The 72,089-nt window shown below is 38.2% G+C and overlaps 1 protein-coding gene and 1 non-coding gene across 4 annotated transcripts; one reads left to right on the top strand and one right to left on the bottom strand.

The window, feature by feature from the left end:
* Positions 1-1,924: 1,924 nt before the first annotated feature.
* Positions 1,925-2,031, bottom strand: LOC130458710 (U6 spliceosomal RNA). The gene has a single exon (XR_008918099.1). It is a non-coding gene; the product is annotated as a U6 spliceosomal RNA (small nuclear RNA).
* A 15,779-nt stretch (positions 2,032-17,810) lies between these two features.
* On the top strand, positions 17,811-39,093 carry LOC103103964 (gasdermin-D-like). 3 transcript variants are annotated; one of them, XM_056823096.1, is made up of 10 exons: positions 17,811-17,901; positions 20,938-21,094; positions 21,608-21,809; positions 25,138-25,336; positions 28,492-28,660; positions 29,352-29,457; positions 30,413-30,463; positions 32,009-32,086; positions 38,340-38,382; positions 38,471-39,093. In XM_056823096.1, exons 3-10 carry the CDS (start codon positions 21,611-21,613, stop codon positions 38,523-38,525), a joined length of 900 nt encoding a protein of 299 aa, XP_056679074.1. In that variant the 5' UTR covers positions 17,811-17,901; positions 20,938-21,094; positions 21,608-21,610; the 3' UTR covers positions 38,526-39,093. The 3 variants fall into 3 exon arrangements, with proteins under 3 accessions (XP_056679074.1, XP_056679075.1, XP_016288126.2); XM_056823097.1 differs by having other exon boundaries at positions 20,938-21,098; XM_016432640.2 differs by lacking the exon at positions 20,938-21,094 and having other exon boundaries at positions 38,471-39,092.
* Positions 39,094-72,089: the final 32,996 nt, after the last annotated feature.

The following is a 72,089-nucleotide window of genomic DNA, read 5'->3' as shown; positions in this document are numbered from 1 at the left end:
AATGTATTTTAAACTTATATTACTGCAAAATCAAAAAAGTTAAAGAAAATCTCAATGCTGGTGACATGTGCTTCAAATACAAAAAGGAGAGAAAAAAATTAAACTCTTTTTCCATTTGACCAATTCTACTCTTAAAAGAGTTCTCACCTTGGGATTTTTGTACCTTTTTTGCCAATTGGCCAATTCTGTTTTTTATGATATTCATTTCTTCAGTATTTTTGTGCCTCCTTTACCATGCTATTGATTCTTTTTAAAAGATTTTCCTGTATCACTCTCATTTCTTTTTCCAATCTTTCTTCTACCTCTCCCATTTGATTTTTAAAATTATTTTGAACTCCTTCATTAATTCTTTCTGAGATTGAGACCAATTCATATTTTTCTTGGAGGCTTTGGATACTGGAATGTTGACTTTGTTGTCTTCTATTGAGTTTGATTCTAAATAACTTCTTATATTGAGCTTCTTTTCTATTGTTTGCTCATTTTCCTGCTTTTTTTTTCTTTTAGTTTAAAAAACTGTTAAAACTGGGATCTATAACAGTGGTGAAGAGAGCACTGTTCCAAGCTTCAGGTTTTTTTGTGTACCTGCCTTTGGAGCTGGCACTGAGAATCTATTTGCTTTCAGTTCTTCCAAGGTGGTAAGATGTAAGGAGAGATGTGTTTAATAATCTCCCAGTCTGTGCTCTGGTCTGTAAGTAAACCCAAGCACTCTTTTACTCCTTGGAACTGTAAGCAGGGTCTCCTGTTCTCCTGTGGCTGCAAATGCTTGTGTGTGTAAGTGCTGTACCCCAGAACTGTGACAATATGACAAGAGTCTTGCACTCAGAGCTATCAAAGGGACTCCTGTATCTCTTTCTGAACCCTTTCTCCAATCCCTCATACCATCTGTGGCTAAGAGTTCCAGAATCCTTGGCTGCTTCTTCACTTGCATCTAAGGTCTTTTGCCTTTGTGGGCTTGCCCTGGTAAGCTGCAGCCTTCTAAGTTATTTTTCACTTAAAAATTACTCTACCTTGTCTTTTTGTGGGTTATGCTGCCTCAGGATTTGTTTTGAGGTATTATATCATTACTTTGGGGAGGGTAATTTAATAGAAATCAGAAGGTTCCTTGTACTTTCTCTGCCCTCTTGGCTCTACTTTGAGTTTCAATCTTTTTTTTTAAATACATACAAAGTTTATTAAAAATAGCTTTCAAGGGAAACAGTAGAAATAGTAAACTACAGCATTTTAATGCTTTTTCCATAATGATATGCAATTATGAAAAGCACTTTTACATATATATTCACATTTTATTTGAATGCTCAATGATGGTCAAATCCGCCTTTGGTTAAACCATTTACAGTTTCTAGATACATACATGTAATCATTATCATATGTATAGACATTTCTATAGTGGTTTTGTTGTGGTTTTTACTTATTGTTTTTTAGCTGTTGGGAGGGAAAATGTTAAATCATCCATAACATTTCATTTTTCCTTAAAGAAAAGTGATGAATTTTTAGTCACTGTTAGGCTGCTAGTGTTCTCAAGAATTTGGCAGGGGCTTGCTTTTCCTGATTTTTCGGACTGGATAAGCATGCAAATGCCTCATCAACACTGAAACGGTTTACCTTCTTACTTCATATTGAACAGTTGAAATGGCAAAAGCACACTTTCAAATAAGAAACTGAAAGATATAAAAAATACTTACACCTAAATTTTTCATTCATTTTCATTTATCATACATTAAAAGTGATTTATTTTATTATTAAAAGTGATTTATTTTCTAAGGCAGGGAAAATCTCTGCCCTTTAAATATGGAAGTGTGCATTTTCCCCTAATATATGTTTATAAGAGAACAATATGGTACAGAAAAATCATATAAAACCCACATCAGGGTTTTGTCATATAGAAAATTTGTTTGGAATCACCACAACATATATCATTTTAATAAAAAATATGGAACACTTCACAAATCTGCATGTCATCCTTGCACAGGGGCCATGCTAATCTTCTCTGTATCGTTCCAATTTTAGTATATGTGCTGCCAAAGCAAGCACTGAGTTTCAATCTTAATAGTGTAGTATCCACCCAGTTTTCTCAAGGTACTTCTTAACTGGAAATTCTGCTCCACCTTTAAGAGGGTTTATCTTGCTTGCAGAAGATACAGCTCTTTCGTTATCAAAAAGGAGAAATCTCTCTTTCTCTTGCTACTCCCCATAGTAGAGAAGATATCATTTGACAAAAAGATATGTGTATAGATATAAAACTAAGTCTTGTATATTTCTAGTTACTCAGTTCTTTCTCTGGATGTGGCATATTCTTGGTATGCTTCAAACAGTGTTTCTGTTCCATATATAATTTTTCTTGGTTCTGTTCATTTTATTGTTCAGAATTTTATTTAGATCTTTCCATGGTTTTTTTTTACCTCAGCAGGAGAAATGAGTGTTCTACTGCAAGAGACCCCATGGAAACAAGGTGAGGAAAAGCTTACAGATATTCTGAGGTTTTCCTAACACCCCAACCAAATTTAAAGACCCAGTGAAGGTTCATTGAGTTTGTTCACTAAGACAGATCTTGAAACCTTAGTGTCCAACAGTTATAGTAAATGCCTCCAATTTTAAGGGTTACATGGTGCTCCTTGCTAATGGGAGGGGAACAGACTGGAATAAGTGGAAGTAAAATATCAGGAGTTAGGGGGGAGTTATTACACTCAGACTCCAAATACCCTTCTCCTCCCTTGCATTATCATATATCATAATTCCTCTAGCATCCACTACAATGATTGCAGTTCCCATGCAAAGTAAGATGGTCTTTATTGGGAGAAGTACTAGCTCTTCTGGAGCCTCTAGTACCATGATAGCAAAGTTATGGCACATGTACCAAAGATGGCATGCTCAGGCCCCTGGCTTGGCTGGCCGGGAGTCTGGCTTCATCCCCAAATGTAGGGGGTAGGATATCCTAGCCTCTTTCCACTGTTGCAGAGGCTGAGGGAAACTATGGCCACTCCCCTCCACCCCCATTCCCACACCCTTCCCCAGACTCCTGGAAGCCTAGCAGCAGAGGCAACCACTCCCCTCAGATTGGTGATAGATTCTAGGTACCTATCACCCTACAAAAGGTACAAAGTTCTTTTAGTCTTTGTGGACCCTTATGGGGTGAATAGAATAGGTAACAATCCTGCTTTTGTTATCAAAAAATTGATTAGGTCCTGATATTCCTGATTATACTGATTCTAATTAAAATAATCCCCTGAGCAAACCTAGGACTGAGCCCCATTCACCAAGCCCTGAGGAACTGTGCTAATCAGATCCAACCTAACCCTTCAAAGGAGGATGGAGAACCACCTATCACCTGGCTGGGAGGGTCCCCATCAAGCCATCCTATCCACCCCCACCACTGTAAAACTGGACAGACAGAGTCCATGGAATTGTGTCTCTCACATTATGCCTTTTATCCTCCCCACAAATAGATGGTGGTCTTCTCCTGAGTTTTGAACCATGCACACCCAGCTACCTGGGCAGATAATCCCCTAATTCAATTAAAAATAGCTAAAGTTAGTCCCTCAAAGCAAAGAAATCCCCTGGTCCTAACCCAAGTTCTCCATGCCTCAATGGCCCACCAGATGCCTAAGAATCCTAGGAAATTTGAATCTACTCCAGTTCTAGAGGCAGCCTTTCACTTTGAATATCCCCAGAGCCATCATATAAGTGCTTTGCTAAGGGTTGAGTCACTGATCCTTTTCCTTTTAATATGACATGCACTGTGAAGAAATTACACTGAGAACCCAGTCACCTCCAGGAAGGGAATGAGGATATATTCCTCTAATTGAACATACTAGTATCCTAATGTAACATCGGTGGCCATGCCCCTCCACTGTCAGGGGGAAGGACATGCAGTTGGGGACCAAGCATGGCACATAATATGGGGAGGACACTGGCACACAGTCAGGAGGGTAAGGCACAGAGTCCCTAAAATGTTCCAAAGGCCCCATCACTGATCTAGTACTATTCCGGCTTCTATTTCTAAACTCACAATTCTTTATTTTATAATTTATTGCTATCTGATCTTGCTTTCTGCAGGAAAATAAAACAAATTAATCTACCCTCTAGTTTGGAGATGTTATCAATTGCCTGGGTCAGAGTCTTAGTGGTTTCTTGTAAGGGAGCTACAAGTTCCTGAACTACAGATTTCAAAACAGGAGACAGGAGAAATGCTGCCTTTTCCTTATGTGTTTAACTTTTCCAGTTTTTTCTTTTCAGTTTTCCTTTCTTTCACATCCTTCAAAAACCTATAAAGTTGTATGTTTCAACTCTTCTACTTCCAAAAGACACAAGTCTTGGCAATGCTCATAAAAATAGTCTCATATTTTCAGGGAGGAGATCCAAAATGTTTACTTCTGATATGAACATTAGTGGATGTGATGGAATCTAAACCTGCATGTTGCTTAGTTGCTCTGCATACATGATTATAGAACTAGTATAACATTCATTATTCTCTTGCCTAAAATATTCAAATTTATCCCCATTTTATGGGTGAGCAGAGCAATCCTCAATTCCTTTTAGAAAACTATCCCTAGGATTATATAATCACATATAATTGAGGATTAGTAGAGTCTCACTATGAGTCCTCTAGGGGACATTGTTTCCTGTTTTCATTCTAAGAAAATGAATTATTGGTGGCATCAATGACTTTAACTTTCTTCCTCAGAGACTAAGAAATATATCAGGTCAATTACAACACTCCAACTTGCATTAAAACTTCTAAAACTTGCTTCAAATTAAGCAACTACAGCTTCAGGGTTCTCATTGGGTGTCTCTCTTACTTATACCTATATTAGTGGGACTAAAAGGGATTTTTATCTTCGCATTACCATATTGTCTCTTCAGTTATGTATGGTCATTTCTCTCAGAGGAAACATACCCTTAGTTGATTCATATCCTCTACTGAATCCAAAGTCTGGGTGGAGACAGAAGAGCAGGGAGGAAGTAGGAGAGGACTAGCAAAGAGGGTGTGAAGGGTGAATAGGGGGACAGGTACAGGATCTGAGAGAGGACAATGGTAAAGAAGAACTGGGATGGGAGTTGGAGAAGGGGTAAGAGAGAAGGCAAGAGAGGGATAGCTGCAGGGGGAGGCTTTTGAAAGAGGTGAAAAGAAATGGAGATGAGAGGACTGATAAGGGGTTAGATGGCAGGGCCTGGGATAGAAGAGGCTGGATCAGAAAGGAGATAGAGGAGGACCATGGATATAAGGTAAAGAAATGGGAGAGAGAGGGGGAACAGAGAAAGTAGTGCAAGGGGCTGGAGGGAACAGGGGAAGCAGCAAGGAGATTGTGAAGGAAGAAGAGCATGTTGGAGGGGAAGGAAATAAAAAAGTAAGGAGAGTCTAGGGAGTGATTAGGTTAGTTGGTTGAATCTTTGTGGAGTTCAGTAATGATATCCACAAATATCAGTATTCCAGCTCCTTAAAATTTTTATCCTCTATAATTAATCTTGATCCTTTCAATGTTTTAAATTCAAAATAATAATATCAAAGCCAAAGGTTGTTCCCAGGTGGAATAGTTGTAGTTCTAAATGATTTTTTACAAAATTTAATTATTGCTTTTTCATTATGCATAACTCTACCAGGAGCTGCCCCTGATCTGAAGAGAAAAGCAGCTTTTGTACAGATGTTCCTTGGGAGACAGCATTCTTATTGCATGCTGGTTCCATATTAATTAAAAGTAGTGGTGGTTCAACAGAACACATTAGGTACAAAATATACAGTGGTAAATGGCCATAGAAATTTAGTTTGATAAACCCAAAGATATAAGTTTTTGGAACAAGAACTCACAATTTGACAAAAACTGTTGTGAAATGGAACAGCTATAGATGGCTCAGTAGATTGAGATCCAGGTATAGAGACAGGAGATCTTGGGTTCAAATTTCTCCTCAGACATATCTTATGTCTGATCTGGTCAGTGGATTTGAACTATCCCCAAAGGATCATAAAACTGTGCATACTCTTTGACCCAGACTCTGGGCAAGTCACTTAAAAGACCCCTTTGCCTAGCCCTTACTGCTCCTCTGCCTTGGAACTAATACACAATATTGATTCTAAGATGGAAGGTAAAGGTTGTTGTTTTTTTTTAATGTTGGGAAAATAGGAAGCAGTATGGCAGAAACTAGGTATAGAAGAGCATTTCATATTATATACCAAGATAAGGTCAAAATAGGTACATGATTTAGACACAAAGGGTAATAACATAAGCATATTTAGTGGAGCATGAAATAGTTTATCTGATGGATTTATGGATAGGGGAAGAATTTAGGACCAAACAAAAGAAAGAAATAATTATGAGATATAAAATGAATATTTTTCACTACCTTAAATTAAAAAGTTTGCACACAAACAAAACCAATGGAACAAAGATCAAAATGAAAACAGAAAATGATAGAAAAAAATTTAAAGGACAAAAGTCCCATTTCTCCAATATATAGATAAGTGAGTCAAATTTATAAGAATAGAAGTTATTCCCCAATTGATGGCCAAAGGGTATGAACATTTTTGAGATGGAGAACTCAAAGCTGTCTATAGTCATATTAAAAAATTCTCCAGATCATTATTTTATTTGCACTTACTACAAATTAAAACAACTCAGGAAACACTGCTCACCTCTCAGATTGCTAATATAACAGAAAGGGAACATCAAAATGTTGAAAGGGATGTGAAAAATTGGGACATCCACCACTTCTAGGAATCCAAATCAATTGGAACTATCCCCAAAGGATCATAAAACTGTGCATGTCCTTTGACCCAGCAAAATCACTCTTAAGCCTATATCCCATAGAGCCAAAAAATAATAATAATAAAGTAAAATGACATGTTTATGGCAGTTCTCTTTGTGATTAAAATGAATTGGAAACTGAGAGACTGTGCATCAGTTGGGGAATGACTAAACAATGTGTGAACAAGTATATGATTGTAAGAGAATACTATTGTGCTATAAGAAGTGATGAGCAAAATGATTTCTGAAAAACCTGGAAGGACCTACTTGAATTGATGCCAAGGGAAGTAAACAGAACCTGAAGGACATTATCATATCAACAACAAAAATGTACAATGAACCACTGTGAATGACAACTATATTTTGAGGAAAATTACCTCCATCCCATTTCACGATGTCCCCTGGATAGCAGTCTAAATGTCTGGCATCAGCCCTAGTGTCCCCAACATTCACTGATGTTAGCCTGAATGTCAATGTGCAACATTGCTACAGAGGGAGGAGCTAGTTGAACTTAAAAAGGAAAACCCTGGAAGGAAAGCCCTCTCCAGCTTAAAGATAGATCAGATGCGCTAAGTGATTACTATGATAAGAAAGTATAGGCCTTAGTCAGCTAAATGGACTCTCTATACTAAGCCTTTACTTTAGAGCAATCTACTTCCAGCCTCTGGCTCTCTCTCATCTCTCATATTGTACTTTCTGAATAATAAACATTAAAATCTATGGGTGGATTCCCTGTTTTTAATCATAACATTATGGCCCCAACTATTCTCAGTAATACAATGATATAAAGCAATCCCAAAGAGCCTATGATGAAAAATGGGAAGGGAAGGAGAGAAGAGAAAAAGGAAAAATGTAAGGAAGGAACCAAGGGAAGAGGTTTTTAAAAAAGGAAGTAAGGACAGAAGAGAGGAAGGAAGGAAGGAAGGAAGGAAGGAAGGAAGGAAGGAAGGAAGGAAGGAAGGAAGGAAGGAAGGAAGGAAGGAAGGAAGGAAGGAAGGAAGGAAGGAAGGAAGGAAGGAAGGAAGGAAGGAAGGTGGGAAGGAAGGAGGGAAGGAAGGAGGGAAGGAGGGAAGGAAGGAGGGAAGGAAGGAAGGAAGGAAGGAAGGAAGGAAGGAAGGAAGGAAGGAAGGAAGGAAGGAAGGAGGGAAGGAAGGAAGGAAGGAAGAAATTTTTAAAATCATGAGATTGGATAATCTTTAAGGTCTTGTTGGGCTCTAATATATTATCTTATGAATCCTAAGTGTCAAAGTATGAGATAATAAAAATAAGTCCTAAGAGAGGAGGTGTGGTAGTGGCAAAGGAGTGGAATTTACAATGAAATGACATAGATTTGAATCCTGATTTTACTATTTAACCTATGGGAACTAGATTAAATATTAAGTGTCTTTAAGTATTAGTTTCCTCTTTTGTAAGCATAGGAGACAGTGAATAGTCATGCTTGGTGATCTCTAAGATCTCCTCTAGTTCTACGATGATGATCTTTTCATAGTATCCTATTTCAAAAGCCTCACATACAGAAGTTATTGTCATTGTTTACTATTAACCAGAAGAGTCAAATGAAATGTGTGGAACTGGCAGATTTAACTGTCAATTTGGAGAGATTGCTGAAAGATAGATGGATAGTGTAAAGAAAAGATTACAGCACAAGATGGCTTTTGCAAGAAAAAGCAAGAGATGGAATGTTGAATGAACTGCCAATCAACCAGAGGAAGAGAAGATTCCAAAGAGAATCTGGCCAGGAGGCAGTTAAGAAGCCAGCAGCTGGAACGGAGACACTTCTTCCCTTGAGACTGTGGGGGAGAGGCTGGCAGACAGACTTGCTCTGGATTCTTGATTACCTATTTACAAAGTCCTAAAAAGATTGGGAGCTTAGCTCTGAAGAACTTTGTTGGTATGTTATCCATATCTCCCCATAGAAAATTAATCCTGTTTCCTGAACTTAACACCTTGGGAGAATCCTTCAATCGACAGGAAACCCTTAGAGATTAAGGAAACCTTATTCCTCTCTGACTTCCTCCATTTCCCTTATTTCATTTACTTTAAGAATAAAACCCTTTTTAGTAAAGATCTAGATTGTGAGAGCAGTTCTTGAAACCCTTTTAAATCTTACCATTCATAGGAAAGTCATTTGAAGTCAGCTGAGAGACAGGAAGTGGAAGGAGTGCAAAACTCGGTCTTTGCCCTAGTCAGTTTCCTGTGTCCTGGTCCTTATTACCATATATATTCTTGTAATAGCATCCATTACAATAGACAGAAGCTAAAGAAGTTATTTTCCTGTTTACCATTAGCAGAATGAAAATACCTTAGGATAATGATTATTTAATATTAGCTTTGTATTGCTGGGTTTTATACATTGCCTGATACCAAACAGGTGCTTAATTAATGCTTATTGACAGAGTGCATAGTAGTAAGACCTTCAAAAAAGGTTTTGAATTCAGTTGTACAGAGGAATGACTTGTGTGTCCAGACTCCTCAGGGAGTTTATCCATAGGTGTAAGGAGGTGGTGAAGGATGCCTCTAGAGTTCAGGGTCCAGTGTGCTTATCTCTCCTAAAGAATCTTTTAGTAGTTTACCATAGCCCATTTTACACACTTGTCCAAAAACTCATTACCTGGAACTGGGAAACTTAGCTCTGTGATATCCATGAGGAGGAAATATGTATCAATAAAAGCTGTCTCAAAGGAAGAGGACCTTTCTAATCCAGAGTCCTGATGTAGCAATTAATTAATGTTGGTGTTCTGTTGTATTCAGTTACGTCTGACTCTGTACCCCTATTTGGTATTTTCATGGTAAAGATACTAGAATGGTTTGTCATTTCCTTTTCCAGAGCTTTTTACAGATGTGAAAACTGAGGCAAACAGGCTTAAGTGATGTGCTATGGGTCACAGAGCTAGGACATGTCTGCGACAAGATTTGAACTCAGAAAGATAGTTCTTTCTGAATCCAGGAGAAGAACTCTATCCATCACCTAGCTGCCCTTTGTCTAAAGTAAATCTCTTCCTCTCCCCTGACATCATTTAGAGGGCAAATATCAACAAGTGAGTTGATATAAAACCAATGGAGACAGGAAACAATGCACAGGGATTGCACCCCTGGGCACTCCAGGCAAATTAAGAAACTATGGTTGGTTCCTGAGACATGATATGTGAGAGTTAGTGGATGGAGAAAAAGGTTTATAAGTGAAGGCTAGGAGGAAATGAGGGTCTTGGATGTTTGTGTGTAGGAGCAGACTGGGCACATGGCAGATTGTAGCTAGAAGCCCCATAATGGTAGCCACAGATTAAAAAAGCTAAGTACCTCTCTACTTCTCTCCTACTTTTCCTCTCCTCACTACTACAACTTTTTTTTAATTTAATACAGTTCTTAAGCTACAACCAGCCTCAATTCTTACATTCCCTAGGGGCTCAGATTTGTTCTATATCCATTAATTTGAATATAGAACTTTAAAAAATAATTGATTTGCTTTAAGAATAGTGGCAATATGATAGGATTCCTTTCTCTGTAAATATAAGAAGTTTATTTTAGATGAAAAGTTATGAGCTTAATTTGAATTGCTCCAAGCCCACAGTTGGAAAAGTTCCTAACATTTGAGCAACAATTGAGCTCTCTACCTAAATTTACATTTATATCAATCTGTTAATGGGATAAAGGGATCATTATATAAAAAGGTTTGGACGAGATTATATTTAAAAATGGGATCACCAAGAATTTATATTAATTCCAAAGATATTTATTTACAATTTATTTACAAAATATAGAAAGAGTGAAATAAAAAAATCAGAGAGAGGTTAGGGTAAGATATCTAGCTTTAGAACTAAGTAATTTACTCCCAGCCCCTGGCTCAGCCCGGGCAAGGAGAGTTAGTCCTTGGCCCTAAGCAAAGCCAAGGACCTGGGGAAGTCTCTCTCAAAGGTAAGTCTCACCTGAGGCTAGTTTTTTCAGAAAAATCCAGCAGTTAACAGTCAGCTTTTTACTCACCACATGTCAGTCCAAAGGAAGAGATTTTAGAATAGCCTCACCAGGAACAGGTTCTCAGGTCCAGTCAGCAGATTCTCCACCAGCCTCCACTCCAAAAAATGAAGAACTGTGTCTCACAGGAAGTTGTAATTCCTTTTAAAGACACTTTCTTTTGCATCACTTCCTGTGTCTTCCTCCACTTTTTACGTGGACTAATCATAGTCTAAACCCTTGCTTAGGACTACCCAGGAGGCAGTCAGTGGATTCAGATTTGTCACCCACTATTGCCCATGTGGGTCACACACCTCCCCCACTAAAGTGTGAATGGGGTATTTACACTTTTGGTGATTAAATCTAAAAATAGGCAAGGGTTACAATTTAATCTTCACAATCAGGGGAGAGTTAATTTCATATATCTATCTCTAACCTCTGAATTCTTAAGGTTGAGGCAAAATTTAGGTTAATGAAATGTTTAGGATATAAAAGAGCAGATTACATGGCATTTTCTGGGCATAGATAGGAACAGGAGACAAAGTTAAGCACAGAGCAGACTTTTTCTCTGTACTCCCTTAAGTTCTTGATATGTTGGAACATATTTATATATAAGGATCAACAAACCTTTATTTTACTAGCATATCATCACCACTAGAAATATCTCAGTTCACAGCTCACAAGAGATCATCATCCCACTGTGATCCTTCAGAGGAAACACATGAATTATGACATACCTAATTCCTTCGCTGGCTACTGGTTGTTACTTCAGGATCATCAATTTGTTCATTGCATCCAAGCTTCCATTAAATAAGGCATCACAATGTAATGATTACCAATCAGCCCATAACGGCATAACTGATTCTAACTGGTATGGGGGAGAAGGACACAGCACAGTCTGGGAGGTTGAGGCACAGCACATGGTCTCTAGAAGGTTCTAAAATATTTTCCATCACTGGGTTAGGGTAAGCACTGAGGACAAATTTTACTTAATTTTTCATTTGGGGAATTAGCTCAGATCCTATCCATGGCCTAGGACGCATGGTGACAGTTTAGAAAAAAAAAAAAAAACTCGTACAATGAAAAACAACCTGTCTAGATTTGGAAGACCAGATTCTAGTTCTTATCTACCACTTCATGACTATGTGACACTGTTCAAGACTAACTTTCTCTGAGCCTCAGTTTCCTCATCTGGCAAATGGAAATCACAATACTTACCCCACTGGTCACATGAGGTTGTTGAATGGAAAATGCCTTGAAAAGCTTTATTTCTTCTATAAGCAGAAATTATCCTGTGTGTGTGTGTGTGTGTGTGTGTGTGTGTGTGTGTGTGTGTGTGTGTGGCTGCCACTTTTAAAATAGGATCCAGCTTGAGTAAAGCTATGAATACCACAATAAGGAGTCTGTGCTTTTTATCTTTAAGGCAGTGTATAGTGTTAGAAGGGTCTTTTAAAAAACCATTTTTGTAAAGATTGAACTTTTAAAGTTTAGAAGATATAACAAAAATAGCCCACCTTTCTCTAGTGCTTTGGAGTTGTGTTTTCATCCCAACTCTATGAAATAACTAATAGAGATCTTGTTATCTCCAAGACTAATAGAGGTTAATTGCTTTGCCCATGGTCAAAAAACTAATGATAACAGACCACATTTTATTGTTGGATCATAGATTTATAGTTATAATTAAATAATGTTGGATCCAAGACTTGAATCTAGGTTTTCTAACTTCATGTTTTAAGTTCCCCTTCCCACTTGGGAAGAGCAACAGTGGCTGCTGGGTAGTTCATTCAGAGGGATAGCAACCCCTGCATTTTTACAGTTTTCTTCTTCTTGACTCTCTTTCTGAGTCAGAGTCAGAGCCTAAGCCCTTATTCTGGGAATGGAGATTAATAGGAGTCTGGTTAGCTATAATATAAAAAACTCACACATGGCTACCTTGTGAGTGTCTCCCCATATCCTAGAACTAATGACAAGTTCTCTGAGGTTAACCTCTACCCTTTCTATCTGTAGGGTCTCATGTATTCTTCCACATAGTTGTCCAGGTTTGGCAGTCTGCATCTCCAGGAAGGACTTACAGGATATTTTGGTCTCAACAGACACGTCCATCTTCAACCCTGCATCCAACATCTATATCTTCCTTCAACTTCCCATCCACTTTGTCAGAAAAGTGGAAGGGTCTTTCTGAAAAGAAAAAAAAAACACCAAGGTCTGAAATTATGCTAAAAGCAAATAAGTCTCCAAACAAGTGACAGAAAGGACATACCCAGCCTAGGGTCATCCCTTGACTAAATTGGAAAGTAAATGAAGTTTAGAACCATAGGTTTATGGAATCATATCTTTAGAGTTGAAAGGGAACTTAGACAACATCTTGTCCAACTACCTCACACTATAGATGAAGAGACTGACATGTCCAAGACCACCCAAGAAATGCAAATTTAATATTTAGTCATCATGTAAATTTTGGCAAACTATTTCATACACCATACCTGGAATGTATTCTGTTCCTCATCCCACAGGCATCTTTGGAAGTTTCTTCCTTCACAGAAGGAAGCCCAACTTGAGGCTCACATTCTCTTTGAAAACATTTCCATCTTCCTTCCATGCCACTACCCCTCCAAGCTAGAAATCATAGACTCCAAACTTCTGAGTTGGAAAGAATCCTGGAGACTGTCCCATCCAACCCATCTGTTGTCAATTACCTTCTCTACAACATTTCCAATTCATGCTCTAATTGACTTCCAGTTATGGACACCTCACTATCAATCGGGAAATCAATAAGCATTTAAGTGGCTGCCAGGTACTAGAGCAAGTGCTGGGGATACAAGTACCAAAAAGTGAAACCATCTCTCTCTCTCTCTCTCTCTCTCTCTCTCTCTCTCTCTCTCTCTCTCTCTCTCTCTCTCTCTCTCTCTCTCTCCCTCTCTCTCTCTCTCTCTCTCTCTCTTCTCTCTCCCTCTCTCTGTTTTACATTACATTTTATTACTTTGTAGCCTCACTGCCTAGGACAGGGGGAAAAATGTGAACAAAGGTGACCTAGCCATACCAGATCTCAAATTGTATTATAAAGAATAATCATCAAAACGATATGGTACTGGCTAAGCAATTGTGGTGGATCAGTGGAATAGATTAGGCACACAATATACAGTAGTCAATGACCATAGCAATTTAGAGTTTGGTAAACCCAAAGATCCAAACTTTTGAGACAAGAACTCACAATGACAAAAATTGCTGGGAAAACTAGAAAACAATATAGCAGAAACTAGATATAGATCAACATCTCACACTACATACCAAGATAAAATAAAATGCATACATAATTTAAACATAAAGGGTGATACCATAAGCAAATTTGGGAAGCATGAAAATTACCTGTCAGATATATGGATAAGGAAAGAATTTGTAACCAAACAAGATAAAACATTACAAGATATAAAATGTATCATTTTAATTATATTAAATTTAAAAGGTTTACACAAATAAAACCTGTATAATCAAAATTAGAAAGTAAGCAGAAAGCTGGAGAAAAAAATTATACAGCAAGAATCTCTGATAAAAGTCTGATTTTTCAAATCTATAGAAAATTGAGTCAAATTAATAATACAAGTCATTCCTTAAATGGCAAATTTGGTCAAAGGAATGAACAGGCACTTTTCAGATGAATAAATCAAAGATATACATAGTAATATCTAGCCATTTTTGGTTATATATAGTCATATATAAGGCAGTAGATATTCAGATGAAAAAAATGTTCTAAATTGCTATTAAGTAGAGAAATGCAAAAAGAGCACTGAGGTACCATCTTACTTATCAGGTTGGTGAATATGATGGAAAGGAAAATGATAAATGTTGGAAGGGATGTGGAAAAATTGGAATACCATTGCACTGTTGGTCGGATTGTGAATTGACACAACTATTATGGAAAACAATTTCAAACTAAGCCCAAAGGGCTGTGCATAACAAATGTTCGGTACATGTTTGTTGCATTAAATTGTGTATAATTTCCCCCTTTTTATTAATCTATAAATTCCTTTCAATCAGTGACTGTGTCCTATCTCTCTTTGTAACCTCAATAGCTAGTACAGGACTGTAATAATTAAAATTAATCTTGGAAAGTATATATTTAATTATAATTATTAGTAAAAGTGAGAGAAAGAAAGCAAGAGCCATCTAATTAAGTCTTCAAGCCACACAGGGCGTCTTTGACTCCAGGTTCCCAGTTGCTAAGTCTAAGGCCTGGGGGCCTACCATAGAGCTGCTTCCTAGAGATGGCTAGGCCAGATAGGCCAAAGGCCGAGCCCAACCGGGCTTCTTACATCATTAGGCCAAACAACTAACTTAAGGCCTGCAGAGCCTGCCAGGAGAGGAGCTCTGGTGCTGAAAGAAAAGCAAGACAGAGATCCTGAAAGGAAGAAATATCATCTGGTCAGTCTAATTACAAAAAGGCTCCAAACCGTGTGCCATTTCTCTGGTCCTAGTTTAAGGTGCAGCAAGGGCCCTGGAGCTGCCAACCATTGGTGGGAAAAGTCACAGGTGGCAGCCAGCCAGATAAAACCAGAGACTCCTGAGAAGAGCAAGTAAAAAAAAAGCCCCAGTTCCCTGCCTGGCCCCAATTAGGCAAATGACATCATTCCTATCAGAGCTCTCTGACTGGGCAGTCTGGGTCATGAGTCCTGACCTACAGGCATGTTACCTGCCAGCCCATTAAGGAAGTCAGGGCTTCAGGTAGCCATGTGGTCTTCCTATCATGTGACTTGGCATTCTGTTGTAATGTGCATTAATGTGTAGGTAAGGGGCTATCTTTTTATATTCATTTCACAAAATTAATCTACAATAAAACTATTTTAAAATAAATTGGATCTATTTCTCACTATCTCTTCTACAACCTCTCCAGGTTTATCCAGAACTCCATTCATCACTTATCAAGTGCTAGAAAGGACATGATAAAATGTAAATATAAAATTATAAATATAATGGATGATTATTTGTTTACCCAGCACAGAGAGATTAAAAAATAATTTGAGAGCACCATCCTGGATGTTGGGGAGAGACTCAAAAGTCTATTGCTCCATTTAGCAGTGCTTTAATTTCAGGAGATCAATTCAAGGAAATGGGGAAGTTTTAGATGTCAACTACAGGCTACACAGAGAAACACTTTTGAGAGAGCCTTTCAGCGTAGACCCTGATGTGAATACTAAGATTGCCTGTATTGAAGAGCCTGTCATGTGCACTGCCAGGTACACTTACTGTGTATCCTTTATAACTTGCCTCCTCACCCTTTGTGTCATGCCTCAAACAAACCATAATTGTGCCTGGCAAGGTTGGCCCTAGAATACGCATAAGTAAGAAATCAGCTCTTTTTATTAGAGACAAAAATCATTATTTCCTCTGATGTTTACTGTACTGGCTTTTTAATGTAATTAATTATATGCTACATTGATTTTTCAGAATCTTCCACATCTGCCTGAACTTACCTAGCTAAAAATGAGGTCTTGTCTAGTCTGAAGTCTGGCCTTAAGTTATGGTGGAAAGAGAGTGGCGCTATGTGCCCTGCAACTAGCCCCTGGACATTTACTAGCCTGAAAGTTTTACCTGGGAAACCGATTTTGATTACTTAGAAATAAAATCTGATTTAAGCTGAACCCTTCAAAAAGGAGATAACCAGATCCTGATTGGGGTGGTTCTGATTTTCCTACTCAAGGTTATGGGAAGCAATTGAGATTCATAAAGAAATTAACATTCTGCATTTATCTGACAAGGACATGATCAGCCACACCTAAAGGTCAACCAACTTTCCCAGGTACAGCCTATCCTAAGGCTTCCCAACCACTCAGAGCCACTTTGTTTTTTGCTTCTTAATAAAAATGGTTTTTTCCCTTCCATTATGGTTGCTGATCTGACTAAGAAGGCCAGTTTGAAGCACTTTATTAACAATTATATGCATCATTGTTTTTAAAAAATGGCTATCTTTCTTGGTGAAAACTTGCTTCAGTTGGCCTGTGTTGCATCTTACTGGCCCCCTTTTTCAAAAAGCAAAAGGGGCAGAATTAGGTGGAACTGTGCAAGCTGGTGACATGTCTCAGATTAATCTGTCCCAGCTCTTTGACTGTGTTCTTGGCCTCTTGCTCAAACACAGAGGGCAGGTTCCTTGGGGAACATGGAAGAAAAAGAGCAAGAAAAAAAAAGATCAGTTTCTTCCTCTCTCTCAGCCTTAAAGCTCACCAGACACCTCTCCCCGATAAGAATTCAGGATCCACATTGACAACCTTGTCTTCTGTAAACCCCCAGACAGACCCTTATACCAGATCAAACACTGAATCCTCAAGTATCTATCACTAACTAAAGGCAAAAGTCAGCTAAAGACTATCAAAACCTCAAGCACATCTTAATCATCCAAGTTCCAGTAAATTTACTTAACCAGATTGATGCCTTCCCCTTCTATACAACCTACCTACTTTGTGTAGTTCATTGGAATTCCCAGGACTGTGTGGCTTCCCAGTTTTTAATCTGTCCTGATTATAGATCCTTGTTATAACTACTTTAATAGCCCTAATTTATTTATAGGTTGACAAAATTAAGCATCTCTGAGCATAGTCAGAAGTCAGCTGTCATAAATGATGTTCTATTTTACAGAATCAGAGAATTTCAGATCCAGGGTGTTTGAGGCTAAAACTTATTCAATACATGAAAAGGCTAGGACCTGGAAAAGGAAAAAGACTTAATTGACCAAAGAGCTAGTGGAAGATTCTGGATTTCAACCAAGTCTTCTGAGCTCAATCTCTGAGCTATTTTTTGTATCATATGCACAATGCTTCTTCTTATATTACTGTATGCTTTCTGGTAGAGGGTAAGGGAATATATTGGAAAATTAAAGTCATGAAAAGCAAAATATACCAATCACTATTCTAATAAAAATCATTTTTTAAAAACCAAGTAATAATATAGAGCACATGGAGGGGAGGGGGAAGATGCTACAAACTGGGAGTTCATGGTTACCAAATGCAGCTCCACTATAACTGGAAATTCTTGCAATAAAACTTGATGAACTGGTTGTATTTGCATTTAGAAGAAATTGATAAAAAGGTGCTCCTATTTACTCTACTTCACATTTCTTTTTCAGAGATATCTGAGGTGACAACTGGCCACTTTTCTTTCATGAAGGAGACTGGATCACTGAGACCTTCACATAAGACCTGAACCCAGCTGTAGACCAGATTTCCAGGTAAAGAAAGTGGCAACAGCTAGACTGTGGGGCTTGGTGTACAGTGAAAGAAGCAGGGAAGATTTAAGCACTGGACTCCAGGACAGTCCATAACATCATTTTCTAATATGAGATCTAGAACAAGTGAAGGACCCATTTTCTATTGCCTGTACTTTGATACTGTGCAAAACAAAGGTCCCTAAAATCTGGTAAATTGCATCTAGATCTCAACTTTTGTTACCCTTGTTTTAGAATCCATCCTAGACATGGAGGAGGAAATGTTTTGCCCAAAGTATCAAAGAATATTTATTTCTTAGATGACCTTAGAAAAGTCACTTTGCATCTTGGGCTTCAATTAGATAGTGTGTTCTAATTGCCTTATGGCTCATAAAGAAACAAGACAAAATTTTCTTAAAAGTTAATACAGCCTCAGGTTGCATTGAGAAGAGCCTAGTGACCAGAACAATGGAAGTCAAAGTCTCAAAGACTACCTTGTTCAGAACACAGCTAGTTTCCTAGTTGAACTAGGTTAGAGCAAACAAAGCATGCTGAAACTATAAAGACATTTTATCAGCCTCCTATATTTCTCCACCTCAGTTCTCTGGCACAGTTTCTAACCAGGACTTAAAGGATTCCTCATTGGCCAAGCAGTGATCTTCTGTGATTCTTCTCCTTCATCCAACCTTGAGAAAAACACAGGAATTGCACTATGTCAATTTTCTGCACTAATAATGTATTCCAGCAGCCCAAAATGGATAACCATTTGAGAGACCAAATGGCAAATAAATGTTAAATCCTTTATTGTAGTCCATGAGATAGTAGAACACACTTGGTGATAAGAAAAGGGTAAAATTAAAACAATTTAAGAGGTCTACTGATGGAAGCAGTAGTATCTGCAGAAACTCATTATTTGGAAGAAATTTTATTTCAATAATAACTTCAGCTTTAGCACCTTCTGATAAAAGAGAGTAATGTCTTTTATGTCCAAGCCAATCAAGATAATTTAGTGAGGGCCCGGGGGGGGGGGGGGGGGAGGGCAGGGGGAGGGGGGGGAGAGTTGGAGTTGGGTAATTGCTCAGTGGATTAAGAGCCAGGCCTACAGACAGGAGGTCCTAGGTTCAAATCTGGCCTCAGACACTTCCCAGCTGTGTGACCCTGGGCAAGTCACTTAACTCCCATTGCCTAGCTCTTACCACTCTTCTGCCTTATAATCAATACACAGTATTGACTCCAAGACTCTCTGTGAGAGTAAGAAAGAATATATTTGAAGCAGGTACAGAACCTAGTAATAGTACAAGAAAACAACATTTCTTTTTTTAATATTTATTAGCTAGAAAAAAAAACAAATTTTAATTTTAAAAAAGAAATGATGTTTTCTTGTACTATTACTGGGTGTGTACCTGCTCCAAATATATTCTTCCTTACTCTCAAAGAATGAAAAAATGGGAAGGGGACAGGAAATATTCCTGTACCTCTGTGCCTTAGAACTATAATGTATTCAATAAATAGATGACAGATAGCCCTTGTAGGAGGGGGAGAAATTATTGCAAAACCAATGTTAGTGAAGGAGAGATACCATTTCCTAGAGATTAAGGATGTAAAGCTAAAGAGTAACAAGTATTCTTGGAAAAAACAGTTGACAGCTAGTAGGTGGACCATAGGAATCACATAAGTTTTGTAGAAATATCAGAAGAAAATACCAGTACTAACTATTCTGCTACAGTTCTTCCAGTAAATCAAAGCTGTGGAGATAGAATATATTAAACCCTTCCATAAGACCTCAGTCCAGCTATAGGTCTGATCTCAAGGTTGCAAAAAGGGAGTTCCACTAGTATATATTTTCCTACAATTGAGCTGAAAATTTAGTCAAGAATCCACTGTATGAATGTTTGGTGAGAGGTGGAAAAGAACAGAGTAGAACACTTTCATATTTGTCTGGACTCCAGAGAAGTCACATCTTTTCATCAAGAATCTAAGGCAGAAAAAGATTCTCATTGCTTATAGGCATAATTCTGGATGTTCTGCAGGACAAAGATCCCCCTGGGACTAGTAAGTTGTTGTTGGGGTAAAATGTAAATGGAGACTTGTGGGAAAGCCTATGATCATGGATGGAGAGACTCAGGGAAAAGCTTGACCCAAAGAAGAAAATAGAAGTTCTCTCTTCATTCTTGTGAATTACCTAAAGGACTGACTCCTATAAAATTCCCTATGCCTAATGCAGTTCTCCCATCTCAAAGTATAATCTCCTTAGAGCAGGGTTCTTTACCTAGGGTACATGGAATATTTTAGGGGTAAGTTCATGAACTTGAATGAGAAAAGAAAATCTTTATTTTCATTATTCTTGTGACTGAAATATATTATTTCCTTTAATTAGGGATTTGGTCACAAACATCATTTTGAGAAGGGATCTATAGGTTCTACTAGACTGCCAAAGTGATCCAGGACACAAAAAAGGTTATAGGGAGAAAATAATAGCTTCCATATTCAAAAACTTTTTCTAAAAACAACTCTATGAGACAGGTGGTATTGTCACTATTTTACATATGAGTAAACTGAGGGTTTGGGAGCTTAAGCTATTATCAAGCACCTAATAAGTGTCTGAGACAGATTCACACCCAGGTATTGTGACAAAAATCCCAGCACTCTAACTACTACTCTATACCATGTCAGACAAAACATCCAAGTTTCTTCTGATCTTTTTTCTCTGGCCCCCATATCCCAGGATTCTGGCCCTCTATTGTGGACCTCACTTATCCCCATTACTAGTCTTGATCATTTCTTTTACATTTTCTTCTTTATGGCTAATCTCAATCTCCTTGTGTTATTTTCTTGTTCTGCTCACATAGGGTATCACTTATATTGTACCAAGATTTGGGCAGCATACAAGAATTCAATCATTCATTACCTTTGCTTTTGTAGAAGACATAAACAACAACAGCAATAATAAAAGCTAGCATTTATATAATGCTTTAAGATTTACAAACAATTTTATAAATGTTATCACTTGATCCTCATAGTAAATTTTTTAAAAATTGCTATTATTATCCCATTTTACAGATGAGGAAACTGAAATTGAGAAAGGTTAAGTGATTTACCCAGGATCACACAGTTAATATCTTCAAGAGTCAAACCATGTCTTCCTGAGTCCAAGATCACCATTCTATGTGCTGTGGCACCTAGCTGCTATTTTAGGGCTACAACAGCTGTGAAGACCGTGGGTACCTTGCCTTACTCATTATTTTTTGGGAAATATTCTAGTGTATCCCCATTGTGTATATAATCCTTGCTTTGGGTTTTAAATACCCTCTATATCAGCTAGTTAATTCATGGTTCAGAACCATGTCATACAGAGATTAGTTAAAGGAATTGGGGCAGGAGTAGCCAAAAGAAAAGAATTCTGTAGAGGTCATGAGAGGTATTTTTAAGCACTTGAAGGGGAGCCATATGGGGAAAGTTCTAGAGGAAAGGATCCAAACTGGTAATTGGATGCTGCAGGTGGGGCTTCCTTCTTCCTTCCTTGTTCCAGCAACTGAAACACTGAAATATTCTCAGAGATTCTAAAGATCTGCTTCTGGGTTAAGTCTTGAGCTAGGCTTCCTTGAAGTCAATCATTCTGTTGTAAAACTGTTGGGTTCTTCCTGAAGAGGAGAGACTTCAAAAGAATGGGAAGAGGAAAAGATGGGGATGAGAAAAGACTGATCCTTTTCTTTTCTTTTCTCCTCTAAAGAACATGCCCTCCATGTTTAAGAAAATGGCCACCTCCCTTGTCAATGAGGTGGGCAAGAAGAATTTGAAACCTGTCAGCAACCTGAGCTGTTCCCACAGATTCCGACCTTTCTGCCTACTGAGAAAGAAATATAAAAAGAACAAGTTCACTTGCACTGAATTCTCCCTCATGGACATTCTGGAACCACACTTCCCAGTCCCAGGTATGGTCTCCCTAGAGCATGGAGCCAATTAAACAAAGATGGTTGTCAGAGAACGATGCAGATATGCCTGGTGATGCATAGATAGGGCTCAGTGCCAACATTTATAGAGAGTTTGCACCATTAGTTACCTAATAAAGTGCCTTATGAATAATTACACCCATATCTTGGCTGAGCAAAGGGACAAATTGATTGTTAAGGGAATTAGGGAGATTAGAGGCCTCTTAAAGACCAGACATGTTGGTGCTAGGAGCTATCTCTCAGTTTCTTAAAAGAAGCTATTAGAAAGGTGAAAACTCAGGATAAAGACTAGGAGAAATCCTGGTTGTTACTGATGATCCTTCCAAGCCTGGAGCTTTCCCTTAACCTGTCAGGTTAAGTATGTCTTCCCACTTATACCTATGTCATATTATAATTAAAATTATCTCAAGAGGCATATTTTTAATATGAATATTAGTTTATTGGTTATATCAGGTTTATTGGTTTAATGGCAGCATCATAAGCAATAAAGTGATATAGTTCTCCATAGTTGTCTCTCACAACTAGGGACTAACACCAACAGGGCTAAACAGTCTCATTATTCAGTCCCTCCCTTAACTAGCTTGAGATGTCTTTAACTGATAACAGCTAATTAAGAGGTGGTCCATCAATCTGTTCACCTCTCCCCATACCTACTTTATGTAAGACACATTCAGTAAAAGGACCCTTGTCCCCTTCAATCATTAAATAAATTCTGTTAAAAACAAAGATGTTCCTTTGGATTCCCAAGAGCAAAGAAAAAACAAAGTAGCAGACTAGATGGTATCTTTGACTCAGATCCCAGACAGAAGAATATACAATAACCACTCCCCCCAACATATCAGAATTTATACAGGATATGAAAAAAAAGTCTCACACTCATCTCCAATCTTTCAATGTTCCATGACTTTACATTTTCTTTTTTTTTTTCAATCTTTTCATTTTGTTTTTTTATATGTTTGTTGATTTATAGAGTCATTTCTTTTTTTTTTTTTTTTGGTTTGTTCTAATTTTCAGAGTTTAATTTTAGGGTAAGGTTTACAACTATTCTCTGCTCTGACATTAATTCTGCTCCTCATCATGCCTGGAATTCTCTTCTCGTCTCTGCCTCCAAGCTTCCCTAGCTCCCTACAAGTCTCTGCTAAAATCTCACTCTGCACGAAACCTTTCATAATCTCCTGTTAATGCTAAGTGCCTTCCCTCTTTTTATAACCCCATTTTTCTAGTATGTATCCTGTTTATAAATAATTATTTCTGTGTTTTCTCTTCCATTAAGTCTATAAGTCCCTTGAGAACAAGGGCCATCTTTTGACTTTCTTTGCATCCCCAGCACTTCACATAGTGTCTAGAATAGTGATGGCAAACCTTTTAGAGACCAAGTACTCAATCTGCAACTCTCACGCTACATTTGAGCCCTCACTTTACCCCACTCAGGGGAGGGGGAGAAGCACTCCCATTGGGCTGCTGGGCAGATGGGTGGATGAAGTAAGAAAATTCCTCAGGTTTACATGGAGAGGGGAAGGGAAGCAGCCCCCTCCAGTACATATGCCATAAGTTCACCAAATGGACCTAGAATATTGTCAGCATTTGTAGCTTTGGTGACTAATTAACTGAACCTTGAAAGAAACTAGATTTTCTAAGAGGAGTAGAATAAGAGTATAGGGGGAAAACTATGCAAAGGTACAAGGAAACAAGCTAAAGGCAAAGCTTGGATAATAAGTAGACTCCTTTGACCAGGTTAAAAAGTATACAAGAAGGAATACCATGGAATAATCCTGGGAAGATAGAATGCAGCCAGATCATACAATTTTAAATGCCAACCTAAGAATTTTATTTATCCTAAAGATAATAGAGGACAGCTAAGTGGCACAATGGATAGCACTGGGCTTGAAATCAGAAAGATTCATCTTTCTAGTTAAAATCCAGCTTCAGATACTTTCTAGCTATATGACTCTGGAATAGTTACTTAACCCAGTTTGTCTCAGTCTTCTCATCTGTAAAATGAGCTGGAGAAAGAAATGTCAAACAACTCTAGGATCTTTGCCAAGAATATTCCAAGTGGGATGACAAAGTCAGATACAACCAAAAAGAGTAAAGAATAACAAGAAGTAAAAGGGAACTAGGTATAAGATGGATTCCAAAGGAGAATTGCAGTAAGGTCATGGGGTCTTGTTCATGTGAGTGGTGAAAAGATATGTTTTAGAGGTAGAATTGATTTGGCAACTGATCAAGTGGCATGGAAGGGAGGAGATATTAAGAGAGATGAAAGAGGGAAAAATTACTCCAAGGTAATTTTGAATTACCAAGGTAATTCTGAATAACTGGTAGGATGATAGGACCCCCAACAGGAAAAGGGAAGTTTGGAGGAGAAGTTGATTTAGGAGGGAAAATAATGAATTATTTTTGAGATGTGGATCTCAACAGATACTATTCTCTCTCTGTCTCTGTCTCTCTCCTCCCTCTCTCTCTCTCTGCCTCTCTGCCTTTCTCTCTTGGATTTTTGCATGTTTTATTTCTTCTCCACATGCTCGAGTAGAATATCAGTACCACAAAGACAAAAACAGTTTTGTTTTTGTCTTTCTATCCTCAGTGCTTAAAATTTTATTTCTTATACATAACAAGTAGTAAATAAATGTTAATTTGGGCAGAATTGAATTGAACTGAAAGAGTATTGTGCTGTACAGTCACCTCTAATTCTACTTGACCCTCTTTGCAATTTTCCTGGCAAAGATACAAGAGTGGTTTGCCATTTCCTTCTCCAATTCATTGGATAGATGAGGAAACCAAAGAAAACAGGGTTAAGTGATTTGCCCAGGATCACACCCCTAGTAAATGCCAGAGGCCATATTTCAATTCAGGTCCTCCTGGTTCTGGGGCTGGCAATCCATCCACTGTGCCACCTAGCTGCCTTGAAAGGATATTAGAAACCATCCATTATAGAACTCTAATTATATAAATGAGAAAATGGGTTCTAAGAGATAATATGACTTATCCAAGACTATAAAGAATGCAAATAGCAAAAGTAAATTTCATCTAACTTTCCAATTTATCCAGCAGCTCACTCTAGCCTCACTCAGTCTGGGTATTCATACATGTCTCTCACAGTGACAGCCACACATATCTCATTGACACCTCCCTGCCAAGACCATTTATACTTTGAAATGAAATCTGGGAAAGAAACAGTGTACAAGAAGGACTGGAGACTTGTAGAGGAAATTGGTGGGTGGGGAATCATTTTTTGTCATTCCAATAGTCTCATATATTCTTGCTTTTGATATATTCTTAAAATGTCCTTTTTTCAATATTTCCTCAGAAGTGAATCAGGAAAATCATTTCGAGTTCTGGAAGAAAGTATATGGGAGGTTGGGGGGTGCTGTGCTTCTGGATATGAAAAAGAAAATAAATATGAAAATGGGTGTGTCTGCTGGGGCTGAGAAGTCAGATGGCTCTTTTCTGGAATTGCAGATACTTACTGTCTCCTATCAAACATGGAGAACTCTACAGATGGAAAGGTGAGCCCTAGGGAACAAGAGAAGAGGCTGAATCCCAAAGAACTTCATATTTTTCATGGGTGATGGGGAAATGGCATTACTACATGGGGATCAAGAGGTTTTCCTGTAGGACTAATCCACCTCTTATTGGGTCACTTAGAACTCTTAAATTCAGGAAAGGTAAGGGGGCTGTGGAGATCGGTAATGAAAGATGAGAAGATACTATTCAGAAAGCTTCCCAGAGTCCACATATCTCCTTAGTTTGGAGGAGTTAGTATCAATGGCATAACCTGGGACTTGTGTACCTGGAGCAAGCACTACAGAGGGCTCCTAGAAAAATGGACATAGAAGGCATCCATTGGGTTGGGGATGGAAACTACCTGTGTGGGGTGGGGATAGAGGGGAAGAACCTCAGAACACCAGCTTCTGCAGACAAAGAACCTAGAACACTCTGAGGCTGCTACGGTAGGGGTCCCCTTGACATCCTACAAGAAGTTGATCCTCTGGTAGCTCCCTTTTTAAACTAATTTTCTGTTCTTTCTTTAAACTTGGGATCTATGAAATATGATTACTAGAATCTAAGAACTGGAGGCTAGGGATGCCATGGCAGTTAACATTTAAAGAAAACAAATAGATATCCTGAGGGAAGGGCTTAAAAGCAGCCTTGAAAATAATTCTCTCCACCACCACCAAAAAAATATCCTGAAAACTATATGTTAAAGTTGAAAAAGCCTTTAGGAATCCTCTATTTCAACTCCTTTCTCTGTAGGAAAAATCTGAGACCTTGAGAAGGGAAGTAACTTGCCCAATGTAATAGAGGAAGAACTCTTACTGAAATTAAGGCTCAATGAAGGTGGAATCAATTTGAGTCCAAATTGTCACCAACTCTGAGACTATTGGGGCTGAAAAGAACATTTAAAACTACCTGGTTCAACCTCATTATTTTTTAAAATTAATCAACAAACCTTCAATGTACACATAGTATGATTCTTTTTTAATTTAAATTAAATTTTTTTCAATTAACAAAAATCTACTTTCTCCGTCCCCTTACCATCTTTTGTAAAAAAGCATCTTTTGAAAAAAACAAAGTGTGTTGCAAATATGAATAGCTAAGCAAAACACTGGCCATATTAAAAAAAATATGTACGTTTCTACACCCTAAGGCCATCACTTTTCACTCATGTTTCATGATGAGTCCTCCAAAATTTTATAGAGGAGAAAATGGAGGCCCAGAATTAGTGTTAGAGAAGGGAGAGGAAGCCAGGTCTCCTGACTCCAAGGCTAATGTTCTTTAAGTGAGGATATTTCAACAGCTTGGTACTGCAGTGCATTCAATATTGAACTTAAATTCAGAAGGACCCGAGTTTGACTCTGGTCTGAAATTGGGTGTGTGATCCTGGTCAAGTCACTTTACTTCTCTCAGCCTCAGTTTCCCCATGTGTAACTGATAATAATCATGACCCTGATTTCCCAGGATTTTGAGGATTAAATGACTTGATATATGTAAGGCTGTATGCAGACTTTAAAATGCTATAGAAATATCCATTTGATATTTGATAGACACACATACACACTGGCCCTTATACAGGAGCAGTTCCTGTTCTCTAACTCAGACTTTTCAGGATTTCCCTGGCCTCAGAACTCACTCTGTTGGCAATCTTTTGTTCTCCTTGCTGAACATCCCCAAACTCACCATCAGTCACATAGTATGAACTTGAGGAGCTTCAATAACCTCACTATCCATGTTCTGGACACTATGTTGATAAGCTTTATCAATATCCTTCCTAAAAATGTGATGCCCAGAGCTGAACATAACACCCCAGATAGGTCTGATCAGGGCAGAGTACAGAAGATGAATGTCTTCCTTCTTCATAGAAACTCCTCCACTTATGGATTTTTGTACCTATATATGAGACTTAATATTCATTTCTAGCATTGGCTCAGGTTCTACTGTCAAGACCTTTTGGTACCCTGGCATTTACTGTGTTAGCTATCCCTCCCAGCTTAGCAACAGCTGAAGAGATGATGTCTCTATTTCATCATTGAAAATGATTCTATGAGGAATTCTGTGCATCTTTATTTAAAGTTAACAATAAGACATCGATAACCACTCTTTGGGTCTAGTCATTCAACTAATTGCTAATCTGTCTAATTTTACTGTAATCAAGTCCATATATCTCCCCCCTATTTCCATGAGAATCTTTGTATTGGGATAATTAAGGAAATATCATATTTTCAATGTCCCCCATTCACACCTACACACATGATACCTCGACTGTCATCTGTTTCTTCCTTGCCTAAGATGCCAGTCCCCCTTGCTGGAACACACTGCCTGAACTACCCTTGATAGATGCCTTTCTCCAGCCAACCATGTGCTCATAAAAAGCCTTTAAGGAAAAAAAATGTACACAAGACAGAGTTTTAAGTTCAATTTTCATTTACCATTTTCCCCATCACTTTTCAAGTCTTAACAATCAACAAAACAATAAATCTAATCCTGAATTATAGCATTTGCCCATCTCTAAGCTATAGATGTTTACACTGGCATGTAATATTTGACTCTTGCTAATGAGTTCTAGTGGCTGCAGCATAACCCTTACTTTCTCCTGTCCTTCCTTCATCAAAATTGACCTGCCCTATGCCTCTTCCATTTAGGAGTTAAATCTGATCACTAAATTGTGGTGTGCATTAATAGGTGACTTCTGTAGGGTCACATTTGTATCAGAGGCCTTTTGGGGTATACAATGCTTTAATTCAAGTACATTCTTGAGTAGAAAATTCTGTGGATGATGGGAAAATATTTTGGGGAAGGTTTTTATTTTTTAATTTCCTTCAAACTACAACATTTAAGACACTACCTATGCTACGTAAATATAGAATATCAGTGGTTTCAGTCTTGACTGGAGAGCGATAAGATGGAAAGCTTTAATTTCATATTCTAGAGATTGGGGTTATACCATTTTCCTTAATCACTTCCCTAAAAATTCCTGTTATTCTCAGCCCCACTCACCATAAGTTCTATCCCTAACCCACACCCTGGAATCTAAATGGTACTGAAATTCAAATTCACTGTATTGAGTTTGCAATTGCATATTTCCAAGGATAATATGGTCAAGAAAAAGAAACAGAACCTCTTCCCCAGTTCTGCTCTACCCTTTCTCAATTATATTCCTCAGGAAAATGGTGACACCAGAACCCTCTTTCATTGGGGAACTACGGAGCCAAGGAGAAGACCTATATGTTGTGATAGAGGCCATAGAACTCCTGAATAATCCTGTGCTGGGAAGGAACATCTCTTTGGAGGGTGCTGGAACTATTTCCATCCCTGATATAGTGAATGTCAAGGTATAAAACATGTGCTAGGGTGTGAGGAGAGGAACTTGGAAACAAACTAACCTACCCTAACTAGCCTTACACTCATGCCCACAAAGATCCCTATTTTGGATGACTGTCTCTATGTCAATCTACCAGCAATCATTTACTTCTTTTTGTTCAGTTGTGTCTGACTCTTCATGATCCCATTTGGGTTTTTCTTGACAAAGATACTGGTATGGTTTATCATTTCCTTCTCCAGCTCATTTTACAAATAAAGAAACTGAGGATTGTCCAGGATTACACTCCTAGTAAGTGTCTGAGGCCAAATGTGTAGTCAGGAAGATGTCTTCCTAACTCTTGTCTCAACATTCTATCTGCTGTATCACTTAGTTGCCAAAATCATTTATTAAGCACCTACTATGTGTCAAGTGCTTTTCTAAGAGCTAGGAATACAAGTATAAACAATGAAACCATGCCTGCTCACAAGGAAATTATATTCTAGTAAGAGAAATAAGAAGTACATTAAAAAATAACAGAAATCAAAATGTGCACAGAAATTCCCTTGAATTAGTTAGACACTGTGCTTTCTCCTGCCATTGTTCAATAGATGTCCAAAGCCCTAAAACCACCATGATCTCATTCCTTTTGCCCTTAGAATGAACAGCATGAAGTCTCTCAAACTGGTCTCAGCTGCCATTGAAATCCTATTTTCTATCCACAGGGTCAGAGTCATGGGTCCAGAGGAAAACAAAAGTTAATGACTATCCCTCCACACAGTATCCTGGCTTACAGAGCTGCAAAGCTGAGTATCTCAGAGAACAGTTGGGGTAAGTAGGTTCCAAGAAGAGTGAAGAGTGTCATTATGAGGCTGTCTGCTTGGGAGGAGGTGGGCTGGACAACTGCCTAAGGATGGTCCCTGCCTTTACACACCTTTCCTCATCAGAGTCAAAATGAGTCCAGAAATGTTTGATAATCATCATCTTCCAGGGAAACCTGGGCTGGAAATCCCATTTGGGGGATTCTCCAGAACTCAGTAAAATCATGAAACAATTCATGTTGGTCTTTAAAACCTCATACCAGGGTAGAAAGGAGAAGTGTTTCCCCAAAGGAATAGAACACTAGGGCTATAACTTTTTCCAGAACCTAATTAATATACTCCAGCTAAATCTGCCCTTGTTTGCCATTACTAGACTGAGGCTCTGAAATCATCACCCTTTCCTGCCTTCATCTCAGCTGGCTCTTTTGGAATAAAGTAATCTAATAATCTACTTCACACTAATGCTTAATATTTTATATCTCCTAAAAAGTTTTAAAAGATTTTTTAATTTAAAAAAATTTTAAAGATCTGAGTCAGCAGGGCTCTAATCAAGGGAATGAATATAGAATGATAGAGTCTCAGGCATCATCAGTGTCCTTGGTGGAGAATAGGCCTTTTTTTGTTAGGGGAAGGTTTGAGTTTTTGATACCCTTGAAGTCTCACCACCTAGAGCATCACAGAATCTAGCTGATCTGTGCCTAAAACCTGGAGAGGGACTGGTCTGGCCAAACAAAGAAATTTGTTATTGAACCTAGAGGGAAGAAATAGATGAATAAGTGTCTTCCCTAATGAGAGGGAGAGCATACCCTCTGTTTAACCATATTTCCTAGATCACTGGGAATTTGAAGAAAGGATATAGCAATTGGAAAATGATTTCTATTAGTTAGCAAGGATTAGAAAGCAAGAAGAGTTCTAAGGACATGATGAATAACCATTGCTCTTCTGTAATTCCTGCCCTAATCCAGAAATTCTCTACTTCCTTGATGAGAAGCAAAAAACTTTCCAAAACAGGAGAGGTAAGTAGCATATTTGGGGTTTTCCTCCACTGATCTCTAAGACCTTCCTGAGCCCCTGAGAGCCTAAATTAAAACAGGATAATGAAACTAAGCTATGCCATGAATAAACAAAGTATATAAATATAAGCATAAATTTTAGTGCCATGGAAAGAATACTGGATTTAGAGTAAAAGGACCTCGGTTCAAATCTTGCATTTTCTACTTGTGACCTATTTGATAATGGGAAAATCACAATCTCTGTTTCCTCTGTAAAATGAAAGGAAAGGATGTTGAAGGTTAGCTTAAATGGCATATAAAGCACTTCCACACTAAATCTATGATCCTATGATTATGAACCTGATATTCATTCACATAAAGGATTTTCTCCTGCCCTTTCTAACCCATTGAGTATTCTATCCCCAATATATTGACTGTAGTAACTGATAATACTATTTTACAGAGCCTGGGGAATTACAGAAAACTTTTTCCCTAAGTTATAATGTGGGAAAGCTATAGAGAAATGAGATGAGGGAGACCTTAAGGGACAAGCAAAATAGATAAAGGACAAGAGAGGCTTGATCTTCCCCATAGGAGTTCAGTGTTTTTCCCTGTCAACAAGTGTACAAATAGGAAAAAATAGGAAGAGCTGCACCAGGTGCGAGGCCCTTGTCATCTTTAGGTCCTAATACCAAATAGCCCTTACCTCTCCTCTCTCTCTCTCTCTCTCTCTCTCTCTCTCTCTCTCTCTCTCTCTCTCTCTCTCTCTCTCTCTCTCTCTCTCTCTCTCTTAACTCTCTCTCAATCTCTCTCTCTTTCTCTCTCTCTCTCTCTCTCTCTTTCTCTCTCTCTCTTCTCTCTCTCTCTCTCTCTCTCTCTCTCTCTCTCTCTCTCTCTCTCTCTCTCTGTCTATGACTTTCTCTTTCTCTCTTTGTTTCTGCCTCTGCTGTCTCCACACCCCATTCTTTTATCCCTTACCTTCTCTAAGACTCTAAAACAGAAGAGCAGCAAGGACTAGGCAATTGGGATTAAGTGATTTACCCAGGGTCACAGACCTAGGAAGTGTCTGAGGCTAGTTTTGAGCCCAGGTTCTTGGCCTGGTGCTCTGTCTACTCTGCTACCTAGCCTACCCCTTCCCATCTTCTCTTTAGAAGATACTGCATGTAAAAGAATCTGGAGTTCCAAAATACTAAGTCACACTGTTATTGGTCTGGGGGCTTTGTTGTGCTGAGAACAAGAAATGAGGAAGTGGCTATGGGGCTTTACCAATGACATGCAAAGCATTTGTGTGAGAGATATTTAACTTTGGTGAAAATTTTCTCCCCTCTTTCTCGACTCAGTGAATGCATCCATGTTAGGTAAGTATTTTTGTTTGTTTTCTGAATGTCTTTAGCAAGGTGGTGGATAAGAGGATCATGTCCCAGAGTCTATAAGAGAGTTCACTATTCTCCTGGTGTTTTCTTTGAGCACACTAGAATTTGATGCATCTTCTTGGACCACAGAAAAGAAGAATGGCTGATAGGTTGTCTTAAAATAAATTTTCAAAAGAATTTTAATATTCATTTATAGGTATGAGGCAGGAATTGCATGTTCAGCCTGGCCAATGTGTGGAGAACCAAGAGGAATCTGGAATTGCTATGTCATGTGGTAAGCTCTCATACTCTCTTTGGGTCTCTAAATGCAAATACCAATACCTTCTCTTTTAGCAGACTGGGATTTGAGGCATTTCAATCAATCAGTCAACATTTATTAAGCACTTACTGTGTGCCAGGCATATTTCTGGGGACTATGGAAAACAAAGGTATTTACTACTTATTTCAAATGCATTTGTAATCTTCTCCTTTTACTTCCCCCTCCCCAAAAAAGCCTCATCATAAATGTGCATAGTATAGCCAAAAAAATTCTCATATTTTATGTCTGAGAATGTATATCTCATTTTGCATTCTAAGTTCATTGTCTCTCCTCCTACTCGTCTGACCTCTCTCAGTTTGTTCTGTTGCATGCATGCAGGATTGCTCAGGTTGTACCTGCTAACCATAAATGACCTCTGAGGCCCTGTCTTGGGCCCTCTTCTCTTCTCTGTCTATAATGTTTTGCCTTGTGATCTCATCAGCTCCCATGGATTCTGTTATCATCTCTATAAATAATCAGATCTATTTGTCTCCCCCTACTATCTCTCCTGAACCCTAATCTCCAACTGCCTCTCCATCCATATGTCCAGAATGGAACTCATTATCTTTTCCCCAAAGCTCTCTCTGCTTCCTTGTTTCCTTATTATTGCCAAATAAGGATTTCCAGCTGCCCAGGATATTATTCTCAACTCTTTACTCTCCCCCTGAATATTGCCAGTCAATTACCACATCCTTTCATTCTAACTTTATAATTTCTCTAGTATATGCTCCCATCTCCCATCTGGCACTGGCATGGCCCAGGTGCAAGCCCTCATCACCTTATGCCTGGACTGTTCCAATAGTCATCTGGTTGGTCTTTTTACCTTGTTTCTCCTTCCCCTAGTCTCTCTACCACTCAGCTGTCAAATTCATCTTTCTAAAGCATAGGTCTCGTCATGTTATCCCTATCCATAATTCATGGCCCTCTATTCCATCCAGCATCAAATATAAAATCTTCTATTTGTTTTTTAAAGACTTTTTATAGCCAGAGCCCTTTCTACCTTTCCAATATTCTTAAACCAAACTCTACTCCACATATTCTGTGACCCAGGGACACTGATATGATTCCTCCTACATGATATCTCTTCTTCTGACTCTGAGCATTTTCTTTGGCTTTCTCTTCTGTAAAGATTAAAATTTCGGGGAGATGGGGAGACTGAGGCAGGTAGAAATTAGTTTATCTCTGCAAGGAGTATTATATTTTTTAGAGGTTTATTAAAAGGTTAAAGATTAAAGAATATACAAGTAAGAAACATGTGCCTAGGCCAGAGGCCTAGACAAAATAACCTCACATCACGCAAGAGACCGCCTGCTCCAAAACAGAAGTCCAAAAAGAGCCAAGAAAGAGACCCCTCAAAAGCCTTTGAATCAGCTTAAATACCTTCTCGATCTCGGCCCAGGTGAGATTACAAGGCATTCTGGGGAAGTGGAGCAAAGGCTCATGGGGATTGTAGTCCTGTATTCGAGACTATTTTTCACATTCCCCCATTTGATCATTTGCAAAAAAATTAATTTTTTTCCAAAGGATCATGAAAACATAATCAATTTAAAGATTACAATAATTTGAGGATAAGAGAAAGAAAAGAATAAAACCAATAATTACTGGACGCATTGACAGAAAGCCAATTAGGGGGCAGTCCCCTTTGGCATAAAAGTATACATACAAATAAATGTTCAATCAACCACACCCAAAGTTCAATTTTGTGCAACTTGTGGTCTGGAGGCTTCTTCATGGTGGCTTCTCCAACAGTTCAGTTCTGGATTCAGAGAAGTAGCATCTTCTTTACCTAAAATTCTTCTCAAAAGGAATTTAAACTTTGCAATTTAAATAATGATATTTTTACATTCCCCCGTGTTGTGGGTGATTGAAAGATTCAGAATCAGTTAGGGATGCATGGCTGAGGTATGAGGTATATGAATCAATTGGCAAGAGATATTAAAAAGACATCAGAAAATCCAAAAGAAAAATTTCTGGATGAAAATATAGACTATCAAAGTCTTATGTGTAAAAATTCCAAGTAGAAGAAAAATAAATCTATAACAGGTCCTTCAATCAGGGCCCAATCAAAATGATCTAAGTAATGATGCATTTACCCAGTCAGTGCCAGGACTACAGAAAGGTACCACACTATGAGAGGCAGAAAAGGGGACCAGATTATAGGATCCAAGGTTTCAGGGATACTCGTCTGTGAGTATCTTCAGGGTGAGTGTGGATACAAGGAAAACCTATGTCTTAACACATGTTAAACATAGTAACCTCGAGTCTTCACACTAGGTTCAAGACCTTTGTATTGACCTAGAAGTGCATCAATCCATCCTAGATTGGCCTTTCTTTGGCCCTATGAAATGGCTCTTGTGTGTAGCTCTTGTCCTGGAATCAGACAGAATCATTAAGCAAAGTCCCATAATTTATTTAAATAATTAGTGGCATCATTTTTATAGTCACAAGCCTTTTAGAGCATGTATTAGCAAATGTATCTTAAACTTAAAAATCAAAAGGTTAAAGAAAGTCTTAATACTGGTGGCATGTGCTTCAAATATAAAAAGGAGAGAAAAAATAATTTTAAAAAACTGAAAAAGTATATTGCACATGCAAGAAAAATAATAATAAAAGAGCTTTAAAAATTCAAAAATATAGCTTATAACCATTGACACTCTGTGTCAGTTAAGAAAATATAAAATACAAGGCTTTCTCACCAAAAATGAGATGCATTTCCACTTAATATCTGGCCATGATCACTGTGAGTAGAATGCAAATGAATTGAACAAGGTTAACAATTTTTTCATCTTTAAAAATACAGTAGTACAAATATGTAGATATCAAAATCCCCAAAATTCTCAATAGCCCAATTAATTACAATAGCAAACAAACACACTTTCATATTTCACATAAGTTGCTGTATGACATTTTAAAAACCTATGACTTGATGGACATTTGTCACAATTTTTACAAACATAGCAATCCTTCAACCTTGGTATTTAAACATATTTTTTAAAACAAAACTCATCTTGGGTTTAGAACATAATCAAGAAATCTATATATCATTCTGGTAGAAGTAAAGTAGTGAGCTGAAGAGCATAAATAAAGGGGTGCTCCTTTTTCGGAGGCTTATAGGGATACAAATGCCCTGAGATTAACTGCCCAACTTTCCATTCACATGTGGGAAGGTTGGGGGTTTATAAAATGTATTTCACTTCAGCTAATGGGCCTTACCTCGTGGTAGGGGCAGGCAAATTGTTAAAAAAAAAATACCAGATTGTTAAAAAAAATTCCAAAAATCATATTTAAAAAACCCTTAAAATCAAATCATTTGAGGTATTTAGCACATTAAAATTCCAAAGGTTGTTAATACAATTATAACCAGTTCTGAAGTCCATCTATCCTCAGCAAAATAGAAAAAAAGCTGTTTTTTTCATATATGGGCAACACAGTTATAGGGGAAAAACAACAGAATTTTAAAACTCGGTACATTCAAAATAAATTCAATCAACCTTCTATTCACAGAATAATATTGAATCCATTAATATATGAACTTAAAATCACAAAGTTATATCTTAAACAAAACAATGCAATAGAATACAGAGATTTTTTTATAAACCACTGGAGTCTGAAATGCCTTAGAATATAGCCTTTAGTCTCTTCAAAGTTCCTTGGGTTTTGTTTGTTTGTTTGTTTTTAATTATCCATTTAAATGTCTATTGTCCGAAGGTAGAGTAGTAAAGGCTAGGCTATGGGGTTCAAGGGATCCGTCCAGGGCCCCATAGCTGGGAAGCATTGGAGGCCAGATTTTAGCTAGAGACCTCCCATCTCTGGGCCTGGCTTCCAGTTCTCTGGGCCACCCATTTTCCTCCCCAAAGTTAAAGTTGAATCTTTGGGCTGAGTCTGCTCCCAGACAGGCAGGTAAAATCAATGAAATTGCCAGAAGAGTCAAAAATCCTTTTAAACCCATTGCTTTTTAGGTTTCTGTTTGAAAAGATCTGTTTCTTCTCTCTAGTCTCTCTTATCTCTCAATCCTGCTCTGATATCCCTGTGGCCAATACCCCCATCCACGTGGAGGCTTAACCTAAGGGAAAATTACCCGGTCTCCTTTCCCTCTCATCTCTTCCCTCCTCCCACGTGGCCAATACTGTTACCAGCTGGTCGCAATGAGTCCTGAGCAATCCGCTCCAAGGATCTGGGTGATGAGCCAACTGGGGTTGTGCTCGAGGGTCTGGGGCACAGAAATAGGCAGGCAGCGGGCAGGTGAGAGGCCAGGAGCAGGAGCCGCTGCGGGGGTGGGCAAGGCCGGGACCAGGTACCAGGTGAGGACAATCAGGGCTGCAGGCTGCAGGCAGGAAGTGCGGGGCCAAGCCAGGTGGGGTGGGCAGCATGTCCGGAGCCTGTAGCAGCTTTGCGAGGGTAGAAAACCTTGGCCAGAGAGATATGGCTCAAAAAAAATTTTTTTCTAGGTACTAGCTATTAAAAGTTGAACTAAAGATCAGAAAAAATTCAGAAGATTGAGGTTTTTTTCCCTTCGTGGTCGCCATCTGTAAAGATTAAAATTTCGGGGAGATGGGGAGACTGAGGCAGGTAGAAATTAGTTTATCTCTGCAAGGAGTATTATATTTTTAGAGGTTTATTAAAGGTTAAAGATTAAAGAATATACAAGTAAGAAACACGTGCCTAGGCCAGAGGCCTAGACAAAATAACCTCACATCACGCAAGAGACCGCCTGCTCCAAAACAGAAGTCCAAAAAGAGCCAAAAGACCCCTCAAAAGCCTTTGAATCAGCTTAAATACCTTCTCGATCTTGGCCCAGGTGAGATTACAAGGCATTCTGGGGAAGTGGAGCAAAAGCTCATGGGGATTGTAGTCCTGTATTCGAGTCTATTTTTCACACTTCTCTGGAATGCTCTCCCTCCTCAGCTCTACTTCCTAGCTTCCGTGGCTTCCTTCAAACCCTATCTTCTATAAGAAATCTTTCCTAGTCCTCTTTTTCTAGGGCCTTTTCACTCTAAGATCACCTCCAATTTTTCCTGCATATATCTTATTTGTGCAGAGTTGTTTGTATGTTGCCCTCTGCATTAGTTTGTGAGCTCCTCAAAAGCAAGCATTGGTTCTAGTTATTCAGTATAATTTTGGTTTGCCTTCTTTTCAGCACTTAGTACATTAGTACAATGTCTGACACATAGTTGATGTATTAGAAATGCTAGTTGAATGAGTGACAACTGACTGAATGTAGCAAAAGGTGAACTGAGCATTTTTTCTGAACTCCTTTGGACTGACGATTTCTCCTTACATTGACTATAGTTCTGAAGTTTCTGTGTTGTTTTTCTCTATAACATTGTTATAATTGTATAAATTGTTCTAATTATTCTCAAGTAACTCTACAACTGTTCAGAGAAGTCTTTCCAATTTCCTCTGAAACTATTTTGTCATTTTTTTTAATTTCACAGTAATATTCTATTACATTCATATACCATAATTTGTTTGGACATTCCCAATAGTAAAACCAGCAAGTTTCCAATTTGGGCTATAATTTTTTAAGCTACTATAAATACTTTTACTCAATTCCTTTTTCTCTTTCTTTGCTAGCTTTAGGAGTATAGTCCTAGTTGAATCAAAGATTATACACAGTTAGGAAGGACATCAGTTTAGTGAGGCTAAAAGATAATCTACCAATAAGTTAGCAACTGTAGAAACAAAGATGTGACACAGTGTCTAGGTTTAGATAGCCTAAGATTTGTCTTTGGTAAATTTTGTTAATGTGAAAGGATTAATTCTAGTAGGAACAAGAGAGAATCAAAGGGCAGGGGAGATGCAAGGAAGAGGTCATGCCATAAGGCTTATTATGTTTTAGACTGGAATTGCACATTCATCCTTGACCACATGTGGTTAATCAGCAGAATGTTAGAAATGGTAGACCATAAGTTAAGATCTAAACATTTACAGGTCTTAAATCCAAAGAGACCAATTAACTATGGCCATCTCGTTTCTATTGAGAAGATACTCTGTGAAGGAGTTTGGAACTCCAAGATCACAAGGAAGAGCAAGGGATTCATCAGGCAAATCAAAAGTACTAAGTGTGACCTCTTTTCTGGGAATTTTGTTGGGAAGGCAAGTGGTGAGCTGGAGGTAGAGCCTAAGCATGATGTTTGTTTGTATGTTGTTGTTGTGTGTTGTACACTAAACATGGTGAGAGATCCTATGTTGTTGTCTAACTATGAGGAATTGTGTTTTCTCATTCTAGATTCAGAGGATGAATCCACATTGGATGAGGAGTTTTTGAGTTTGTGAGTATCTTCATCAGAGGGATGGATAAGATGACAGTGGCCTGGCATCCATGGAACAATCTAATAGGCTCCCTATCTTCTTTTCTAGGAGACTAGGATTTGAAACATCTGCCATGTCTATGGAAAAAATAAAAGTACAGTAGGGCCTCCATATCCACTGGGAATATGTTCTAAGACTTACCATGGATATCTGAAACCACAGCTATAAGCAAACACTGGCTGACCTAATAATGATTTTTTTATAAATAGATATGTATGATAAAGTTCAATTCATAAATTAAACATACATAAATACATTGTGTTAAATACATTAATAAAAAAACACATTGTACCTTATTATACAGTGGTCCCCCTGTGATTTTTTTGGGGGGTGGACCTCACACTCCTTAGATGGAGAAATGAGGGTTGAAGGCAGTGAGGAAAGGATTGATGAAAATGGCTTTCCTCACTACTCCCTCCCAGAGTCCCTCAGTTACTTGAGGGAGACAAAATGGGGATCTCCCCTTGGTGAAGGCTTGCCCCTTGATGGGTGCGCTGGCCCTCAAGGGCGGTGGTGATGTCTTCTCTACAAGGAGAGGTATATGGGACTTCAATCTGGATATGCACTGCTTTGAGGTGCTCACAAGCTTCCCCATTGTGTCTTCTTGAAAACTGGCAACAAGATGGAGTCTGCCAATGGGCTTACTCTCTAAATATAAATAAATAAAATTGAGTTCGCTGACTGCTTGTTTGATTTAATTGTTGATTAGGGCAAAGGGCTCGTCATCCTCGGTTACCGAGAGACTACTACTATACTATAGGGCAAAGGGTCGAGGTTAAAGGGGTTCTGGTTGCCCTAAATCTTTTTCTAAATAAAATTAATTACTGAAGTACAAGGTTTTCTCTTAGCCAGGGGAGAGGTAGAATAGGGGAGAGAGCACTGCTCACCGATTAGAGTCCAGTATCTCAATAGTTCATGGAAATGAAAGTCTTTGAAGAAATTGGGTTTCTTGACAGGAACTAGCAATGTTTAAACAGGAACCCTCGATATTGGGATTTCTGTCTGTGACAGAAATCTCCACAGGTGTCTGGAAAAACTCCCCAAGAAATAGCTCCTCCTATTTCCATCTGTGTCTCATCCCTCAAGACCCTGCTCCTCAGAAGAATTTCCCAGAAGTCCTAGTTCAGTTCCCAACTGTCATTCTTGCCTCATGCAACTGTTGATCCTCAACATTCCATTCACCCCAACAGTTCTCTTTCCTTGTTATTAAGACACAGGACGCAGGCACTTACCAATCAAAGGATTATGAGATACAAGATAACCCTATTGAATAATGAACATATCACACTAAAACACTGTGGAGTTCTTAATCCTTCAATCTTGCTCCCCAATTTGCCAATTTCCAGAGAAACTTTATACTATTGAACATCTTTGTGTCCATTGCTGATAAACCTTGTAATGATTTCCTGGACACCCATTTTGGGGGTTGAATGCATTTATTTTGAATGTATACTCTTATGCCCCCAAATGGCTTTCTGTCAATGTAGCAATCATTGGTTTTGTTCTTTTTCTCTTTTATTTCCCTTTTAACCCCAAATTATTATTATTTCCCTTTAGAAACTTTAATATTGTATATAATTATAGTTAAAGTTATAAGTTGGTTGTTTCCATGATCCCTTTGGGGAGACTGGTCTCCAAAAGGATCAAAGGAGGGTTGTGTGTGTAGTCAGAATATTGTACCCCAGGACTATATTTACCAGAATTCCTTTAATATTTCCCAGAATTCCTTTCCTCTCTCCAAAACATTGCATGCTCAAGTTTTGTAAGTAAGTTGGGAAGAACTCAGCCCACATGCTCTCTCTTCTTTAGCAACTCTATGCTCTCCTATTCCATGTGTAAGGTTTGGGGAAACTTTTTTCTTTACTGAGGCTTTACTTTATATAAAAACTTTACATAAAAAAGCCTTTACTTCAATAAAAGCTATTTTTAATAAACTTTATAAAATATAATACATGGGATATTTGGATATTAATTTTTTAATCTGACAAGGAGATGTTCCTGGAAGAGGAACTACCTGTAGAATCTCATCCTTGCAGTAAAGCCAGTCTGCTTTGCTCTCCTTTACAGCCCCAGGTTTATGACCATCCAAACCACACTCACTTTCAGGTCTCACTGCATTTTGGGCAGTCTTGGAAGCCACTTTTTTGCCTTGTTTTTTATTCTCACTTTTGCAAGGAGAATCCAAATGGGAGTCAGATGAAGGAAAGATTGGAATGAAAAGAGATTTTCCAGTTTTCAGCTATAGAAATTTTATACTATCCCATATCTCTGGCAACTTTTCCAAAAGCATGTCTATAGCAGAAACAATATTTTCCAGTAGGTGATCTTTAGGCATTCCAATGTGACCAACATGTGTTGTACAATATGTGTCTGAGTATTTTCTACACTTCAAATTCCTCATCTGTAAAATGAAGGGGTTGGAGTAGATAATCCAAGGTCACTTTCTATTCCTCACCTGTGAATTGAAAATACTTTGATTAGTGATAATTAGTGTGGTTCCCTGGACTTATCTATTGATGGGTTGTGACAAATTCCAGTGAGAGAGGTTTACTGCTAAAGGTAGTTTCTTTCTACAAACAAAAAGTTTTCCCAAGTGTGAAAATAAAAGTTGTGTAATCTTTTGATCAGCAAGGAAAAGGCCAAAACTACTCAGAAAGGCACTGCATGGTTTTATAAGTTTTTAATTGACATTTTAATCTTGTGAAAAGGATAATCTCAGAAATGTTTGTAATATCTTTCTTTGGAAAAAGCTGATTAAAGAACATTTCCATCTCTTCTGAAGTTAAATTGGGGTAATCCATGGTAAATAAACAAATGTTTTGAAAATCAGGTCTGATACCATGTGGCAAAGGTATGAATGGATGCAAAGTTAAGTAAACAGAGCCAGGAGATCACTATATACACTAGCAATATTAGATGATAATCAAAATCTGATTTCTTTTCCTTCTGGGACAATTTTCCATAGTCACCAACAAAATATATTTTCATCCTCACTCATAAGCATAGGATTAGCAATTGGCTTGATCTTTCTATAACTCAATAAATCTTCTGTTGTTTTATTAATCTCCTCCCGTAACATTAACTCAAGCTTCCATTTTCTTATCAGCCAGACCACCCATTTTTCTAGACTGCAAGATGCCCACAGACCAAATAGTAAATTCTTATTTTTAAAACATGGATTTATACTTTTGTCAAATACAAGGTTGCGATAATATTTTACTATGGTTGTATGTCTGCTCTGTTCCAATGATCTACCTTTCTATTTCTCAACCAGTATCTGATAGTTTTTGTAATTACTACTTTATAATGTAGTTTAAAATTTGGTCCTGCTAGACCTCCTTCTTTTGCATTCTTTAAATGGATACTCCTGAACAAAAAGAATAGAAGTATTTAGAAAAAGTACTTTGGAGGGATTGAGTGGATGGATTCCTTTTGGAGATCAGTATCCCCCTAGTTTAGGGGTTGATGTTATGCTTAAATGGCAGAATGTTCAGAAGAAACAAATGAAAAAGAACACGTCTGATGGGATGAATAAGATTATTCTGAATAAGAATGAATGAATAAGATATTTCTGGACTAGTGGAGGTGTGATGACCTTGGCATGTTCCTTCTCAGACATCTTATCATCAATGATAAATTGTTAGATGTATAGAAATCAATGCAATAGTAAGGAGGGGGGAAGAATCAAATGATAAGGCCCAGCATGAGAAGGAGTGCTGAAAGTGATCCTGTTAATGTTAATAAACTGAGGTTAACTATGTGGTAAACATGGGTGCAGTGGATCATTAAGAGTTACTCTGTAGATAAAGGCTTACTAGTAATATAAAAACATAAGCTTGAATTGTGGCTATGGCTAATTCTAGAATTGTGAGAAGGAATAGGATGGTGAAGGTAAACTATCATATTGCCTGCAAAAAGAAAATCAAAATGGGTTTACATTTTATGAAAATTTTTGTATTCATTTAGAATTGCTCCAAGTTGGAAAATTTTCTAACATTCAGACAATAATTGGATTCTCTAATTAACTTCTGAATTCATTATGGTTGGAGTATAATTCAGTTTACTAAAATGTCTGGATTATAAAATAGTAGATTACACCATAGCTTCTCCACATAGATAGGCACTGGAAAGGAAAACTGAAAAAAGAGCAAACATTTTCTATATACTTCTCTTATTCTTGCTATGTTAGAACACTGGTAACACTATCTCAGGTCTTATTCTCCATGACATCTATAGAGTCAATGGCTCTCCTCAGTGTGTCTTTCCTGTCTTATCCTCATCCTTTCTCTACTTGCCTTAAACTGTCATTTCTTTGGTCAGAGGAGTAGTGGGTTGGAAAGAAGGAAAAAGAGAGAAAAAGAGAAAAGGGAAAAGAGGAGTAGAGTGAGGGGGGGGAAGAAATGCAATGTAAATCCTTCTCTTTTTTTATAGAGGTTATATATTGCATATAAAATTGCATATACAGGTTAATATGTGTTAGAGTAGCATAAGTATTTACTTGACATCTACCCCTATCCTAGATTGATAGTTGGTTTTTTCCAAAGCTGAATTTTTCTCTTCTATTTTTTTCCTTTATTTACAAAGGAATATTCTATCAGGAAGGGGAAATAGAATATATTGAAATGTGAAAGTTACATAAAAGCAAATTATTCCAACCACATTTTAAATAAATATTTGATTAAAAAAACAAGGTGGTGTATAGAGAACTCAAATGACAAAGTCCGTGATTACCAAATGTGGTTTTGCTATTCTTGCAGTACTGGATAAACTGGTTATATTCACACATAGAGGGGGTTATAAAAAGATATTCTTCTTTATTCTACTTCATATTACTTTTCCAGAGATACCTGTGGCATCTGGCAACTTTTCTTCTGGCAAGGAGATTGGTTCTCTGGGACCTTCACATAAGACCTAATCCTGTCTATAGACTCGGTTTCCAGGTAAAGAAAATGGTAACACCTGGAGTTTGGGGGTTGGAATATAGTGAGAGAAGCAGAGGAGATTCAATCACTGGGTTCCAAAATAGTTCATAATATCTTTCTAGTAAGAAATCTAGAGCAAGTGAAGACCCCATTTTGCATTACCTGATATTGTGTAAAACAAAGTCTCTAAAATCGAGTTAATTGCATGTGAGAGTCAAGGAATGGGAGTTATAACCTTTGTTAGGATTGGAAAGACTTGGGATATGTTCAAAGCATTTGATTGAATAATAGTGCTGTGAATCTTAAAATTCCTCAGACTTGTGAATGTTAAAGATTCTCAGACTCTACCTTAGAACATTTGGTTAAGACCATTCCCCATTTTAAACAATGAAGGTACTTGATCAGGAATGTGAGAACTCTAACATTACTCCACCCGTACTTAAGCATACTTTAGGGGAAGATAAAGTCCTGAACTCCTTACTGAACAATGAAAAAGTACCTAACCCATACTTATAGTAAGGCAAAAACCCTAAGCTAGGTCTATTTTTAGATCTTAATACAAAAGGGTGCTAAGTACCTATGAAGGTCAAAATAATCACTAAAAGGTCAGGCAACTTGCAAACTGGAAAGGGAAAAAGAGGTATGAACTTACTCAGAAGTTTTAATCTACCCAGAGAAGTTGAGAACTAAAGAATGGTCAGTCCTGTGAAAACATCTACTGTGATTGGTAGATGTGAGAACTTAGGGGAGGTAACATAGGAGAAAATTCTCTATAAAGGGAGGTCAGAAAAGGCCTCTGAGAGTCAGCTTGCCAAAGCTGAATTGGAAGCTGGGCTCTCTCTTGGTGGCTGAACTCAGTTCAGCTTCCTGAGCTAAACTGGAGGGTCTCTCTGAACACTAGAGTTTTGCTTGGAAGGATCTTGTGGTGAGTGATTAAAGACTGACTGACCTCTCTCTTAAGGCTTAAACCTAGACTGGCCTAGACCTTTTCTCATTATTTCCTCTTACTCTCTCTCTCCCTTTTATTAACTCCTTATTTGTATTAATTAAAATCTCCGACTTCCAGTTAAGATGGCGGCTTAGAGAAAGCTAAAGTTCAGATCTCCGGAAAACCCTTCCCGACCGATCTCAAACTATAAGCTCCTAAGGCGCCGAAATTCAAAACGATCAACAGCACAGACCCTGGGAACCCTCCTCCTGGACCTGGACCCGGATCAAAAGGTACGGCTCCCCTCAAAAGCCAGAACCCGAGATCACTCGGACCTAAGGGGTAGGAGCACAGAGTCCAAGGCTCCGGGAAGCCGCAGCTGGGCCTGGCTCAGAGAGCAGGGTCCTCGGAACAACAACCCTCAGGGCCTTCTATCTGAGTCCCAGTGAAAGTCACTGCCTGGAGCAAGACAGCCTCACGGGCTGGATCCTGCTATCCAAGTCTCAGTGAAAGTCCCTGCCCTCGGAGCTTGGGGAATCTGCAGCCCATCCCCCCGCAGGCCGATGAAACAGCCTCACGGCCAGCGATTCTGAAGGCAATTTCCGGAAAGCAACGTGGCCCGACCCTTCCATTCCAGTTCCAGTGAGGCATATTCAGTTTAACCCAGGGAAAGCTCATAGAACCAACAATCCGCCCAGGACTAAAGCCTCTGATCACCAGACAGAGATAAGAAAAGCTAATCCTCCACATTCAGAGATGGCAAACTCCACAGAAGCACAGAAGCCCCAAAATACCAAGAAAAATAAGAAGAAAGGGGCGACTTTGGACACATTCTATGGAGCCAAAATACAAAATACAGAGCAGATAGAAGATGATATACAAGAAAATGCTCCAAAACCTTCCAAAGGAAATGGAAACTCCAAAACCTTTTGGTTAAAGAAGAAATCATAGAAACAATTAATAATTTCATCGAGGAAAATGACAATGGCGAGACATCCTTTCAAACCTTTTGGGATGCAGCCAAAGCGGTAATCAGAGGTAAATTCATATCCCTGAATGCTTATATTAACAAACAAGGGAGAGCAGAGATCAATCAATTGGAAATGCAAATGAAAAAACTCGAAAGCGATCAAATTAAAAACCCCCAGCAGAAAACCAAATTAGAAATCCTAAAAATTAAGGGAGAAATTAATAAAATCGAAAGTGATAGAACTATTGATTTAATAAATAAGACAAGAAGCTGGTACTTTGAAAAAACAAACAAAATAGACAAAGTACTGGTCAATCTAATTAAAAAAAGGAAGGAAGAAAAGCAAATTCACAGCATTAAAGATGAAAAGGGGGACAGCACCTCCGATGAAGAGGAAATTAAGGCAATCATTAGAAATTACTTTGCCCAATTATATGGCAATAAATACACCAATTTAGGAGAAATGGATGAATATATACAAAAATACAAACTGCCTAGACTAACAGAAGAGGAAATAGAATTCTTAAATAATCCCATATCAGAAATTGAAATCCAACAAGTCATCAAAGAACTTCCTAAGAAAAAATCCCCAGGGCCTGATGGATTCACCTGTGAATTCTATCAAACATTCAGAGAACATTTAATCCCAATACTATACAAACTATTTGACATAATAAGCAAAGAGGGAGTTCTACCAAACTCCTTTTAAGACACAAACATGGTACTGATTCCAAAACCAGGCAGGTCAAAAACAGAGAAAGAAAACTATAGGCCAATCTCCCTAATGAATATAGATGCAAAAATCTTAAATAGGATACTAGCAAAAAGACTCCAGCAAGTGATCAGAAGGATCATTCACCATGATCAAGTAGGATTCATACCAGGGATGCAGGGCTGGTTCAACATTAGGAAAACCATCCACATAATTGACCACATCAACAAGCAAACTAGCAAGAACCACATGATTATCTCAATAGATGCAGAAAAAGCCTTTGATAAAATACAACACCCATTCCTATTAAAAACACTAGAAAGCATAGGAACAGAAGGGTCATTCCAAAAAATAATAAACAGTATGTATCTAAAACCAACAGCTAATATCATCTGCAATGGGGATAAACTAGATGCATTCCCAATAAGATCAGGAGTGAAACAAGGATGCCCATTATCACCTCTACTATTTGACATTGTACTAGAAACACTAGCAGTATCAATTAGAGAAGATAAAGGAATTGAAGGCATCAAAATAGGCAAGGAGGAGACCAAGTTATCACTCTTTGCGGATGACATGATGGTCTACTTAAAGAATCCTAGAGATTCAACCAAAAAGCTAATTGAAATAATCAACAACTTTAGCAAAGTTGCAGGATACAAAATAAACCCACATAAATCATCAGCTTTTCTATATATCTCCAACACAGCTCAGCAGCAAGAACTAGAAAGAGAAATCCCATTCAAAATCACCTTAGACAAAATAAAATACCTAGGAATCTACCTCCCAAGACAAACACAGGAACTATATGAACACAACTACAAAACACTCGCCACACAACTAAAACTAGACTTGAACAAATGGAAAAACATTAACTGCTCATGGATAGGACGAGCCAATATAATAAAAATGACCATCCTACCCAAACTTATTTATCTATTTAGTGCCATACCCATTGAACTACCAAAATACTTCTTTACCATAACAAAGTTCATTTGGAAGAACAAAAGATCAAGGATATCCAGGGAAATAATGAAAAAAAACACATATGATGGGGGCCTTGCAGTCCCTGACCTTAAACTATATTACAAAGCAGCAGTCATCAAAACAATTTGGTACTGGCTAAGAAACAGAAAGGAAGATCAGTGGAATAGACTGGGGGAAAGCGACCTCAGCAAGACAGTATACGATAAACCCAAAGATCCCAGCTTTTGGGACAAAAATCCCCTATTCGATAAAAACTGCTGGGAAAATTGGAAGACAGTGTGGGAGAGACTAGGAATAGATCAACACCTCACACCCTACACCAAGATAAATTCAAAATGGGTGAGTGACTTAAACATAAAGAAGGAAACCATAAGTAAATTGGGTAAACACAGAATAGTATACATGTCAGACCTTTGGGGGGGGGAAAGGCTTTAAAACCAAGCAAGATATAGAAAGAATCACAAAATGTAAAATAAATAATTTTGACTACATCAAACTAAAAAGCTTTTGTACAAACAAAACCAATATAACTAAAATCAGAAGGGAAACAACAAATTGGGAAAAAATCTTCATAGAAACCTCTGACAAAGGTTTAATTACTCATATTTATAATGAGCTAAATCAATTGTACAAAAAATCAAGCCATTCTCCAATTGATAAATGGGCAAGGGAAATGGATAGGCAGTTCTCAGATAAAGAAATCAAAACTATTAACAAGCACATGAAGAAGTGTTCTACATCTCTTATAATCAGAGAGATGCAAATCAAAACAACTCTGAGGTATCACCTCACACCTAGCAGATTGGCTAACATAACAGCAAAGGAAAGTAATGAATGCTGGAGGGGATGTGGCAAAGTAGGGACATTAATTCATTGCTGGTGGAGCTGTGAACTGATCCAACCATTCTGGAGGGCAATTTGGAACTATGCCCAAAGGGCAACAAAAGAATATCTACCCTTTGACCCAGCCATAGCACTGCTGGGTCTGTACCCCAAAGAGATAATGGACACAAAGACTTGTACAAAAATATTCATAGCTGCGCTCTTTGTGGTGGCCAAAAACTGGAAAACAAGGGGATGCCCATCAATTGGGGAATGGCTGAACAAACTGTGGTATATGTTGGTGATGGAATACTATTGTGCTAAAAGGAATAATAAAGTGGAGAAGTTCCATGGAGACTGGAACAACCTCCAGGAAGTGATGCAGAGCGAGAGGAGCAGAACTAGGAGAACATTGTACACAGAGACTAATACACTGTGGTATAATCGAACGTAATGGACTTCTCCATTAGTGGCGGTGTAATGTCCCTGAACAACTTGCAGGGATCCAGGAGAAAAAAACACCATTCATAAGCAAAGGATAAACTATGGGAGTGGAAACACCGAGAAAAAGCAACTGCCTGAATACAGAGGTTGAGGGGACATGACAGAGGATAGACTCTAAATGAACACTCTAATGCAAATACTATCAACAAAGCAATGGGTTCAAATCAAGAAAACATCTAATGCCCAGTGGACTTACGCGTTGGCTATTGGGGATGGGGGGGGAGGAAAAGAAAATGATCTATGTCCTTAACGAATAATGCTTGGAAATGATCAAATAAAATATATTTTAAAAAAAGAAAAAAAATCTCCATAAAATCCAGTTGACTTGGGTATATTTAATATTTTGGAATTTTCCCATGGTGACCACTATATTTTTTATTTGAAACCATATTTTTGTGGTCACAGTTTATGCCAACCACTCTTTTGTCTGTAACAGTGCTGAGTCCCACTGAGAGCTCTCTCTCTTTATTTTGAACCCTGATAATTACAATTCTCAGTATTCTCAATTGAAGCTCACTCTCCAAGTTCTTAGCCTGGAGTTTTCCTGAGTTCAATAGCTAGAACATTTAACTCTCTTCCCACAACTTTCTCTTACCTTTCTTTCAATTATTATTTGATCCCCCTTATGAAGTTTCCTCATATCCATCCTTTCTCTCATTCCATTCACTTCTCTACATTCCTGTAGATCATGAATTCTGAAGAACCTGCAGAGATTCTTACTCATTTTTGGCACAGGCTGTCACTTCCTCACAAGGCTGATTTGGGGTTCTTTTAAGCATAGAAGGGATATAGTAATTTTCTTCCCAGGTTAGAAGTTCATTCCCTTTAAGGGAATTTCCAGCTTTCAACAAAAATGGGAACTTGGTATCTCTAAGATACCATACAACTTTCATTCCTGAAGATTTAAATAAATTCAAGGAAGATCTCTCATTTGAGGAAAAGCCAATATTAATTATAAAAAAAATTGGAGAACATATTCAAAACTTTTGACCCCACTTGAATAGATGTAAAAATTATTAGAAAATTTTCTGACAGAGAGTAAAATAAAGTCATCTCTTTGGCTACTCAGAAGTGAGGTAGGGGAGCAAATTATTGGTCAACTGAAAAATCCACATTGTAACCCCAATGTTGAACCAAATTATACAGAACTAAATCAGGCCAGAGAAGCATTATTGACAGCCATGAAAGCTTGCTCCAATACACCTGATTCATTGTCAAAATTCAAAAGAACCAAACAAGAAATTGATGAGACTCCCTCCCAGTATATTGACAGACTTATCGATGTGGGGAATATATGTATGGACTTTGATTTGTCCAGAGAAAGGGATATTAGACAAATACATAGACAATTCATTGATAACTGTTGTTCAGTGGTAAAAGACTACTTTAAAACTACCTGTCCGAATTTGGACTCTATGGACCTCGAAGAACTAAGGAGAGTAGCAGTCTACGTTAATAAGGGCCATACAAAAAGACATGAGGAAAACAGTAAATCAGTGGAAGACTTACAGAAAGAAATTGAAATGTTAAAAAGAAAACTGAAAAATCAGGGAGAGACCATAGCACCTTTGCAGGAATACACAGATAAATCAATAGCATGCCTTTACAGGGAAAAGAGTCCATGTAATGAAGGTCTATAAGAACTGGCTACAGAAAAAAGAAAAAAATAAATAATAACAACTTTAGAAATAATAACTATAGAAATGACTATAATAATGATCATAGAAATCACAATTTTAGGACTGATAGAAATAACTATAATAACTATAGGAATTGTAATGCCAATCAGAATAATGACAGTGCTCAAACTGAGACAAATGAACATACACAACAAAATACCCAACCAAAATATATAAAAAATGGAGCTCATGCACACTATTCCCAGGGTGAAAATCCCCATCAGCATGGAGAATCCCATAAAACTGCCCAAGCATCTTTATGATGGTGTGATGGGGGAAAGGGCCTTGGAATCAAAGAGCAAAACCTTTGATTTTCCAGACCCTGATATTTTAATGCCAATTATCCCTGTACATTCCCCACACACACATAGTAAGGAACCTCATGTCACCTTAAAGGTGGGGAATTCATTAGACAATTGGCTCTTGGACACTGGAGCCTCTAGGTTGGCCTTGGTAAGCAAACCAGATGCAATGTGTAACTCTATTGGCTCTCAAAGTGCAGTAGGTATATCAGGAACCCTCAAAAGGTCCCAAAACATTCTCCTCGTGTGGTATGAGTGGGAGCCCTAACCATTGAACACTCTTTTCTTTTAATGCCTGGATCCCCCACAAACTTCCTGGGAAGAGATTTACTATGCACACTACTGGCCACAATAATTTACACTCCAGATGGCTCTATGTCATTGGAAGTGCCTAAGGAATCTTTAAATTTACTCCCTATACTGCTCTCAGAGACTCAGGAGGTGAAAGAGCCTTCCACCCTTGCAATACCTGCAGATATAACAGAGTCTCTTTGGGCCACATCTTCTTCTGGTGTAGGCTTACTTAAATCAGCTGTTCTTGTGCAGATTAAAATTAAATCTAGGCCACCTCCTTCCATTCTTTACTACCCTGTCTTGGAGGAGGCAATTGAGGGTATTACCCAGGTAATAAACTCATTGATTGACCAGGGCATCATAATTCCCTGTAAATATGAATAAAATATGCCCATTCTGCCTGTTAAAAAACCAAAATTGGGGCCTAATGGCAAGCACCTCTATAGATTCTTACAGGACCTGAGAACAGTGAACAATCACATTAAAAAGAGATACCCAGTAGTTTCCATCATAAATACTATTATTCCTTCCATTCCTAGCACAGCTCATACTTTATAGTAGTATACTTGTTCTCTGTCTTCTTTTCCATATATGTACATGAAAATTCCAGGCATACTTTTGCCTTCACACAGAAGGGTTCTCAGTGTAAATGGACTCATGTGCCTCAAGGTTACATGGAAAGTCCAAGACTTTTTGCAGAAATTTTAAGTCAAGACACTGACAATATAAAATTTAAAAACAGCAAATTAATAAAATATGTAGATGGTCTACTCTTGGCTTCAACAAATGCTGAAGCATGCCAAGAGGATAGTAAATACCTCCTCCTAGAACTACATAAAAGAGGGCACAAGATCTCAAAGGAAAAGTTTCAGTGGTGTGTCCCAAAAGTAGAATACTTGGTATTTATTCTAACTGATGGTGCCCATGCAATTTCTCCTAAGAACATTAAAAACATACAAAAATTAAGCACACCTACCACTAAAAACCAATTGAGGGCTGTGGATCCCTCGTTATGGGGAAATCACTAAGTTCCTTATATCACTTACAAAAAACCTGGTCCCTGAACCACTAAAATTATAAATGAAACACCTAAGAGCTCTTTCAAATTTTAAACAGGCTATCCTGTCTGCCCCTGCTCTAGGCATCCCAAATTATGGTAAACCATTTATCCTATCTATACATGAACAGAAAGTGGTAGCTTCAGATGTTCTAACTCAACTTTTGGGACCTGCTCAATGCCCAGTAGCCTATTATTCAGCCAAGCTAGATCCAGTATCTGCCAGACTACCACCATGCCTTAGAAGAGTAACCAAATCTGCCAATCTGGTATTGGGAAGCCCTCTGACCATAATGTGCCCACACAAGGTTGAGGCATTGTTATTAAGACATAGGACATAGGCATTTACTGACCAAAGGATTTCTAGATATTAAATAACACTACTAAACAATGAACAAATCATATTAAAACGCTGTGGAGCACTTAATCCTACAAATTTGCTTCCCGATTTGCCAACTTCTGGAGAACCTTTACATGATTGTACTTCTTTAGGGTCCATTGCTGATAAACCTTGTAATGATTTACTGGACACCCCATTGGATAATTTGGATTTAATATTATTTACAGATGGTTCTTCATTTATGTGAGATAGCGTGCAATATATAGGAGTTGCAGTAATTAATGAATTTGATACTCTCTGGTCAGTTTCCTTACCCTCAAATGTAAGCACACAAGGTGTGCAGAACTCACAGTATTGAAACACATCTATATCATTGCAAAGGATAAAAGAGTCACGATTTACAGACTCCTGCTATGCCTTCGGCATATGTCAGGCTGGCATGCTATGACTCCAAAGAGGATTTCTAACCTCAGCTGGAAAATCTATAGCTAATGCAGAAATTATTAATGAAGTTCTTTCTGCTCTACAGATTCCTGAAGCCATAGCTATAGTTCATTGCTCTGTACATACAAGTGTCAATGACCCTCTCTCCAGGGGAAATAACCAAGCAAATATCACAGCCAAACTAGCAGCCTTAGAAGGACCTGAATTAATTTTGCCACTAACAATTACTGATGATTTGGATCTATCCATTTCCTATAATGACAAGGAAGTGGGAAAATGGAAGCAAAAATTTAAAGCAAAACAGATTAATGGAGTATGGGTTTCATCTGAAGGAAAACCCCAGGTCCCTTGAAGCTTTTATCAAAAATTTGCCAATATATTCATAAACATTTTGGCACCCAGAGCAATGTGGACTCTGTTGAAAGAGTATGGATAGCCCCTGGTATAACTACTATAGCCTCTAAAGTATGTACCGCCTGCCCTATCTTCCAGGACTTTAATCAGCATGTCTTTCATGGCAAAGCCTTTGATGGACATCCTCTCACTTACACATCATTGAACATTTACAAATCAATTTTACCTCTATGTTAAAAGCTGGACAGTATAAATTTTGTCTGGTCATAGTCAATCAGCTGGCCAGATAGATTGAAGTGCTTCCTACTGCTCAGGCCATATCTGCTTTTGTTGCCAAAATCCTTTTAAAAGAAATTATTCCCAGTTTTGGCCTACCAGCATGTATTGACTCAGATAGAGAAACTCATTTTACTGATTCAGTCTTATCACAAATTAATTCATGTTTGGGGATAACTCCTAAATTTCATACACCATATCATCCTCAGAACTCCAGCAAAGTTGATAGAATGAATAAAGAACTTAAAACTATGATTGGAAAATTGTGCATGGAGACTCTTTTGAAATGGCCTGAAATTCTATCTCTGGCCCTATTTTATCTCAGAAGCAGACCCAGAGGTGATTTACACATCTCACCACTTGAGATGCTATTCGGACATCCACTTATTCAAGCATAATCACTTACCCCTGCCTATACCTCATTGTTAGGAGGGTATACAACCATTGCTATATATATCATACAATTACAATTGTGAGAACTCCGTGACTCTGGGGCTGCTGTTCAAGCAGACCCTATAGACTTCTCACTTCATGATTTAAACCCCAATGATAGTATGTATATAAAGAATTTCAAACATACTGGGTTGACTGAACCTGCTTATGATGGACTATTCCAAATCCTATTAACAACACCAACATGAGAGTGACTCATGAATTCATTGTAGGCATGTAAAATGAGTACCCTCTGTTGTTAATGAGTACTTGGCTATATTAATTGTATTTATTGTATGTATGTATTGCTCCGTTTTGGAGCAGATGTGTCTCTTCCGTGATGTGAGGTTATCTGGCCTAGGCATGTGTTTTTTCTTATTCTGTATTTTCTTTAATCTTTAACCTTTAATAAACTTCTAAAAAAATTATAATACTCCTTGCAGAGAGAAACTAATTTCTACCTGCCTCAGTCTCCCCATATTCCTAAATTTTAACTGTTACACTTCAGAAGAAAAAGAGAGGGGTAACAGGTAACTTGCTATAACAGGAGAGAAGGTGTATGTATGATGTGACAGGTTAACTCAAAAATTAAATTAAAATCTTTAATAGTTGTGTTTTAATATCAAAGGATCTTTGTTTTCAAAATTCTATGTGGATTTCCATAATAAAGGTGGATAATGGAGTCCTTTTTCCAGTAACCAATGAAATTAGTTGTAATCAAAAAAACCTGTTTCTGCTTGTCATCCAGTAAGTGTCTGTTTCATTCTAGTTGGGAGGAGAAAGAAAATGAGGGGGAGCAGAGGAATGGTTTCCTCAAGTTTGTATCTTAGGAACTCCAAACAATCTCCTTTGAGGGGTCAACACACTCAACTTCCCAAAATGCTGTCCCAAATCCACACCATGGACGCACCACGGCACACACAGAACCATCCACAGGAAAGACTGATACGTAAACGTACAAAGGTAATTTAGATATTTTCTCAAAAATTTTATCCTAACCACCTAAGGCTTGAATCTTTTAATTCTGATATATTCTCATTAGCATCTTAAACAGTTGGTCCAATTGTTCACAAGTTATTATATTACTAATTAGGTTTAGCTAATTTTAGCATATCAATTGTTATGATTAAGGGGGAAATCTGTTCTTTAACCTGAGCTTCTTTAGAAATCTGAATTTGTAGTTTGGACTTTGCAGTTTTATCACTTTGCTAAATTGTACAGTTTCAACTGAAAGACTCTTTTTGTTGTTGTTCTTGTCCTTGTTCTTGTTGTTGTGTTGTTTCTAGAAAAGCTCATATTTTTACTTAATAGTACTATGTAGAAATTGTAGTATTTGGGCATATTCAAATAAGCTCTTAAAATTCCTGTTAATATATCTTATTATCAGACCAAGATTTATCCAAGCTATCAATTAATTTTTCAGGGCTTTCAGATTGTATCTCTAAAATCCAGATAAGGTAACTGAGAACTTTTTCTTGTTTAAAATGTTTTGTTGTATTGGTCCTTTAATATAAATGTTAGGTAACTGCAAGCACTTTGATCTCCTTCCTGTGCCTGAGAAAGGGGTTAGCTTATTTTTGGGAAAAGTCCAGAGGTTTTTTTTTTTCTTCACACTCCACTGCCTTTGGCTATATTCCTAGTAAATGGGTATTTTGCTGAGGAAAAAAATGTTTATTCCTTTCTTTTCAATTTAACACTTATGTTGCAGGTTTTTTAAAACCTTGATATTAAATCACTCCCAATAATGTTAATTAAAACTTAACTTCCAAATTGACTTTCTTTAAAGTTCACTAACAATGTATCCTTAAGATTCCAGTTTTCCTTTCAAACTTCTGTTCAAAATAGAATAAAACCTTCAGTTTTTGTCTCTATTACTCTTACTATAAATAGGGGAGAAGTGACTATATTTTACTTATATTTAATAGCCTAATAATGAATCTTATTTGATTTCTGGACTGGTTAAATTTCCTTTGCCACTAGCATTATACATAGTTTGCATAAAAATTTGCTTTTTTCACAGCACAACTTCATACAAATTTTGTGTATATCCACTATGACATTATAACAGATTATATTTGAATAGATAAAAACTATTTCTCAGTATAAACAAGTACAACATTGATTAAAAATTCCAACTTAAGCCACACACCAAATTTTATGTAGATTCACATATATTGATTATCAAATTAAACTTCTAAGATCTCAATACTAATATGTAGTACATGTAATTAAAAGACATCCCATATAAAACCCAAAATTTCAGTCTTAGAAAAGATTCTCCACAATATACCATAACCTTTATCTGACTGAATTTTGCACATAAATATTATCCAGTATGGTTTTTTGCCCCCCATGAGGATCCGTGGCTGGGTGTGCCTGTGCTCCTTCCCCACCCTGAGGCCTGCTGCTGCCTGTTGTTTCTCCTGTCCATCTGCTTGACCAGCATTCCTCACTGCTCTCCACCCAGTTTGGAGGCCCCTCTTCCCGAGACCAGACCTGCCACAAGAGCCTGCCAATCGCAGCCATATTTTTTTCCACAGAGGGTGACATATAATAATCTTTCCGCCCCAATCCCTTTCCACACTCCATGTGTGTGTTTCTAGTCTGCCATAGCCATTTTTCAGGGTGGAAAAAAGAACCCCACACCTCCTAATTTTCAAGCAGATTTTTTTAAACCTGATCCTGGACTCTGAGTTTAGAAGGCTGTTACTAAAGATTTTTCACAGGGAGGGCAGTTAGGTCCAAATCAGTAGATTTAAAGTCAGTTTTGGTGAATAAGCCTGGTTTTTTTTTTCCTTCTTTCTCTTGACCCAAAACACCAAGGAGAAGTATTTTTTCTCTCATATGCAAATACACTACCATGACCTTGTCAACTGGTCAGGGTATGATGGCCTCTAGCATGCAGGAACAACCTGCCACTGGAACCTCGTGGGAGTTGCAACCTGGCAAACTTACTATCTTTACTGTAAGGCTATCTACTCAAAAATATTTTGAGAATTTGTAATAGCTTTGTGGTAAGCCAAAATGTAAAGATTGAAATTAATAATCAGTAACTAAGTATTCTATATTAAAAGTTTTATTAATAATAACTAGAGGAAAAGGAAGTACCTGAACTCAGCCTGGTTGCAAAAAAAAAAAGAGCCCTTGGGAGGAGTTATAGTCAGTTAAATACTAATAACGTGATCTCACCAACATGGAGTCACAGCAGAGATTATAGGAAATTTTGGGAAATACTAAGGATTTCTGAGGAATGAAGTCAAAGGTTCAAAATTTCCATTTATACATGTCCCAGTTCTGGGTTCAAGATCTCACTGGAGAGCCTCCAATATGAAGTGGGACACTTTATAAAGTGAGTCCACACAACCAGAAGTTCAAATTAAGGGAACCAGTATTTATTTATTAATCTGAAGTGGTACATTTCACAAATGAGTTCAAACACCTAGAATTTCAATTATTGGAACCACAATTTATTAATAAAAGAACAAATAAAGAATCTACCATCTGGGACAGAATTCCCTAATGGAAGACTGCATCAGACTGACATTGCAGGATAGCCTACATATGTTACATTGTTATACAGGTTCTTATCTGACAATTAAACAAACTTTAACACAGGAATGTGGGGTCTGAGATGAGGAGACCATCCTTAGATTTACTGGGGTTGTTATCTAAGGAGTGTTTATCTTCACTTAGCCAAATGTTAGTTCTCTGATCCTTTGATATTCCTGAAATTCCTCTTTGTCTCCTGCCCCAAGCTAAGTAGAGACTAGTTTGTTATCTGAATAAACAGCTTGACCTCCTGGGGGAGGGAAGCCAGGTCTGTTCCTTTAAAAATGCTGTCAGAGTTTATTTATTTATTTCAATTTTTCTATCCCACCCTCTTTGGACTACTTCAAATCTATTGATTAATTAATCTACTGGCCAGTGCAGACTTTCCTGGTGAAAGCTGCCCCAGACTGAAGTTACAATGCACTTTTTATAGGGTGCAAGATACAAAGCAAACAATGTCCATTAATGAGACATAACCTTGATGACCAGGTGCAGAATAATTGAAGCAAGCAAGCCTTATTATCCAGAAGCCAGAGGCGTCATTAGCATGGGGTATAGGGCATTCCATTTTATATCTTATCCTATATTGGCTTCCTTGCTAGTAAAGGAAACACTTTCTCATGGACACTGACAATATGTTGTTTTAGTTCTGAGCTGACTGACCTTCATAGGAGAGCTCATTCCTGATTTTTGCTTTCTTGAGGGAGAAGCAGGTTTTCTGATCAATGACTTAGTTTACCTCTTTTCATTACATTTCTACCTTCTCACTTGTCTACCTTTACACCTCCAGTTCCTTCATCCTCCACTTACACTCTTCTACCTCCTATCTCCTTCATCTGATCTTTCCCCTCATCTCATCTTCTGCCTCTTTCTCTATCTTTCTGATTCACCTTACTTTCACCTCTTCCTTCTAGAGTAGAAGGTAAGATGTACCCCAACTTAATATGCCCAACAATATTAAAAAAACAAAAAACTTCAGTTTGTTGACATCATTATATTTGCTGACTGGGTCAAAATTTGTCAAAGACTAACAGCACATCTTTACAACTGTGTATTTTGGAAGAGAAGTTTATTAGACTGGTGATGCATTACTTTGTTAACTATTTGTTGTTGTTGACAGTTGTTGACCCTCCGGTGTGGAATTGGCCATCTCACATCTAAATGGGACAGAGACAGAGAGTACCCCGAGATTCCCCTTTGGGGCTAACACTTAAATATTGGAAAAAATTGGCACTAAACAGCTTAAAGAAAAAGCAACCAATTTCTTTCTGTAATGTTGACCGACCACATTACATCCTTGGTAAGCAAGAGGCATGGCCTATCCATGGCACCCTAAAATTGAAAATTTTTTTTCAGCCTGAGGTCAAGCCGGATAGGGACTAGCCAACCCAATTAAGACAAAGGGAGAAGCATACTTGCAGGCCTCTCCTGTTGGGAAGGGATCAAGTCTAAGCAGCCTGAGAGAAAATTCAGTTGGATTTTTTTGTTTGTTTTCTCTCATGTAAAATAGCTGAGCACCATCAAAAAAAATGATGAGGAAATTGGCTTTTTGTTACCCTAAATTCTAACACCAGGTGGCAATTGGACATATTTTATGAACAGGACCTTTTAGATTTATTCCCTCACCAGGCTCCCAGTTCTCCAAACTCTACTCTTTACTTGGATTTTAAGGCAAGGACCCGCTGAGAAACCCAGGTGGAGATGGGGAAAAGGAAACAGGGAAGCTTTCATTTCACTGATCGGATCTGCCTTCCTCCTCTTCTGTAGAGAAGAAGGGAGTTGATTCTGAAAAGAGAGACAACTGGTGAGACACCCCTATTTTGGGGATTTTTAAATGTCTTACACTTTTAAAACTAAGGTTTTTTCAACTTGTAGAACAACCCATTAATTATCTTGTTTTGAGATAAACAGGGAGAGATAAGAAGATCTAATAAATCTCCTTTCCCTGTCTGCTAGCCAAAAGGAAGTAATGCTTAAATCTCTCTATTAGAGGTATTTATTGGTATTTTATTTCAAAATTGTGATCATGTATTTATACGGGTTTAAAAAATAACATCCTAATTTTAATTTTGTCAGAGAGTGAAATTTCAGTTTGTATAGAAAAGCCATGAATCAATTTTGTAAAATAGGTTTTAGCAGTGTTTAAACTTAGCAAAAATGGGTTTTTGTTTAAAATTATCAAAGAGTTTTCATCTCAATGGTTTTCATCCCAGTGTATTAAAATTGGACTAACTTTATTATTACATTTAACTTCTTGGTCTTGAAAATAGATAATCAGCCTGCTTGTCAAAAGGCTTGCTTTAAGGTTTACAGTCCTTAAAAGGTTTCAAATCTCTAAATTTAAAATAGATCCCATAATACTAAATGCTTTATGAAATGTTTTTTGAAATATGTTATGAGTTGCTGCTGAACCATGTATTTTAGATATTGTTTGCATGTAAACAAAAGTTCATTGTAAACCTGACTCTACCATAGATTTTGTTCAGTACTCAGTGGTTACCTCAGTTTACCAATTTGTTCTATGAACTGAAATTTATAATGGTTGAGTCCTATGCTAAAGATGGTTCAATGATGTAATCCTTTAAATCAGAATTCTTTTGGTTTACCAATTAGCAATTGAAGTGATAGCAAGGGAATGTTTGTTTGACTTATAATGGTAAAAGCAAATCAGAAAAAGTAGAGAAGGTATGCTGGGTTTGAATTCAGAAGAAAGAGGGACTTTTATTTAAAATACATAAAGTTTGAGTATGCAGGTTTGTGAAGGAAGAATGGAAGCTGTGTTCTGCTTTTTAATTAGAGGGTTTTAAAGGAAAAGAGAGAGAGAGAGATAAAGAGAGAGAAGGTGAACGAGAACAGATAGATGTTCTGCTCTCATAATTGGATCTTTAACTTAGGGATAATTTCTAGAATTGGTGTATGTAGTTTTGTAAAATCACAAAAAATTCTGGAATTTCTCTGAAAATTCCTTAGAGAGATTCCTGACTGGTCTTGTCTTGGTTCCTTCAGATGGCCTAAGGTCAGGATTTGATCTAGCCCAGATTTGTATTTACTATGGAGCTAATGAATTCAACATTCCTGTTCAGGTTTTATGACTAAGTTGTGATAAATTAATTATTGCCAAAATATGTAAGAATAATTGCTATAATGTAGACTCATAGGCTTTAAAGAATCCTTAGAGAGGGCAAATGGTCAGAAAAGCTTGTTTGAGGGTATGGAAATTTGTTTCTGGTCTCCTGATAAGCAGAATTTCTCTGAGCTGTAATGGGTGAGACTTGTCCTTTAAAGAAAAAGAAGGCTTCTGGGATCTAATTGTGACAAAGTACACAAAGGAGAGAGAAAATCCTAGGATAGTTAGAGAAGACAGCCCAAGACTCACCTTGGACTGGACTTAACTTACCATTTAGGCTGCTAATCCTTGAGTGAAACAATAATGGCAGTGACAGCCTTGCTTGGTACTCAAAGCCACTCACCGTGTCCTTTGTAACTTGGAGATATTTTCCCTTTCTTGGCCTTCTTCCTTCGTGATATTCCCATAATCAGCACATAATACAAATTGGAAAATTAAAATTTCCATTTCCCCAAACAACCTATTGGGTTAATAATTGCACATTCTCAAACTGTTAGGGAACATACTTTGAGAAGTAGGTGAAGTTTATTAATTGATGGCTTGTATTTGCAGCCTTAATTGAAGTTTGGATCTTGAGCTTGGAATAGCTCAAAGATCTCCTGAATTTTCCCCAGAATCTGGAATAAAGAAATTCATCTGTAAAATATTGTTACTCAAGTGTTATAGATGTTATAGTTAATGTGTACTTTGCAAAAGGATATTCTTTAACAGAAACATCATATACCAACTCTGCAAACAACTCAGGAATCCGATTTCCTAAAGGGATCTATTCCTGTCAGAAGATGATCTCTGAAGACGTCTGTTGGCTAAGATACCCAAATGCAAATGTGTAATGCCAATTGCTATTGTACTGTATTGTATTATTCTGTTTCTATCTAGTGTTCTAGTGTTTGCCCTAGTCCTGGTTTCTACACTTCTATCTTAGGGGCTGACTCTCCCCCTGTGACCTGTCTGCCAATCAGGGGAAGCAGTTGCTGCACATCCTTCACATTTCCAAGCAGATTCCCAGCTACCTAGGATCCAGGCATTCACTGAGGACATGTCCCTAAGACCCTGTGCCCACAGCCTTTCCTTCCCTGCTATCTTCAACCCCTTTTACTTTAGCTCTTAACTACCTGACCATAACTATTTCTTTCCTTAAATTTTGGGTCTTCTATGTTTTAAATCATGCATACCCAGCCAGCTGGACATATAATTCTCTGATTCAACTTGGGGAAGCAGTAGCCAAAGTGGGTCCCTCTAACTGTTGGGTCTGTGTGAAGCACCCCCAAAGTGGAGAGAACCCCAGGCCTATAGCCCAAGGTCTCAATGCCTCTGAGGTATATCCAAGACCTGAGGCTTTAAGGAGATTAGCAACCACTCAAGTTTTGGCTATGCCCCCCCCCCTCCCAAGATATGTGAACCTTGTATTTGTAACCTTGTCATTTCTCGAATTGCTTCTAGGGTAAAAGCATTCATGGGAGTCACCCAGATTCCAGATGCCACAATAACCTCAGCAAACATCCCAGCCTGACAGCTCTGGACATGGCCTACAGTCAATACCTCTCTCTCCTAATGTTAGGCAGGGACAATTTTATGCCCATTCTCATCTCTGAAGAAGTTACAGAAGACTCTGAGACCATCGTCCCTTTTCCCTTACATATTAGGAGAGGGGGGAGATGACATGGGCACTGTACTCCCAGAAACTCAGGTGAACTATTTTCAGGGAAAATCCCTTGCCTTTGCATCCTCTGACTCTTAACCTAGAAACACCCAATGACCCCCCCCCCAGGGTCCTGAGATGTTTATCCTCTTTGATAGTCCTCTAGATTTAAGATGGACAAAGAGATGAATTTTATTCCTCCAGGCAGACCCCAGTCAGATGGCCACCCCACCCCACCAAATGCCTGAGGGACTAGCACTTTATAGGTCATGTCCACACCAGGGCATAGCATCTGTTGTAAAGGGTATAAAATCCCCAGAACTGATGTTGTCTGGGGGACAGCCTTTCTACCCATGTTGTCCCCATGGGAACAGCCTTTCTTTTCATGCTGTCCTCCCAAGGAACTGCTCCCCCATATTGCTGTTCTGTCTTGCTATCCTCCTGGCCATTCTCAACATTACTCCCCAAACTAATAAATTTCTCTTTTTGTTTTTAAGCTAAATATTGGAGTCATGAATTCTTGCAAAAGGTATCCTTACCAAACCCCAGGGTTACTCATCCGAACCCCATAACAATATCAGAAGAATTTAGGAAAGAAATGATGCAGCCTAGAAATAATTGTTAATAACAGAAGATAATTTATTTGAACCCTGAGCATGGTTAGAGAGAATTGCTATTTAAGGGTGAATTGTATGGGAAGATAATTGGGAAAAGAAATGCTATATAGGAAAATTGGTTATTGATATAGTCACAAGGGCGAATAGAAGGGCTCAGCTAGGTTTGTCAAGTTCCACAGGTGACAGCCGATCATTACCTAATCTCCTAAAACATTACTTACGCATGGCATTAATATTCCAAATTATGGGAGCTTTTCTCTCTCATTTTAAGTTACTTCCCACTTTTCTCCTGTTAGCAAATTTTCCATAATCATATAATGAAGGAAGTCTTAGAAAGGCAAGGCCTAGAATATGGGAATTGTGAAGACTGATCAAAATTCTTAGCCACTGTGAATGAGTAAGCAAGTTCAAAGCAGTCCCTTTTCCTAAAAAGAGGGAGAGATCCCAGGTCATAAAGAAAACCTGGCAAATAACAGTGCCAAAAAGGGGGGAAGCCTTACATATAAATAGTAAAGTCTAAGCAACATTTTTAATAGACAAGGTTCAGATAGAACACTGAATTGCTCCCCAGTACCAGTAAAGTTTATACATTTTTAAAGCCTCAAGGAAGGAAACAATGAGATAAGAAGGAAACATTTGTGACTAGGAAGGCTAATGAAATCACCTATAGGCTAAGCAAAAAATTTAATGGTTAATGTAGTCCTTACTGACAATGAATAGATACTCAGAAAATTGAAAAGTGTACTCAAAACTAATTTAGCAAGGCTAGAACTCAGTTAAATCAGGAGATCCCATGATATTACCATAACAAAAGATTTATTTCCACAATAAGTTCTCTATAGGTTTTTGTTTTGGCTGGGACTTGGTTACAACATTATTTCTTACTAGAGTTAAAGGGATTAAAGTAATGGCAAAGAGGAGTTTAAAAAATGTCTAAGCCATTTAAGCATAGTTATAGTTGCTAAATAAGTAGTTAAAAGTGAATGAAAACAGTTTTTAAAACCCGTAGCATCTCAACCTCCCCAAAGGGTGTGTGAGAAAGGTTTTAAAAATTAAGGAAAGTTAGAAGCATTTTAATCTTGAAAATATTTGGAGTTGATTTCAATTTTAAAACTTTTAAATTTGACTTTTTGAAATTGTTTTGAAGCTGAAATTGTCATGCATTTTAAAATATGATTTTGGGGTTTTGTAATAAAATATTCAATTAGAATTTCACTTGGTATTAGATGATATTTTGGCCACAAATGGGGGAAGGGCCACTTTCAGATTGACAAACCCTGAATAACCTGTGATGTGGATTTTATTTTTGCCTTTGTTGACTTAGAAAAACACAGAACTATTAAATAGTCAGAAAATCGCTCTTTAATTAAGGAAAGGGGCTCAGTGCAATATTGGACCTCTACACAGAGCTGTGCACCACACCTATGCAAAATCTGAGGATTGAACTCTGGTCTCCCTGGACACTGACCCCTGGGAAAGCCAACTGTGGTAGATTGGACAATTTCAAGGAGCCATTAAAGTTGGGAGGCTTTCTAGGTGAAACATGGGGGCTGAGGATGAGAGGGACAGTTGATTGACTTTACAATGGTAACAAAAGAAAATGAGGGAGTTCCAGACAGGAATAACAGTGAGGGGCTGATGGTTTACAATGGACACAAAAGGGAAAGACCCAGCCAAAGGCTGGGCCATTTTAGTAGAGGATTTTGGCCTAAGGGGAGAAACCATTGGGACAAAAGAGATATTTAACACCTGATGGGATTAGCTATTCCCACTCAAACTACCTTTAAATCTATTGTTAGTCTGAGACTGGTGAAGTAGGACTTTCCCTCAGGGAGGAACTCTCTAGTGACAAGGTGAAAGCCTCAGGTTTAAATCTTTCTAGGCTACAAATTTCAGAGTTTCTAGATTCCACATTGACACCTTTATACTTCTATAGTTTGTAGGGTTATTTTTTATATGATTATTTTGGCAGAATAAGGCAATCTTTCTGATTAAGCTTGTAGCTTACATAATTTTATATTTGGTGTAGAATAAGACATTAATAGAATTAATAATATGGGATTGCAGATTCAGGTTAGCAGCATGGAAAATCTTTATAGTGAGTAAGTATATTGGGAGTTGATCAAGTCCTGTTAAAGAATGTGTTTATAAATTTCTCTTGTTTTCTCTTGCAGCAATGAGGCTATCTTGTATAAAAGGAGAATTCTGCAGGAGAGAGGTCAAAAGCATGATATCAGGACCCAGGAGGTTGTAAAGACTAAAAGACTTTGGAGAAATAGGGTAGTGTTTGTTAGAATTTTTGCCAAAGGCAGACTGCCCACCTTTCTGGCTCAAATGTCAATGCATGGGTATTTGGGGAGTGTCCCCAAATACCAATTGCCCATACCTGTACCCCAAAGTTTTCCACCATTAGTGACAGAGTCAAACCCTATATAGTATCACCCATTTGTCCATTGGGCAGTGGCATCAAGCCTTTGCCCAAAAGGGGGATGGGATGTTAACATGGAATCTAGAAACCCCAAATTTGTAGCCTAGTAAGATCTGATGAACCCCAAGTTTTAGTACTAGCTTGTAAATTACCCCAAAGTTTGTCTTTGTTCCCTGTCCCTGTGAGAATCCACCCTGAAGGGAATCTCAGGCTAGCAGTTTCAGACTGAATAATGAATCCTATTGTATTAAGAGGGGTGTATAGGGTGCTCAGGGAGGAGGAGTATCTCTGGTATGGAGGGCTTGTCATACCCTCTTAGGGCAGCTCTCCAGCCTCTGACCCTCACCTGACACCCAGCTCTCACTTGTGGCTCCTAGTAGCTGCTAGCATGTGGCAGTGGCCACACCCCGGGCAAGAGCTTGGACAGGCCGGCTAAACCTTGTGAGGGTAGCCATCAGGTCATCGTCGTCGACCCCTGGTGAACCAGGGCTTTGCTCACCCAGCATGTGAAGACTGCTTCAGCCAAACAGACAGAAGAAAACAATAAGAAGGTTCAACGGCTGAGAGGGTGACGCAGCAAAGCACTGTGGAGTGCTTCGGGCATGTTGGAGCACAAAAGACAACACGGTCATCCAATGCAGCTGAGGAAGTCTCCAGGTGTAACGACTTTTCATGCCACTGGACCCAGGCTTCCAATGCCGAGAGAGTGGGACTGTCTCTGTGCATGGACTTTTCCACTTAAATCTCCTTCAGGAACAAGTGTTTTTGTGCACACTCATCTACATCACAGATGAAAGCCCACAAAAAGACTACTACTATTGTATTAAGAGACCCTTTTCCAAGAAGACCCACACCTGGGCAGAGACCATCCTTTTAGTATCCATTGTAAGCAGCCCCTTCCCTTATACCCTAGCCTTTAGCTATGATTCTTTCCCCAAGCTTGATTGTATTCTGTCAGTATAGCTTGAACACTCCCATTTCCTTTGTAACTATAGCAAAGCCAATCATCTTTCCCTTCCCCTGGATTTCCCCCAAATGGTATATAGGTTCCCCAAATTCTTTTCTTCTTTTTGAGTTGTCAATCTATCATGATTGGCTCTCCCAATGTCCAGAGCATCCAGAGTTCAATCCTCAGACTCTGTGGGGTGTTAGCACGCACCTCTGTGTAAAGGCCTACTATTACACTGAATCCCTTTTCCTTGATTAAACAGTGATTTTTCAATTTAATAGTTCTGTGTTTTTTACAAGTCAACACTCTGAACTAATTTTTACACTATGTACACAATTCTTCCTATGTCACTGTGTATTTTCTGGCAGAGGTAGAGGGAATATATTGGGAAATAAAAGTTATAAAAACCAAAATATTCCAATCACATTTTTAATAAAGTCATTAAAAAACAAAGTGATGATATAAAGCACTCGGTGAAAAGAAAAAAAAAGAAATGCTATAAACCAGGAGTCCATGATTATCAAATGCAACTCCACTCTAAATGGAAATTCTGGCAGTAAGACTGGATAGACTGGTTGTATTGGCACTTCGAGGAAACTGATAAAAAGGTACTCCTATTTATTCTGCTACACATTTCTTTTCCAGAATTACCTGAGGATCCCTGTAACAAGTGGCCACTGACACCTTCTTTTGGAACCTTGAGACCTTCAATAGGACCTGAGCCCAGCTATAGACTTGGTTTCCAGGTAAAGAAAGTGGTAACAATTATTCTGTGGGGCTTGGGGTATAGGGAGAGAGGGAGAGAAGATTCAAACACTGGGCTCCAGAACAGTCCATAACATTTCTTTTTAGTGGGAGATCTAGATTGATTTAAGAACTCATTTTGCATTATCCATGCCCTGATACTGTGCAAAACAAAGGTCCCTGAAATCTGGTAAATTTTAGCTGGGACTCAACTTTTGTTTCCCTTGTTTTGGAATCCATTCTAGACATGGAGGGAGAAAGGCCTTCCTCAAAGCATCAAAGGGACATTTATTTCTTGGGTGACCTTAGGCAAGTCACTGCTTTAATTTTCCTATCTGCAATATGAGAGAACTGGATGAAAGGGTGTCTGTTTTATTTGCCTCATAGCTCATGAGGAAATAAGACAAAACAATAGCCCAAGGCTATATTAAGAAGGGTCTAGTTGTCCAGAACAGTGAAGGTCAGAGTCCCAGAGACTATTGCTCTGGTCAGAATACACCTAGTATATTAGTTCTGGTTCATCTTATACAAGAAAGACAGCATGGCACAGGGGATAAAGTTCTATGTTCAGAGACAGAGCAAGCAAGATTCAGATTCCACATATAACCTTAACCAGCTTGGGTGACCTTGAAAAAGTCACTTGATCTCTCTTAACTCAGTTTCCGAATCTGCAAAATAGTGTTAGTAGCATCTATCCAAGTTGCTATCATGACTAAATGAGTTGATATATTGGATATAAAACAACTTGCAGATTTCAAACTACCACATAGGGTACTCATTATCTAAGTACTGTTTTGGGTGTACCCAGACCTTTGACTTTACTGGTCAGGGAAGAAATTCCCATTGCCAATGTAGATAAGCAACTGATTTGCAACTTTTAGCCTCAGACAGTTGCCTGGAACAATGAAATGTTATGACTTCTCCATAATTGCACAGCTATTTGGAACAGATGAAGGATTTAAATCTGTCTTCCTGACTTGACAATTGGGTCTTTCTCTACTATATTCCCTCCAGAAAGGATTTTGTTGTTAGATATTTATTAGGTTCAGTTTTTCCACTCAAAACATCTCAAATGACAATTGGGTCACATTAGTGCCAGAAGAATCCCAGTGTGGTGGAAGAACAGAATTTGGGGTCAGAAGATACTGGTGCAAATCCAGTCATACATTGAGGTGTCTTCCCTTCTCTAGGCTCTATTCTGCTCACCTATCAAAAAAATACAGTTTTAGCATTCTCTGATTCTATGAAATGCAACAACATGTGAAAGTAGTTGATTTGGGTGCTGAACACTATATTGTGCTCACTCCTGTTTGATGTAGACTTTGAATCCTCAAAGAAGAGAGATGTCTGGGGAGCTATGAAACAGAGAGAGGAGGGACTGATCTTTCCTTTCTTCTTCCCCTTAAGGAACATGCCTTCCCCATTTGAGGAAATGACCAAATACGTGGTCAAAAATATAGATCAGGACATGAAACATGTCACCAACGTTGACATCTCCACTCAATTTCAACCTTTCAATCTGTTGAGGAAGAGGAAGAAGAAGTTCTTTAGCCATTTCTGGGATAAACCTCCTGTCGCCACTGGTTTCTCACTCATGCATTTTCTAGAGCCAAATTCTATAGAGAAAGGTATGATTTATCTGCGATATGGGACAAAAAGGGAGGAGGTAGATCACAAAGGGTATAGTCCTCAGGTAGACACCTGGCAATGCACCCAAGAGGTACTGAATTACACTACAAACACATTTAATATTCACATCAGAGACCACCTTGAAAGTCTCTCTCAATAGAATTTCTCTCATTGCCTGGTTGTTGACATCTAAAACTTCCCTGTTTCCTTAAGTTCCTTGCCCTAAATTAAAACACTCCTAAATGCAATAACACATTTATCTTGGGTGCCTCCCTAGCATCCAGATGGGTACTTTGTACATAGTATCAATCTGAAAATAAAGAGGATTGCCAGAATAGCAGCAAGGGCCTTTAATCAGGACAGAGTGTTGTGGGAGAGGGAAATTATCTTTATTTCAAGGTTAGAATTTATCAAGTGTTAGCTAAGTGAGGTTTTAATGAATTGTACTCACTGTCAAGGTCCTGTAGAAACAGTAATAAAAGGGGATCTCTAGCTTTAATTGACCATAACTGCAGCTTGAATCTTTAGCTCAGGACTATGGCCCAAGATTTTCTGTATTTCTTATAGAAGCTGGGGTTAAGATAATAGTTATGTGACAAGGAAATCACTTTTAAAAGACTGATATATATTAATTTAAGATCGCCAAGGAATTCAGCTATGTAATTCCTAAATGAAAACTCAAGTCAGCCGTCAACCTTTTATAGAGTTTAATTACAGACAGGAGGAAGAAAGGAATTAGAGATAGAGAGAGAGAGGGAGAGAGAAAGGGGAGAGAAGGGAATAGGGCTTAAATACCCCTTCTGTTTAGGCTGGGCCAAAGGGCCCAAGCCCTTAGATAGCTGGGGCAAAGAAAAGAGATCAGTCCCTATTACTCACGTGACCAAAATGGAGAAACAGTCTCAGAGGCCCCCACCTTCAGCTTCCTTCAGAGCAAGCTTCTCAGAGCACCTCTCCAACCACTCAGAGCCAAAACTCTCCAACCTCCCCCCAGTCCTCAGACCCCTCTCTCTTTAAGGAAACCATCCAAGTTCCCTCCCCTCAGTTCTCACATCTACCAATCACTGTCCATCAATTTCCCTGTGCCAATGGTGGCTCTAGCTTAACCCAGGACCGCCCAGAGGTCTGGGCTTTGCACAGGTCTGTTGGAGGTCATATTCTCAAATAATTAAATTTTGATCTATGCTGCAGCCCTTCCTAAATCCTGTTAGGACTGAGTGGGGTGGAAATTGTATTTTCCAAGACCTGATTCTGTCATTCCAAGTATCTCTATTGTATCAATTCTAAAATCAATCATTACTCAAAGAAATTCCTGTTCTGTGCTTAAGCATAGGTCAAAGCCCTTTCCATTGTTCAGCAAAAGGTTTCTGTCCTAAAGTAATCTTAAGAAGGGGGGAGAAGGAACCTCCCATGCCAATGGGGTTCACATTCCAATAGACTATCAGTAAGAAATTTTCCAAGTACGAAATTTCCCAATGGTGAAATTTCCAACATTTATAAGTCTAAGAAATTTTAAGGTTTACAGTTATTAAAAACTAGGTGACAAGGGGGAGCAAATTATGGTCTTAAGAAGAGTGGAACATAATCTGTGCCTTTCTCATAAAAAGTGTAAAGAACCTAGATAGAAGTTAGTACTTTCCATTCCTTTTAGAACATTCCCTCCCCTCTAAAAACAAGGCCTAGAGGAGTAGTTCCCTGAGGACAGAGTCTCCACCCAATGATAATTCTCCCTTATCTTGTAATCTACAACCCAATAATTTACTTATCTTTTAACTAATATCTAACTCACTTATTGTAATCTACAACTCAACAATAATTCACTTATCTTTTAAAGATGTCAAAGATAGTGATCTGGCCCAAGCAAAAGGTAGAGTGGAGTTTCTCTGATTGGAAGATCCTATAAATTGAGTCTTTAGACTCAATATTTTGACATTTCTTAGGTAACCTAAGCTGGGCAATGTCCTTTTCATGAAAGAACAAACTGCTGTCTTCTACTTTGGCTTCTGAGCTCCTTGTTTGTGAACTTCTTTGAGTGGTAGGGTTCACCCTTAGTGACTCATTCCCATATGGATTCAATTAAATAGATAATGTAAATTTAAATAAATTCAATTTTAAAAGATACTTAAAAAAAAAAAAACCTCTTACCTTCCATCTTTAGGATCAATACTAAGTATCAGTTCCAAGGCAAGAAGGGCTTAGGAATTAGAGTTAAGTGACTTGCCCAGGGTCACATAGCTAGTAAGTGTCTGAGGTCAAATCTGAACCCAGGCCTAGCTCTATCCTTTGGGCCACCAGGCTGCCTTTGAGGGATACATTTATTATGGGTCTATTTTGTAAAAAGTGTCATACTGAGGACACAAAGAGAGATAACACATAGTCCCTGATCTTAAGAAATTTATAGACTATTAGAAAAGAGAAACTCATACATACCCACAATTTAAATTTAATGTAATGATCATGCATGAAGAATTTACAGTTTCACTATCCCAGTCACTGGGGTTACAGAGCAATAAAATGAAATATGCTGCCTAGAAAGAGACAGTTTCATTTTTGGTAACTGTATCACCTGCAGCCAACCTAGTATCTATTACATAGTAGTCACTTAATAAATACTTGTTGAGGGGCTGATTCATGATTAGGAAATTTCATATCTCTGAAAGGCTTTAATCAGGGATGAGTAGCCATGATTGAAGGAGTTATTGGGGGGGGGGGGGGAGAAATTGATCACAAATGGAATGGACCATATGGTGGCTCTGGGAGTCCTTCCAAGGAGGCGGGGAGGTAGCTTCGTTGGAGTCTGTCTAACTCAAGAGTTTCTGAGGCTATGATTTCTAGCTTGGAGGTATAGTGGCATGGAAGGGAGATGGAAATGCCTGCATAGAGGATATGGGCCTAAAGCTGGGCCTTCAGTGAGGGCACTTTCCAACATGTCTCTGGGTTGAGAAACAGAATCCATTCCGAGCATGGAATATGAAACAGCTTGTCTTGAACCACATGGTTAACAAGTGAAAGGTACATTCCTTTCTTGAGTGACCTTGAGCAAGTCCCTTTACCTCTTAGGTGTCAGTTTCCCTTTTCCTAGTGTGAAGGAACTAGATGAAATGCCAAGTTCCTTTCCAGCTGTAAAGGGATGACTTGACAAATCTATAATACTAAACTTCATCTCTATTCCAATTTACCAAGGGACGATCTTAGCCTGGGAAATGCCCAATCTGTCACCCATTTGGACACTTTTATTTGCTCTCAGAAAATCTCAGGCCTCTGTTTTTTATCTCTCATCCAGGTTTTTTAAAAGAAAAGCATCTTCACCTGACTTATAGTATAGATATTGAAGAGGAGATAGGTCTGGATGTGAATGCCGGTGTAAACACAGAGTGCTCTAGTGAAATCAAGAGGTCCAATAAGTCCTCGTTGGAGTTGCTTATTACTTCTGTCTGCAATGACGCATGGAAAACTCTGCAGCAGGAGAGGTAAGGTCCACAGACAAGGGGTAGAGATCAGATCCCAGGGAATTTCTCATTAGTCCTGGAAGATGGGGAGAGACCTTATTAGGAAGATATCCCATTGGAAATAACCCATCTTAGATTAACCCTGACCCCTCCAGGTAGCTGTCTTTCAGGAAAATAGTCAGTCTCCTTTGTAGCTTATTTTCAGTCACTGAGGAGGGGCAGCTAGGTGGTGCAATGGATTTGAATAGACCTGAACTCAGGAAGGAAGACTCATTTGTGTGTCCTGCCCAAGTCACTTAACCTTGTCTACCTCGGTTTTCTCATCTGTGAAATGAGCTAGAGAAGGAAATGGCTAACTGCTCCAGTATCTCTACCAAGAAAACACTAAATGTGGAAGAGGAATTGGGAAAGCATGCACAAAAGCCAGAAGCAGTGGCTGAGTGGTGACCTCTCAATCAAACCAAGATTCTATTTGGAATGTTACCTGGAAATAGTGGGAGCCAAACCAACTGC

The sequence above is a fragment of the Monodelphis domestica genome, chromosome 3 (assembly GCF_027887165.1).
Source record: "Monodelphis domestica isolate mMonDom1 chromosome 3, mMonDom1.pri, whole genome shotgun sequence".
NCBI classification, from domain to species: Eukaryota; Metazoa; Chordata; class Mammalia; order Didelphimorphia; family Didelphidae; genus Monodelphis; species Monodelphis domestica.
The sequence above is the reverse complement of the archived record's forward strand: the minus strand, read 5'-3'. Positions and strand labels throughout refer to the sequence as shown.

Excerpts from the sequence above, each read along its gene's own strand:
- LOC103103964 (XM_056823096.1), top strand. The coding sequence starts at position 21,611 with ATGCCCTCCATGTTTAAGAAAATGGCCACCTCCCTTGTCAATGAGGTG. Across the intron at positions 28,661-29,351 it reads CTGATATAGTGAATGTCAAG|GGTCAGAGTCATGGGTCCAG; the intron begins GTATAAAACATG and ends TTCTATCCACAG. Across the intron at positions 32,087-38,339 it reads TGGAATTGCTATGTCATGTG|ATTCAGAGGATGAATCCACA; the intron begins GTAAGCTCTCAT and ends TTCTCATTCTAG.